Source organism: Spinacia oleracea, chromosome 1 (genome assembly GCF_020520425.1).
Source record: "Spinacia oleracea cultivar Varoflay chromosome 1, BTI_SOV_V1, whole genome shotgun sequence".
NCBI classification, from domain to species: domain Eukaryota; kingdom Viridiplantae; phylum Streptophyta; class Magnoliopsida; order Caryophyllales; family Amaranthaceae; genus Spinacia; species Spinacia oleracea.
In genome coordinates, this window is record NC_079487.1 from 86,636,743 (window position 1) to 86,708,831 (window position 72,089).

The window sequence follows — 72,089 nt, forward strand, 5'->3', positions numbered from 1 at the left end:
ATCACGTAAACATTTGCAGCAATTAATCAAGGGCACCAATAATCTACCAATTATTCAGTCCTTATTAATTCTAATCAAGTTGTTTTAACCTTAAGGATTTGTAGACCTAATCAAGAGTTTATGACTAAAAGGGCTCCCACTTAAACCAATAAATTCATATGCTTTACTAATTTTAAACATAAAAATGTATTTCTAGTCTAACCGGAAACATACAAATTTAATTAAAATTTAAAGCTCATATAAATTTATAATTGAATCCAAAAAGTTTAATTTAATTTCAGTCGTATTTAAATTAATTCATGATTTTAATTTTAGTAAAATAATTAGAATAAATAAAATTTATTATAATTACAATATTCAAAATTAAAATCCAAGAAAATAATTTAAATTATTAATTTTTTAAAATTAATTAAAATTACGTAAACTGAAAATTTCAAATTAAAATTTCAAAACGATCTAATCGCAACGCAACAACCCTACGCGACGTACGCCCATGGGCCACACGCACACAGCCATCGCTGGCCATGTGCGCGCAGCCCATGTGCTGCGTTGCATCGCTGCTGCTGCTTTCCTTCGCAAGGCCTCATGCGAGCTGGTGCTTGCTGCGCGCGCGCCAGCGCTCGATGCACGCGAGCCATCGCTCGCTGCGCTCGCTCGCCAGCGCTCGCTGTGCGCGCTCGCCAGCGCTCGCTGCATGCGAGCCATCGCTCGCTGTGCGCGCTCGCCAGCGCTCGCTGCGCGCGCTTGCCAGCGCTCGATGCTGCGAGCCATCGCTCGCTATGCGAGGCATCGACGCTGGGCGGAGCACTCGTGGCACGCGAGCTTGCGCTCGCTGCGCGCGAGGCTCCGCACGCTTTGCGCGAGGCAGTGCGCGCTGTGGCGCAGCTCGCTTGCTGCCCACACGCGACTGCTCGTGCCTTGCCCTCGCCCTCGCCCATTGGCCCATCGCACACAGCCCACGACACAAGGCAGGGCTGCTGCCTTGTGCTCGTGCACCATGGCCTTGCTCATTGCTTTCGTGCCGCATGGGCGACGAGCTCCCTTGCTCGTCGTGACATGCCCGCACTATACAACACCCCTTAAGGGTAACACGTAGCGTCCATTGCTTTGTGCGTGCAAGTTATATGAGCGAATCGCATAAAAATTTAAAATTTATATTCAAAATTAATGACAAATTAATAAATAATATTAATTTCATAATTTTAGGGCGAAAAATCGAAAATTTATTATTCAATTGATTTCCGATTAACATGGATTCAAGTCTAGGTCATAAAAATTTAAAATTTAACATAAATTTACAATTTTTATGGTGGTTTTTAATCATAGGTATCTAATTAAATTATAATTAATTATGAAAATCAAATTAATTATAAATTATTCTAATTTTCAACAAATTAATCATAATTAGAAATTAGATTGCATAATTAACAAGGCTAGGCATTCAAACTTGTTAAACATATACAGTAGGTCAATCAAAAATTCAAGATTTATCAACAAGAATCGCAAATATTTAATTTAACATCTTAAATTTACGAAATTTTGCATTCGAAAAACTAAAACCTCCGAAAAGTCATAGTTAGGCTTCGAATTTGAGAATTCTGGGTTCGGCCGAAAAAAACTTGTTTTTGTCAAAATTTTAGAATGCCTTTTACATGCGGAATTGACACAAAAATCACTCAATTTGGATGAGTAACGAAGAAACTGCCGAAAAACTGCGTACGTATAATTAAATAAACGCAATTTGCAATTAATTAACAATTACGAAAATTAATCACCCCTTTTAATTCTTGCAAATTTGTAATATTTAACCATGTTCATGCAATTTAGATTATGAAAATAATAAGAGGCTCGTGATACCACTGTTAGGTTATGATACATATGACAATTCATAAATCATGCGGAAAAACCATAAAGCCAGGAAAACATATTATTTACACATAATCATTTAGCATAGTTTAGATGCATACTCTTTGTTGCGTGTCTTCCCTAGCTGCGCCCGAACCGAACAAGAACAAGTCTTTAGGACTCCAAGTGTCGTCCCTCCGTAGATAGTCCACAGCACGTCTGGATCCGCCTTAAGATTGACCAACTAGAATCGCCCTTAAGGTTCTACTTATTTTCGGCTAAATGGGCAAGAGTTATGGCTGATTTTGTGCTTAAAAATCCTAGCTTTGAATACTTGAAAACTTATGTATAAACAATGACCCTAGGCCCTTATTTATAGAGGTATGGAAAGAGAATTGGAATCCTATTAGGATACTAATTTATTTAATTAGAATCCTGCTAGGACTCTATTTAAATAAACTTTATCTAACAGGTTTAGGATTTAATCTTTTATTGAATCCCGATAGCTTTAGGATTCGCACACGAGCATCGCATGAGCACCGTACACCCGCGCAGGCCTTGCGGCCCACGCTGAGCGCACAGCGCTCGGCCCATGCTTCTGTCCGCGCGCGCCCATGGCTTCGGCTGGGCCTGGCTTGCGCTGGGCCTGGTCGAGGCTTTGGCGTGTGTTGGTGATGCGTGTGGCTTGCTGGGCGATGGCCTGGCTTCGTGCTGGGCCTTCGTCTAGCGAGCCTCGTCCGATGCTAATTCGTACGATACGCTTTCGATTAAATTCCCGATTCCGGAATTTATTTCCGATACGAACAATATTTAATATTTCCGATTCCGGAATTAATTTCCGTTTCGAACAAATATTTAATATTTCCGTTTCCGGAATTATTTTCCGATTCCGATAATATTTCCGTTTCTGACAATATTTCCGTTTCCGACAATATTTCCGATTCCGGCAATATTTCCATTTCCGATAATATTTTCCGATACGTACCATGTTTCCGTTTCCGGCAACATCTACGACTTGGATAATATTTATATTTCCGATACGATCCATATTTCCGTTTCCGGCAATATCATCGTTTCCGGAGTATTCATTTCTTGCCTGTGACGATCTCAGCTCCCACTGAAACCAAGATCCGTCGATTCCGAATATCCATAGATGGAGTATTTAATGCCATTAAATACTTGATCCGTTTACGTACTATTTGTGTGACCCTACGGGTTCAGTCAAGAGTAAGCTGTGGATTAATATCATTAATTCCACTTGAACTGAAGCGGCCTCTAGCTAGGCATTCAGCTCACTTGATCTCACTGAATTATTAACTTGTTAATTAATACTGAACCGCATTTATTAGACTTAACATTGAATGCATACTTGGACCAAGGGCATTATTTCCTTCAGATGGGAACCGTACTGACCCAGAGTGCGTAGCAGTCATCTCCGGAGGATTGGCCGCCGACGGGCCGACCATGAGGGGCCAGAAGGATTATGCCAAGCGGTTGGGGTAAGTGATGCTGTCCGGCAAGGCCACAGCCGACCCGTTTCCAAAAGTAGAAATCGGCGAGGCCGACCGTGGGAAAATCTCCACCCCGCATGACGATCCTTTGGTGATTGAGTTAAAGGTTGCTAATATGAGGGTTAGGCGTATTTTGGTTGATACAGGAAGTTCGTCGGACATAATTAGTCTAGAGTGCTTGAACCGGCTGCAACATGATTCCTCAAAGATTGAGAAAATCCACTATCCCATTATAGGCTTCGGAGGTAGTATCATCCATCCAGTCGGCATCATTGCTCTTCCTCTGAGAATGGGAAATAAAAAGGAATCTCGACAAATGGACGTCCGTTTCCTCATAGTGAAAGACCTGACGGCGTATAACATCATCTTGGGGCGTCCTACCTTGAATAGGGCAAAGGCTGTCATTGTGACTCATTTGATGCTTCTTAAGTTTATCTGTGACGATGGGAGTGTCAGCACTATACATGGTGATCAGCAACAAGCTAGAGATTGCTATCTAACCACCTTGAGTCCGGAAGCATGGGGGACGGGTGAAGAGAAAGAGACATCGGGAAACAAACGAAAATGTGGCGACACACAACCCAAAGTCGTCAAAGAAACATTAACCATCTCAGCAGGGCACATGGAAGAGAGACGCCCAGAGCCTGTTGGGGCTCATTTCAATGTGGTATTAAACACAGATAAACCTGACAGAGTAGTACCCATCAGGATTCCTCCTGACAACCCGCTGGCGGCTAGGGGTGTTCATTACCGGGTACCCGGCTTATCGGGTACCCGATAATACGGGTACCCGCTTTTGCGGGTAGTTAAAATATCGGCCCATGACCCGACCCGGAAAAAGCGGGTACCCGGATTTCGGGTACCCGATTTTCCCGGGTCGGGATATCGGGTACCCGAAATTTTAATTAGCGAAAGTTTTGAACATAGAACAAATATAGAGATCCAATCAATAGCACTAAAATAAGATTACTAGTCGAGTTAGAGACTCATAGTAGTCAAATCCTGGAAATTAAATCCATAATGACAAACAACATAACAAAATAATTAATTTTAATTAAAAGTTTGACAAAAGTAAATTAAACCAAATATATTAATGACATACGGGTATATATAATTTCAATTCTATTTTTATACACAGCTATACACCCAACTGAATGGTTGACCTGACCTTCCTTTGATTTCGTTTTGAGAGGAATTTACTGGGAAGAGGATGAAATGGGTAAGAATCTAAGAACGAACAAACAGCAGCATCAACATCTCACGCCATCCTTCCTCATAATAGTGGTAAATTAACTTAAGCGATTTACACTCCATGGATTGAAGAACACAATAGCAACATCACAATATAACATGTAGTTGAATCCGATTTTAAAGAGAACATCCATTGATGACCAACAAAGATATTATACTCAAAACGTAGATCGTCAAACCAATTTTTAGAATCAAGTGAAGAAATTACATGATTCAAATTTCTAGAACGAAGATCCGAGAAATTAGAGTTTTTTTGGAGGAGAGAGAAAAAAAGATGATAATGTTTGGATAGAAATGAGAAGCAGAAGAGAGAATCATAAAAAACAATGAACCAAAAAAAGGGTTGAGATTAGAAATAACGGGTATTCGGGTACCCGCCAGAACAAAACATTGGCCCATGACCCGACCCGATTAAAAGCATAGTTTACCGGGTCGGGTACCCGACCCGTTAAATTTTAAAAAATCAGCAAAATACCCGGTTAATTTGAAGCGGGTCAACGGGTCGGGTAGTGCGGGTCGGGTATTTTTGAACACCCCTACTGGCGGCAGAGTTGGTCCACCTACTGAGAGAATTTGAAGATATCTTTGCTTTCGCAGTGGAAGAAATGCCGGGTATTGATCCTGCTGTGGCCGTCCATAAGCTGAATATGGACCCAAACTTTAAACCGGTTCGTCAGAAGAAAAGGAACCATGGGGAAGATAGAAATCAGGCGGAAGCAGCAGAAATACAAAAGTTAATGGAGGCAGGGTTCGTCAGGCCTAGTCAGTACCCCGACTGGGTTGCTAATGTGGTCCTCGTCAAGAAACCTAATGGCACCTGGAGAATGTGTGTTGATTACACCAACCTCAATAAGGCATGTCCCAAGGACAGTTTCCCATTGCCTAAGATTGACCGGCTTATCGAGTCTACAGCAGGGCATGCTATGATGAGCTTCATGGATGCATACTCAGGGTTTCATCAGATCCCGTTGTGGCCTAACGACCAGGAAAAAACGTCATTTGTTACTGAACAAGGCCTTTACTGCTAAAAAGTGATGCCGTTTGGATTAAAGAATGCACCGGCCACCTTTCAGCGTCTTATTAACACTGTGTTAAAAAAGCAGCTCGGCAGAAACATTGAAGCTTATATTGATGATATGATCGTGAAAAGTAAGCTGCGGGCGGCACATATAACTGATCTTAGGGAGACATTTGAGACTATTCGAGCTTACAACATGAGATTGAATCCTAAGAAGTGTGTGTTTGGGGTGACGTCAGGCAAATTCTTAGGTTTCTTGATTGATGAAAGGGGAATTGAAGCCAACCCAGACAAAATCCAGGAAGTAATTGATATGAGCTCACCAAACAGTAAAAGAGGTCCAGCGGCTCACAGGTTGCTTGGCCGCCCTGGGCAGATTCCTTTCCAGGGCTGGAGACAAGTGCCACTACTTTTTTAGGGCAATCAGAAAGAAGGCCAAGTTTGAATGGTCGGACGAAGCCGAGGCGGCGTTGGTCAGATTAAAGGAACACTTGCATACCTTGCCTCGTCTTGTTAGCCCCTTGCCAGGAGAGACTTTGTACATGTATCTCGCCGTGTCCGAGCACTCATTGAGTGCCGTTCTACTGGCAGAGAGGGAGGGAATATAAATGCCAGTATACTTTGTCAGTCATATTCTTCAAAATGCTGAAGTTAGATACCCCACAGTGGAAAAGTTTGGCTTAGCCCTGTTCATGGCCAGCAAAAAGCTCCCTCCTTATTTCTTAGCTCACAAAATAGTGGTCTACACAGATCAACCGCTCAAACTGCCCTTCACGAAGCTGGAGGCGTCAGGACGAATACTGAATTGGGCAATAGAGCTGAATGCTTTTGATATCACCTATGAGCCGAGGAAAGCTGTCAAGGGGCAGGCATGTGCCGACTTTATTGTTGAAATGACGAGGCCAGACTTTGCCAAGAATACAAAAACGGTGTGGACATTGTATGTAGATGGCTCGTCCACACAGAATGGATGTGGAGCTGGGATAATCTGTCACTCCTCAGAAGGAGATAATTTTGAGTATGCCATGCGATTTAACTTTCAGGCGTCAAATAATGAAGCCGAATATGAAGCCCTGCTTTGTGGCATAAAAATGTGTAAGGCGGCAGGCGCCGAGGAGATTGTAGCACTATCTGACTCCCAACTGATTGTGAGCCAAGTTAATGGAACCTACGAAGCTAGGGATCCGACTATGGTCAAATACATGCAGGCCGTCCATCAGGAAGTAGAACCACTGAAAAGTTTTGAAGTAAGGCAAGTCCCTCGCTCGGAAAATAACCAAGCTGATGCCCTGTCAAAATTGGCAAGTTCCGCGTCTTGTGATACCCCTCGGCACGTGTTTTGGGAGGTAAAGGAGCACAAAAGTGTTGAGCAAATGGAGGTGGAAACCCTTGACAGGACTTCCACATGGAGGGATGACATAGTAAACTTCAAAGTGAATGGAGTCTTGCCAGAAGACTCAAGGAAAGCGGCAAAACTTCAGAAGAAGTGCTCTTGGTTTGAAATGTGGAACGGCACCCTCTACAAAAAGGCCTACTCCCGTCCTTTATTAAGATGTGTGACGCCTGAAAAAGGGCAGGAAATTCTAGAAGACCTTCACCAGGGGTTGTGTAACTCGCATATTGGTGGAAGGGCTTTGGCTGAAAAGGCACTTCGAACCGGCTATTACTGGCCGACTCTTAAAGAGGACGCAATCTCACTGGTCAAGAAGTGTGACAAATGCCAGCGTTTTGCTCACCTAATACACCGACCGGCACGAGTTCTGACGCCCATCACGAGCCCAATTCCATTTGCTAAGTGGGGAATGGATCTTCTAGGCCGATTTACGGCCGCACCAGGAGGGAGGCGTTACGTCATCGTTGCTGTAGATTACTTCACCAAATGGGTGGAGGCAGAAGCGCTCAAAAACATAAAAACTGCTGATGTGAGAGCATTCATTTGGAAGAATATCATGACTCGCTTTGGGATTCCACAGGCTATCGTCTTTGATAATGGGCCTCAGTTTGAGACGCCTAAGCTGAAAGAGTGGCTGGCAGACCACGGCATACACACTTACTTTGCATCAGTCGGACGTCCCCAAGCCAATGGCCAGGTTGAGGCGTTCAACAAAATTATCTCCGAAGGGATGAAAAAGAAGCTCGGCGAAGCCAAAGGTCTATGGGCTGATGAGCTGCCAAATGTCTTGTGGTCCATCCGCACCACGGCTAAGAATTCAACCGGTGAAACACCCTTCTTGCTAGCCTATGGCGCCGAGGCGGTCTTACCCATAGAAATGTGTGAACCAACTTTGAGGGTCATGCTGTATGACGAAAATGCTAACTGGGAGACAATGAAAGAAGCCCTGGACTTCCTGCCCGAGGTTAGAGGAAATGCAGCACTCAGACAACAGCTGTATAAGATAAGAATGGCGAGAGAATACAACAAGAAAGTCTCTAATAGAGTGCTCAATGTGGGAGATTTTGTTCTCAGGAAAATGGAATCCACAGGCCGAGCAAACGAACAGGGTAAGCTGACGCCCACCTGGGAGGGACTTTATGAGATCTATGATGAGGTCAGAGATGGAACCTACCGCATTCAAGACATGCAAGGCCGGCCTATTTTGCGCACTTGGAATGCCGACAATCTCAAGAAATATTTCTTCTAGATATATGCTAGCTTTGTCTTACTTACCATGATCCATTGTCTAAGGGGCGGCCTCTAATGGTCATAATAGGGTAGTAATTACTTTTGTAACCGGCTAAATTTGCCTTGCAAAGTTATAAATAATACTACTCTATTTGTCTCGTAATATTTATTGCTCGCACAATGAATATAAAAATATACACTCAAATGCATATCAAAGCCTAATTGTATGATGGCCTGAGAAGTGGCCCAGATTAGCAAAAACTCTCAGCAAGACTAATTGTTTGAAGCCTAAGAAGTGGCCCAGATTAGCACCAAGTTGTAGACTGATCACCTATCCAACTTCCTTCCCAGTATAGCAAGCCGCTGGCCAACCAGTACGGCATGTGTCAGTGCCAACGGCACCAATAACCTTAAAACATAGGTTGTTTGTTCAAAAGCTCAGCGGCACAAATAACCTTAAAACATAGGTTGTTTGTTCAGAAGCTCAGCGGCACCAATAACTTTGAAACAAAGGTTGTTTGCTCAAAAGTTCGGCGGCACAAACGTCCTTGGAAAAAGGTTGGTTGTGCAGAACTTTTGGCCGTCCATTCCATTTGACGAGCATGTCTAGAGGCAATCATACCTTGTGTCAATCAATATCGTTATAGACACGCTCGCCAAAGAAAGAGACGACCACGGTAGTGCCTAGCGCATGCTCAGTTGCCTGCGGCACCATTAACTTTGAAACAAAGGTTGTTTGCTCAAAAGTTCGGCGGCACAAACGTCCTTGGAAAAAGGTTGGTTGTGCAGAACTTTTGGCAGTCCATTCCATTTGACGAGCATGTCTAGCGGCAATCATACCTATTGATTGACTTGTGTCAATCAATATCGTTATAGACACGCTCGCCAAAGAAAGCGACGACCACGGTAGTGCCTAGCGCATGCTCAGTTGCTTGCGGCACCATTAACTTTGAAACAAAGGTTGTTTGCTCAAAAGTTCGGCGGCACAAACGTCCTTGGAAAAAGGTTGGTTGTGCAGAACTTTTGGCCGTCCATTCCGTTTGACGAGCGTGTCTAGCGGCAATCATACCTATTGATTGACTTGCGTCAATCAATATCGTAATAGACACGCTCGCCAAATAAAGCGACGACCGCGGTAGTGCCTAGCGCACGCACAATTGCCTGCGGCATGACCAAAAGATTTGCAAAGACACACTCGGCAAAGATCGTGATGACCAAAGTTGAGCCCTTGCTCCAAAGTACACCAACGTACCTAGTGTATACTCAGGTGCACCTTGGCTACCATACCTATTGATTAAAGAATAATCGAATTACGAAGAACAAATAAATGCGAGATAAAAGAAGCAACAAAAATAACCTACTTACTTATAGAACAACGCCCGTAGAAAGGCGTGCAAAAGTAGCTCAGAATTCAAAAACAAAAAAAAGAGAAAGAAATTGTCGTGTGCTCAGCAGGCACAATAATACAGACGCCAGCGGCGCCAAAACTTGACAAAATAATTGTTTTTGCCCTTAGGCATGGGAACACTTAAATAAAATTCTGAAAAACTTGGAGGGAAGCAAGTCAGGGAGCAGCCGCATCGTCTTCATCATCAGAAGGTACAAACTCTAGGGGCGGCTTGCCGAGACGCTCAGCAGCCAACACAGCGGCACTGTGTTCTAATCGCCGCTGGAACCACGTAAGATCATACTCCGGCATGTGGTTTTCCCAGGCATGCTTAACAACGTCCTTGGCCGCCTGCTCCCCCTGATCATAGGACTCGAGGAGACGCTCGCGCAAGGTGCGAACTTGCGACCTGGTCGTCTCCAGTTCCCCCCGCAGTTGCTCGGCTTCCTCAGCCGCCTCTTTGACTTGGGGGTACTCCCGCAGCTGGTCCTGAAGCGTCTGTATTTCCGCCGCTGCCGTCTTGGCCTCCTCGACCATCGCCACCATGTCCTTGTCCTGCGCCAAGACCTTCTTTAGCAGCTCGGCCTTGTCAGACCTCAATGAAGCTACCTCCTTTGCTTGAAGGTCTATGGTCGTCTGCATCTGCAAGCGGACCTCTTCAATGGATTTGAACGCATAGTCGCCATGGTGGGTGGACTCGGCCACCTGAGCTTTGAGCTCCTCAGCAGTGCGGGTCTTCCAACCCTTGCAGAATTCCATGCGGCAGAACAACTGCAAAAGGGGCTACATGTTAGTAAATGACCTAAAAAGGAAAACAAGCACAAGCAAAAATGGGAAATGGACTCACGTCGAGTAGGGTGGCCTGGATGGCACCAAACTGGGCGTCAGTCTTACGGCCAGGAAGAGAAGAAACATACTCCTCGGGGACGGCCTTAAACACCTTACGGCATATAGCCACCCTATCCCTTGACGAATAGTGAGGAGTAGCGGGTACATTCTCGTCCTCTGCAGCAGCTGCCTCCTTCCCTTTGTCTTTAGCTATAGGAAAAACAACGGCCTTAGGATGACGCGGAGAGTAAGAAGAACTGCCAGAGGAGGCTCGATACGTTTGTACGACGTTCGAATAAAACTTACCGCCCGATGACCTAGCTCGGCGGGCCACCTCCGCAGGGATCTGGGAACGGACATTGGCCGGAATTCAAGAAAGAGGGTCCTCCGACTCGTCAGGGTGCCCACCAGACTTTGATCTAGACACCAAGTCCACAACCAGAGACGGCTTGTCCACGCCAAGCTCGTCGTCATCAGGGCAACCCCCCTCAGCAGCCTGTGACTCGTCCTTCTTCACAAGACGTCGGGGTATAGGCTTGGGCTTCTTGAAGGTACTCGGAGTCTCCGAGCCAGCTGGCACGACCCTCTTCTTCAGTTGGGACAGAGTCGTCCCCTTTTTCTTCCCCGACGCCTTAGCCGCGTCCTTAGCTTGCTAAAAAAGAACGCAAAGGAAAGTCAGATACTTGGCCTCGTGATAAATCACAAGTCACTCACTGAATAGTGGCTCGTCAATAAAAAGGACGCCCGTCTTAAAAATGACGAGGTGTACCTTATCAATCATAAGTCACACAGAATAGTGGCTCGTCATTAAAAAAGACGCCCGTCTCAAAACTGACGAGGCGTACCTTATCAATCACAAGTCACACAGAATAGTGGCTCGTCATTAAAAAAGACGCCTATCTCAAAAGTGACGAGGCGTACCTTATCAATCACAAGTCACTCACAGAATAATGGCTCGTCATTAAAAAGGACGTCCGTCTCAAAAGTGACGAGGCGTACCTTATCAATCACAAGTCACACAGAATAGTGGCTCGTCATTAAAAAAGACGCCCGTCTCAAAAGTGACGAGGCGTACCTTATCAATCACAAGTCACTCACAGAATAGTGGCTCGTCATTAAAAAGGACGCCCGTCTCAAAAGTGACGAGGCGTACCTTATCAATCACAAGTCACTCACAGAATAGTGGCTCGTCATTAAAAAGGACGCCCGTCTCAAAAGTGACGAGGCGTACCTTATCAATCACAAGTCACTCACAGAATAGTGGCTCGTCATTAAAAAGGACGCCCGTCTCAAAAGTGACGAGGCGTACCTCATCAATCACAAGTCACTTGTGGAAAAGTGGCTCGTCACCAAAAGGACGCCCGTCTTAAAAAGTGACGAGGCGTACCTTAGCAACCACAAGAAAATCACTAACTTAATGGCACGTCATTAAAAAGTGACGAGGCCTACCTTAGCAAACACGAGTCACATGTCAAGATAACGGCTCGTCACTAAAAAAGACGTCCATTGTAAACACTGGACGGGAAAAAGCTTAACTTACAAAAACAGCGAACTAAGAGAATACTCACCTTCTCCTCCAACTCGGATACTTAAATGGGTGTGCTAGATCATACTTTTATATATAATATACAGATAAATGGATCACCCTATCAACTTACACCTAATATTTTTCTACAACTTGTGATGGTATCAGCTTATATAACCATGTTCTGTTCGGGGGAATAAGAATAAAATAGAAATTGACTTATGGTGGAGAGATGGCTGAGTGGTTGATAGCTCCGGCTTGGCTTTCTGCATCTTGGCCTCATAGATGTCGGCCATCCAGTCGGTCATGTCGCCCTTCCCAATATCCGCCGCCGACAATTTGCTCATTCCTTCCTCTGTGAACAAAAAGAAACCTAAAGTTAGAAAATGAATAGACCAACACGGAACGGCACACAATTTGACATACAACCTCGAGTCATAGAATATCCTAGGCCGACGGCCGCTAGAAAGGCCTCATTCCGAAACTGGCTAATGTGCGGCAACCACTCGGCCGGCACATGGAAAGTCTTGTCAGTGGTTAAGTGGTGAGTGTTGGCCTTGAACAGGACCATTATTTGATCCCACTCCTCGGCAGTAAGGGGTGGCAGAGGCTCGTCACGGTCCATATAGTTGGCTTTGCGATTCCAGCGGCTCATCCTGTCATACATCTCCTGGTCGTCCGTGTAAAACACGACCCACCTTTTCCTCCACATGTGCCATTTGCTGAGCTTGCCGACCACTGTCTGGTATGTACCACGGCTGCTCAGATTAAACCACCCTTTGGCGGCACTGGGGGAACTAGAGAGGGAGACCAGATGCAGAAAGGCGTTGAACGACGGCTCCACGTTGTTCAGCGCACATTTGGCAATATAGCCAAAGATATCAGCCCACGAGTTGGGGGTGAGCTGGGCCACCCCCAATGTTGAAACCATCTAACACTTCCACGACGAAGGGATGTGGAGGGAATCTCATGCCGAGCTTAATGGATGCGGCATACACTTGGAACTTGAAGGAAATAATGCCCTTGGTCCAAGTATGCATTCAATGTTAAGTCTAATAAATGCGGTTCAGTATTAATTAACAAGTTAATAATTCAGTGAGATCAAGTGAGCTGAATGCCTAGCTAGAGGCCGCTTCAGTTCAAGTGGAATTAATGATATTAATCCACAGCTTACTCTTGACTGAACCCGTAGGGTCACACAAATAGTACGTAAACGGATCAAGTATTTAATGGCATTAAATACTCTATCTATGGATATTCGGAATCGACGGATCTTGGTTTCAGTGGGAGCTAAGATCGTCACAAGCAAGAAATGAATACTCCGGAAACGATGATATTGCCGGAAACGGAAATATGGATCGTATCGGAAATATAAATATTATCCAAGTCGTAGATGTTGCCGGAAACGGAAACATGGTAGGTATCGGAAAATATTATCGGAAATGGAAATATTGCCGGAATCGGAAATATTGCCGGAAACGGAATATTGTCAGAATCGGAAATATTATCGGAATCGGAAAATAATTCCGGAAACGGAAATATTAAATATTTGTTCGAAACGGAAATTAATTCCGGAATCGGAAATATTAAATATTGTTCGTATCGGAAATGAATTCCGGAATCGGGAATTTAATCGGAAGCGTATCGTACGAATTAGCATTGGACGAGGCCCGCTAGACGAAGGCCCAGCACGAAGCCAGGCCATCGCCCAGCGAGCCGCACGCAGCAACGCACGCCTCGACCAGGCCCAGCGCAAGGTCAGGCCCAGCCAAGGGCGCGCGCGCGCAGCACCGCACATGGGCTGTGCGCCTGTCGTGGGCCGCAAGGCCTGCGTGGGTGCACGGCTTGTACGATGCGTGTGCGGGAAATCCTAATCCTATTAGGATTTGTGCAAAGATTAAAATCCTAATCCTATTAGATTTGCTTTGTTATTTAGAGTCCTAATAAAGTTCTAATTAACAAATCCACATCCTAGTAGGATTACAATTCCTTTTCCATACTCCTATAAATAAGTGCCTAGGGTCACAATTTATGGATACGATTGAAGTATTCAAAGGGTAAGTTTTTGAAATATAAATCAGCCATACACTTGCAATAAGAGCCGAAAATCCTAAGCACCTTGAGGGCGATTCTAGTTGGTCTAACTTGAGGCGGATCCGGACGTACTGTGGACTATCTACGGAGGGACGACATTTGGAGTCCTAAAGACTTGTTCTTGTTCGGTTCGGGCGCAGCTAGGGAAGGCACGCTACAACATGTATGCATCTATTCTATGCTAAATGATTATGTGTAAATAATATGCTTTCCTGGCTTTATGGTTTTTCCGCATGATTTATGAATTGTCATATGTATCATAACCTAACAGAACTCTCTCTCAGCAAGCAGGCTGACGGTTGAGTCCAGACCGGCCGGCACGCGCATCTGGTACCCTTCCCCCACGTAGAGGTCGTCCCTCATCTTGGCCCCATGCCTGTCTAGCCACCGCATCCAGCCTATGTCTGGGTGGATCTCAGACGGAAGCAGCTGGGCCTCTTCCCGTCCTCTGGGCCTAATAGGCTGGGGAGCAACCTCTTGCTCTTCGACGGCCGACGGCAATGGAGCAACGCTCGACTCCCCCACTGCCTGGCTCGTTGTACCCCCTGACGAGCTTGTCGTTTGTTCCTCCGCCTCGACATATTCGTCGATCTCTTGAAAAAGATCGGCATATTCTTCGTCGGCTGCCGGGGCGGTGGAAGAATATCTCTCCCTAGGGGGTGTGGATGCTTCCTCCCGCAAGCGCAGGCGCGTAGGATCTGCCGTTTGCTTGGTTCTAGCCATGCCTTCTGCATAGTGAACGAAGCACGGCTTAGGAGTGACCAACAATGAAGAAAAAGAAGCGATTGGACGTCCGCCCCGACAAAAGACGAACGGCGGAAAAATCTCAATTAAAACCTTCCAAACCTTACCTAGTACTAGGAGGCCGGCCGCTAACAAGGAGAAAAATGACGAGAGGATAACAAAAACAAGAAAGAAAGGCGAAAACTAACCTTGAAAGATCCGCGAAGTACTCGGTGAAGAACAGGATGAGTTTCGCGAAGAACATGATGAGTTTGACGAAGAACAGGTTGAGTCTCGCGGTGGCCGGAAATCGCCTGATGGTGGTGGGAATACGCCGGAAATCGCCTATGAGACAACTCTGTGAAAACGAAATGTAATAAATGAAATTTACCCCCCTCTATATATAGGGATGGGCAAAATGGAGAAAGGTGACACGTGTCACCACCTCAACACCTGTCCCAAAGACGAAGATGCAAATCAAAGGTCAAGAAGTGATATCCGGAATTGTGTTTCCAGAAATGCCCTTCTTGAGGGGCAAATGTTGTGGGAAAAATTACCATGCCTTCGTGTACCAATGAGAATGTGACACATGGCACATATTACGCCCCCTAAGCAGAAACCGTACGAAGTCTACTCCGGAGCATGGGTATCAATCTCTGTATCTACAATGTATATGTATATGTATAAATGTATGTAATGTACCTATACCTGGAAAGGGGCTTAAGTAGTAAGTATCCCAAGTAGTATGAATAAGCACAATAGGCCCAAATAGCCCACTATTGCCAAAAGGGACCAGAGAATTGTAAGGAGAAAGGACACATGTCCTCCTCCCATACCCTAGCCAATCATGTAAAGGGAATATTAGGTCATTCCCACAAAAACCTAGTACTATAAATAGTCCCACTTCCCTAGAAAAAGGGGTCACAATCAATACAATCAAGGGCAATTGCTGCTCTGCCTTCTCTCTACTTTCTCTCTCTATAAAAATACATTCTTGTTAAATTCTCAGAAGTTACCGGAAAACCTCCAAGGTATCTCACCGGAAAAACCCCACAACATACGCCTTCTCCAAATCTATGAAAACCATATGTAAGTCCTTCTTCTTATCCCGATAATTCTCCATTTGTTGCCTTATAAGATGAATGGCCTCCATAGTCGATCTCCCAGGCATAAATCCAAACTGGTTCTCCGAAATTTTCACAGTTTTCCTCAGTCTTTGCTCAATAATCCGCTTCCAAAGTTTCATAGTATGACTCATTAGTTTGATTCCTCGATAGTTGGCACAATCCTGGACATCACCCTTATTCTTGTACAAGGGGATGTTAGTACTCTTCCTCCACTCTAATGGCATCCTATTACTTCCCCAGATCTTGTTGAAAAGAGTTGTTAACCATACAACCCCTCTCTCTCCCAAGCATCTCCAGACTTCGATAGGTATACCATCGGGCCCCACTGCCCTCTTGCGTCCCATCTTTTTCAGTGCCATTTCGACTTCTCTCTTTTGAATTCTTCGCATAAAGTCTAGGTTAACCATATCCCTAGCGATATTTGTATCCCCAATATCGCGCCCTTGATCCCCGTTGAACAAGCTATCAAAGTAGAACCTCCATCTATCCTTGATTTCCTTATCTCCCACCAAAACTTTTTGATCAACATCTTTCACACATTTAATCCTCCCGATGTCTCGCGTCTTTCTATCTCTCATTCGAGCAAGTCTATAGATGTCTTTTTCACCTTCCTTTGTATCCAATCTTGCGTAAAGATCATGATTCACCTTTGCTCTAGCTTCTCTTACGACCTTCTTTGCTTCCCTTTTAGCCTCCTTGTACTTCTCGTAGTTCTCATCACTTCTACATTTTCCCAACTCTTTATAGCATTCTCGTTTGCTCTTTATAGCTTGTTGCACAACTTCGTTCCACCAAGATGTGTCCTTACTTGGTGGCATGATTCCTTTAGATTCCCCTAGGACTTCTCTCGCCACTCCCTTTATGGTGTGCTCCATTCTTGTCCATAATGAGTCTACATCCAAATCCATATCCCGGGCCCAAATACCTTCACTTGCCACCTTTTCCACGAATTTTAGTTGTTGCTCCCCTTGAAGTTTCCACCACTTGATCCTAGGCTCCACTAGTGGTCTACTCTTTCTTATATAACTTCTACCTTGAAAATCAAGTACCACAAGTCTATGTTGGGTTGTTGTACTCTCACCCGGAATCACCTTACAATTGGTGTAACACTGTCTCAAAGCAATCCTTACTAAAAAGAAGTCAATTTGACTCGTATTATCTCCACTCCTATAGGTTACTAGGTGAGATTCTCTTTTCTCAAACCAAGTGTTCATTATACCCAAGTCATATGCCAATGCAAAATCCAAAATAGCATTTCCCGCTTCATTCCGCTCCCCATACCCAAAACCACCATGAATGCTTTCAAATCCATCGCGACTCGAGCCTACATGTCCGTTGAGATCCCCACCAATGATCAGTTTCTCACTTCTAGGGACACGTTGCACCACTTCTTCTAAATCCTCCCAAAATTCTTGTCTAGTTGACGCCTCTAGTCCTGCTTGTGGTGCATAGGCACTCACAATAGTTACAACTTCATCCCCTATCACAAGCTTAATACTCATAATTCGATCACTCTTTCGGGACACGTCCACTACATCATCAATATAATCTTTGTCAATAAGGATACCTACCCCTAGTTTTTCCCGAATACCAAAGCTTATAACCCCATGGAGCTATCTCTATTGCCTTGTTTCCAACCCATTTAGTCTCCTGCAAACATAATATGTTAATTCTCCTCTTTCTCATAACCTCTACTACTTCGACTAATCTCCCTGTCAAAGAGCCAATGTTACAAGTCCCAAACCGCATCCTACTACCTTTACCCTTACCCCTGCCCTTACCATGAAACCTTGGATAGTTAACACCACCATCGGGTGGCGCGCCGCTTCCGGACGACGGCCTAACAACCCTTGCATATTTTCCACTACAATTGACTTTCAAAAGTTGCCAAATAATTAATTGATAAGTGAGATCAATTTAAATAATAAGCTAATTACTAGGCGTTAGAACATAAATTAGCTGAAAAATAAAATAGTGTGAAAATCTATACATATTATAACTTAATAAGATACTCCATTGTCAAATTAACTCACCATTAGAGATGCTCTAACTTTTAGAAGAATTCTTAGCCGCTGTGGGTGTGGTATTCTACGAAGACCATTGTCAAAAAAAATATAATCAAAGTAAAGGAGAAACACAGAAGAGTGACATCAAAAATGGAGTTGGAAGTGCGAGTGGTGGCGGGAGTAGAGAACTGCCATGTCTCACTCCCACTCTCTCTCCTCCAAACACTGGAATCCACTCATCCCGATCATCGCCTTCCCCATTTCCTTCCTCTTCAGCTCCATTCTCTCTCCTCTGACCGCCTTTGGCATGTCGCCTGGTGCGGCTCTTCCTCTTCTTCTCCCGCCATCGAGGTCTTTCTCTTTCTCTTTCCCTTTTTTTTTTTTGTTTTTATATTGATTATGGATGTTCCTGTAGTTTTCAATTTAATACTTCAAAATAGTTTTAATTAAATTTCAAACTTATTGGTTTTGTGCCATAAAATACGAGCAAAGAGAAGGGAAAACAAAAATTGAATTTAATAACAATATTGTTTTTCTTGATAAAATCAAGCATAAAAGAACAGATATTTAATCTGAGTTGTTAGAAAACTAAATTCGTTGATATTTGTTTTGGAAAATTTTGTCGAAATGTACTGAATTATTGATTGCCTCGGAATATATTGTCTGCAAATATGGAAATTATGTTGTTGAGTATACTTAATTTTTAGTGTGTGTATTGCAGATAGCTCAAGAATTTGCTGCTTGTATCGGTTTACCAGATGGTACAATAGTGCAAGTTCGAGCTCATCCTAATGTGCCCAAGGCTAGCCTTGTCACAATCGAACCTGTTACTGAAGATGACTGGGAAGTTGTTGAGCTCAACGCTCAGAGTGCTGAGGCTGCTATCTTGAATCAGGTTTTTTCTCCCTTTGTTTGTTTTTCCTGGATTTTGATAATAAATAATAGGTTTCTTATTAAAAAGTAGGTTTTTGCACCGATTGTGTGGTTCAAGTTGTTATGGTTTTGGGTTTTATGAATGATCATTGATACCCTAATACTAATAGGCATGTTTTTTCTCAATAAATCAAACAGGGTTATATATATATATATATATATATATATATATATATATATATATATATATATATATAAAACTTTGCCATGTGATTCTTTTCACCATTTTTAAATTTTAATACGCGAGGGCCAATTGGGATCGTGGGGAATATACCACTTGAAGAAGTGGAAGCAGAGGATCTTTGTGGATGACCATTAAAGAGAAAATATTGGTTCATGCAAGACTCGATCCTATTGAGATTAAGGCTTTGACACTATCGTTGAAATAAGTAAGGGCTTGTGTTGTTGTCTCTTTTGTTTGGTTGTTGAACAATTTGCCCAATCACTGTGAATTTTCACCTTCATATCAACTGTGTCGTAGGAAATGGGAGTTGTATTTGATCAGAGAGATGCTCCTATCCGTCTTGCGTTTGTTAAATATTCTCGTTTTATGCTAAAATTTTCTAGTGTAGTTGGTAAAGTAAAAAAAATCAAATTTTGGTTTCACCTCTGGCTGAAAAGATGGAATGCGTTGTGGAGAAAAAACCTGTATTTGGTCCACCGTCGGTGAAGAAGTTGTGAAATTTCACATCTTTGTCCATCTTGGAATTGTGTCTTTTGACTGACATTCATGTATTACTAGTGTTTTTTTGCTGAACCTGGGTCTGAAGTAATGTTATTTTAGGGTCAAACACTACCTAAAGAACCAAACCTAGTGTTGATTGAGTATGTGGAGTTATGAGGATTGCCAGTCACAAAATCACATGATACATTACATCCACAGCTCCACAGCTGGCATCTCGCAGTGAGTTTTTTTAACGTGTACATTCCAATCTATTGTGTTCGTGTAAACCTAATGAGCTAAATTTCTTCAAATGCTAATTTTCTGTTATTCTATTTTCAACAAACTTCTTGATTTGTTACTGGTAACTTCCTTTAAGTCAGCGCTGCTTATTTATATATTGAAGTGCTTATCAGAAAGTGTTTTGTGATTAACATAGGTACGGATTATCGAAGGAAAGATGAGATTTCCTTTGTGGTTGCATGGCCATCGAATTGTTACGTTTACCGTGGTCTCACTGGTGCCTGATAAAACTGTGGGTAAGGGATGATGGGTGCTTTGTCTGCTCTGGTTCTCTATTGTGCTTCCTCATGCTTCAGATTTGTTGGAGTTAAATTATCTAATAACTGAATCTGCTCCATAATGATATGGTTTTATGAGTATGTTAGTCTTCAGATTCACTGTCTGTGGTATAATTGAGGAACTAGTTGAAAACCTAATAAAATTGCAGTGGAAAATTCATCTCATGTTAAGTTCATTTCTAATTGATCAAATTAATAATAGCTTCATGTTTATTGTTTTCAAAAAAAGTTCCCTAGCTACAGTTTGCATGCACGCCAGTTGTGTTCCCAGTGACACAGTTTATGAAATTAGTTTCTTCTTTCATCCCACAATTTTTGGAAAATGCTTTGTATGTTGTTTTAAGACTTACAATTAATATAAAATTTAGAAACTTCATGGACCAACACGGATTCCCTTTGTTTTAGACTTTTAGGCTTCATAAATTTAGGTTCCGAGTAAATTATAGTTTTTCTTGTAACTTTTTTCATGCTTATCTTTTTTGTTCGTCTATCAGGGTGATGAGCATAAAACTTAGAATTAATGAAAGAATGACTTGAGTAATAGCACCTTTTCTTTAGTACAAGTATGTGGTAAGGCAATTTGTTACATCCTGCTCCAGTGTTGTATGTATTGGAATAGTCATGGCAATGAAGATAAACCCTCATTTTCATGCAACGTTTTATGTGTGCTTGTGTTCGCGCGTGTATGCTACGTTTTTTTCCCTTTTTGGGGAGGGGGGATCTTTGTCTGCCTCCTTAGTTGTCTTCTGTATCTGAACTTTCAGTTGAAAGAAATTTGACATTTCCATTTCATGATGCTACTGGTTTATTGTACAATATTCTTGCAGTGCAACTTGTGGCAGGAGCTGAAGTTGCTGTTGCACCAAAGAGGCGTAGAAAACCTGCTGATCACAAAGACTCTTTAAATGGATCTCAATCTTTCCAAAAGGTGCTTTTGCGTGTTCAAGATCCAAAAAAGAGTTTGATTCACGATAGCCATCTAAAAGGAGGGATTGTGGGCATTGAGCTAACATCTATAGCTTTAATTCATCCAGAAACAGCCAAAATCTTTTTGTTTGACTCTCTTCATGTAGTTGTCATAATGCCTAGACGACCTTCAAAGAAGAAAATAGATAATTCTGGAAATAATAGTCTGAGGAAGCAGTTATCTTCTTCTGCAAAGGATCTTAGTGGTAAACTTACGACAGAGGAGAATGATTCTCGCTATGCAATAGTTCGCCTCGTATTCTCCGAGTCTGTTGCTAAAGGACACATCATGCTTTCTCAATCATTGCGTCGCTATCTGAGAGTAAGCTTTCACTCATGTATGTCGCCTCTCTGGTATTGCTTAACTTTTCTCATAGTGCAATTTCTTTCGCTTTTTGGAAGTTACTTTTTAATACTCCATACATGAAGTGTATTATTGCTATTGTTTTCTTTGACGCTGAGAACTAAGTAAGTAAGTTATCTTTGCTGAACTTCTGAAGGATCAAAGTCGTTGCTTTCCTATAGTATTTTACTGGTTGACAGGTGTGGAAGTGGTTGCCTTCTGGATCTTTGCAGCAATTTCTGGTTATAAGGAAATAATATTATAAGGGTTGTAGAATGATGATCAAGCAGCCCGTGTTGCAAACATTTACTGTATTAAGTTTTGTTAGATATTGCTGCAACATTTTCCTTGCAAATATTTGTTGTTGATATGGTGAATGGTATCTTCTATGTTCCTGGCTGTGTATCATGTTGACATTTACGCACTTATCCTGGATATGTCTAACTTAGATATCTTGTAATCATTATTAAGATTGATTATGATTTGTCACACTTTTGTTCAAATTTGTTTTTGTATAAATTTAAGCAATAGCATCGATTAGTCATTTTATGGCTTGAATACCTTGATCTAGCAACTTAAATATGTTTTTTCATGGCAGTTGCTTATGTTATTTGGCCATTATTTAATGTTTTATTAAAAGGCAGTAAATTCTTCAAAAGGGAACAGCCTGCAGGGTAATCACATTTTCCAATTGTCTACTGCAATTTGTATGTATTGTATTCTGTTTTTATAAAATTGTTGGTATTGCAGGGGTCCATATGCAAAGATATGCCAATGATCTGAAGAAAGATGTTCCTTCATTTTCTCTCTCCCCTTGTCAGTTTATGCTGTTCCAAAATAGCCAGGATCCTCAAAACAATAGTGCAGAGATGCTTGATGACAGTTTTAATCTAGAAGATAAACTTTCACTTCATCAGTCTACTCGTGACATGGGTGGGCCAGATTGCTCATCACAAGAGGAACTTGTCTCTACTCTTATTGATGGATTAGCTGATACTGCAATTAAGGAGAGTGGTTTCCCTTCCAATGCTAAAGAGAGATTAAAGGGCCTCCTTTACTCCTGGATAGTGGCTCAGTTTGATGCTATTACTTCAATGGCTGGAGTAAAGGCTACTTCATTGATTTTGGGCCCTGCAACTTTTTTTCGCTTCAAATTGACAACTAGTAGTTGTGTTTCTGATGATAAATGGCAGTCATCAACTGACTCTTTAAGGGATGCAAGGATGATGTTGCAATCAGTAAATGAGATCTTGTACGTGTTAAACGTTTCTGATGAATCTTTGCCTGGTCAAAAGTATTGTGCTTATGAGCTTCCGATAGGAGATCAGGTCACTAGTGTACATGCTGTTTTGAGGGTATTTTCTGAAAATCTGAGCATCGGCAGCTTTCTGTCGTATGAGACTTGCAAAGACCATGTCTTTAACCAAATTACCGCTTCAACTATGTCTTCTTTGAGTTGGATGGGTATTGCAGCTTCAGATGTCATTAATAGTAGGTACTTCTTTATCTGATACAGGTTTATGTACATCGCTTCATATATAGGTCTTGGAACTTTACGTAAGAAAATTATTGGGGTGCTGTTTGGTTTAAGACTTTCAGCAGTATAAAAAGATAAAGAGTTTAACTTTTGTAGTTTCTGAGATTTCTAATTCTAGTTTGTCGTGCTTCCTTATTTAGCTTCTTGACATATTGTGAATTTCTTTGCTCAATTAATGGTGTCTTAGTCTCTCTTCAAAAGATTGTGATTGAAACAAAATTGTATGAAGGGAGTTGTTTCAGTTTTTTGTGCTCTATGCCGGATGAGTGAAGTTGTTCTTTCAATGCTCACTAATCATAAACTATTCTCTTCCCAGGGCTGACACTGCTGTTATCTCCTGCCTGTGGGACATGGCTTAGCAACCTCAACCTTCCATTACCTGGTCATGTCCTAGTGTATGGTCCCCCTGTAAGTTTGTAATCTCTTGTTTATTTCCCTAAGAGTAAATGATAATCAGCAATACTGCAAAAATAGTTTCTTATTTCTTCTTCAGCTAATACCATAAACATCCTCCCATCCACACAGTATTTCAAATTGACCTTTAATAAAAATACTTGTATGTGAGCTCTCACATAACGAGAATAATTGTCAAACCTACTCTTTCCTATTTGTTTGATTCATTTTAAAAAAGTTATTTTCTGGAGAGTTACTCTCCTTTCCTTCTAGGTAATGGATGCTTAATTTGTCACCTGTGCACATTGGTAGGAGAAAAGAGGCTTAGAAGAATCTCCTTTTACAGGATAAAGCTCCATTTTGAATGATCATTGTTATTGAAGGATTTCTTTTTTCAACCCATGCCCTATAAGCATCTTCTTCTCGTATGTGGTGTTGTAAATATGTTTGCAATTTAGAAGAAAGGACTTTTTCTAGTCACCTTTTGAATCAGGTACTAAAAGAAGCTCTTTGCAAGGGCAAGACCAAAAGAGCCCTTTGCAATTTATAAAGAAGGATGTGTACGTTTGAACCCTTCTTCACCTCTCTCCCTAGCGTAGAGCCTCAGTTATGGCATTGAGGGTAGGTAGAATCATGCAAAACGTAACACGAAGTTTATCTTAGGCAGATAAATTAGTGAACAAAGCGCTGGAGCCTGGAGGAATATCTGGGCTCAATAAACTGTGTTTTTACTTGACGAACAACTTCAGAAAGTTAATCTCTTTGCAATTGTTGAATGTTGAAAGTTGATCATAAATGCATATTCTTGCATCTGATATTATATGATATGTAGTTTTCCAGCATGTGCTTAATTGACCTTGTTATTTAATTATCAGGGTTCTGGAAAAACAGTTTTAGCTTCAGCTGCTGCCAAATCCCTAGAGGAAAACAAAGACATCTTGGTGCACACGTATGCTTTTTCTTTTAACTTCTGACGCAACTCCTTTGTATTCAGTTTCTTAGTCTCTGGATATGTTTTTTTTCTTTGGTAATGGAGGATGGCTTGTTCTCTATGGTCATAAGTTAATACTTTTTCTTCTAAAGAGATTTCTTCTTGTCTAAACAGATGTAGTAGCTTTAGTATTAGCTTCTGTACCCTCCCCTGGAACAATTTGCAGTATTGCTAAGTAAACATATCTTAAAGTTTTAAACTAATTGAGGTTCATGTTTCAGTGTTTTTGTTCCTTGCTCTACATTGGCTGTAGAAAAAGTCACGTCAATCCGTCAAATGCTATGTGATTATTTATCAGATGCCCTGGATAATGCACCATCTGTCGTCATATTTGATGATCTTGATAGCATTATTTCGTCCTCGAGCGATGCTGAAGGATCTCATACATCTGCATCTGTGGTTGCGCTTACGGAATTTATCACTGGGATCATGGATGAATATGGGGTAATGTGTATCTACTGATTGTTTAACTTTTTAATGCGCAATGGTTATATATTTTATGGCATGTACGACGTAGTAAATTCTTGAACTGTAAATTGCCATTTAGGTTGTAGAGGATAATTTCCTTGATCATTCAGTAGCTTAAGCAAGTAAAGCAACTCATATTTAAAACTTCTTGTTCCATAAATTCACGTGGAAGACAGTTTAACACCACACTATAGAGCAACCAAACACTCTTTTAAATAGTAAAAAGACTTGGTAGATTTTTATGCATGCTTTAAGTCAATCCCGTAAGTGCCAATTTTCAGAGAAGTTTTTCTCCTATTTGAGTATGCTTGTGATAAATCCATTTCTTTAACTGAAGGAAAGGAAGTATGAGTTTCTTATCTTGTTTATATAAAGCCTGACTTCTGGGATAACTTCTTTTGTTTTCCTTTTTCTTTCTTTTAAATAGGAAAAGAGAAACCAGTCATGTGGCCTTGGTCCTATAGCATTCATAGCTTGTGTTCGTGCTCTCGATAGCATACCTCAGTCACTGAGTTCCTCAGGTTATTTCCAATTTTTTGTTGAACCAACTTCATGTTAGGTAAATGTCGTCAGTTTTGTGTGTTTCTTTTGGTACCCTGATTCTTATTTGTCAACATTTGGAACATTCAGGGAGGTTTGACTTTCACATACAACTACCCGCTCCTTCTACCTCTGAACGTCTAGCTATTTTGAAGCATGAAATTCAGAAACGTTCTTTACAATGTTCAGAAAACGTGTTGCTAGATGTAGCAGGGAAATGTGATGGATATGATGCATACGATCTGGTAAGACACATTTTAAATAACCCTTTTTTTTATAGTTGGAATCATAAATATGAAATGTAGAGCTTTGTGCTTATCGAGCTTTCCAGTGATCCATTGACAATAATGCATCTTGTCTTTCATCTGCCACATTTGATTGCAAATATATTTGAAAGGAGGTATATCAAGGAAGTAGAAAAACTATAGGTTTCAATGATGCAGAATAAGTGAACAGTGAAGGCAATTTTCAATTGTAAAGAGAACTGGTAGCACATATTGACTTTAGGTGTCTCATTTTGCTTCCTAGGGCACTGGGTTTATCCTCATTTTTAAAGTATATGTTTATTAGTTGGTTATGATATTGTTACTTGTCCATTTAAGGATTCTTTCTTTCCAAGTCATACAATATAATTTTATAATACATTTTATGGGACCTTCAGGTGGTTCTTTTCTTAAATTTCTCTAATGTTAGCATTGCTGTTGACTTAAAAATTCCTGACTGACGCTGTTAGTTTCCAAGCCCCCCCCCCCCCCCCCCTCCCCCTCCCCGTCATTTTAAGCTTCTGATTCTTCTATTCTTTCCCTTTTGTTGTGGGTTTCCGGCTTCCAGCCTTCTATATATAGTTTGCATCTTAAGAAAGAGTTGCTTTACTGCAGGGTACATTAGTTGATAGGAGCGTTCATGCAGCTATTGGTCGTTTTTTGCCTTCTCACGAGGCCTTGGAAAGGGTAAACCCGAGCTTAATTGCTGACGACTTTGCACAAGCTAGGCAAGATTTCCTTCCCGTTTCCATGCGTGATATTACCAAGTCACCATCTGAAGGTGGTCATGTTGGTTGGGAAGATATTGGTGGTCTAGGCGATGTTCGAGATGCCATCAAAGAGGTGAATATTTTCACCCTAATCCATGTAGCTTTTGGTTTATTATGAGATAGGATTTCATGTGGAATTCCATATGTCTATCTAACATATAGTTCTATGATTTCTATCTACACCTTATCCTCCTACAGAATGAGAAACTAGATGGTCTAGGACTATCAGTCATCCTGCATGGTTATATCACGGTTTTAGGGTGAATCTTTTCTTAACCGATTGGCATTATGATATAGTCTGTTTTCTACCGCTTTTGTATCAATTTATTGTTTAGAGGAACAAGAAAACATGATGGTCCTGGACCCTACAAGGATCCTATAACTGCTTCATGGAACATCTTAAAATTTGAGTGTTAAGCATAATAACTATACTTGAAAATAAAAGCGTGATATTTTTAATCCCTTTTAAACATTTCCTTAATGACAAAATTTGAAATTTCTGACAGAAATGCTACTTCCTCTGGTTTCTTTTTGTTTTTCCACTTTGACTGGGCACAACTTTGACCATTAATAACTCTAATTAGTAATTACCTATTAGTAAAAGTTATAAAAAGTTGATATTTGAAAACTATATATTGAGACGAAATTAACAAGATCGAACATGACTGTTTTCATTTATGTATAAAAGACTAACAAAGGTCAAATAGAAATATGTGAAGAGTGCCCAAAGTCAATATGGAACAACTAAAAGAAAACAGAGGAAGTACATACTTTGACATCTTCAGCTGGATGTTTCTGATGTTCTGAAATCTGAAGCTTTTAAGCATGTGATTCATTCAGCAATGTTGCCTGAATTAACTGACAAATATTTTATCCTTTTATGGCTGTAGTTTAGATGGTCCATTTTAATATAAATGTGGGTAGGCCATTGTGACAGCTTACATGTTTAGAAACTGGCCTTGTGAGATGCCCTAGTATAAGAATGAAAAGTCAATTCTAAATGAATTCTAGGCTGAATCAGTAAGTCAATACGTTCCAGGACACTTTGCTTCAGAGATCAGACTGCCCTTGTGCTCTTATGGTTGTTGATCGTGATTAGACGTCTGCAACCTTTGGGGTAAATGTTCTTTTATCTGAACAGCTATAGAGAGCATCATCATCTGACATTTTGCAATTATTTGTCAGCTTCCCACAATATTGAAGCATCTTTATTTAAATACTTCAAGTGATCCGTCTAGTGAATAGTGATCTCTATCTTTCTCTCTCTCTCATGTTGTATGGGTTTGGATTTGAAGTATCTTGTTTATTTGTTTTCTTGCTTGTTAACAGATGATTGAACTACCTTCAAAATTTCCAAATATTTTTGGTAAATCTCCTTTAAGGATGCGCTCAAATGTTCTGTTATATGGCCCTCCCGGCTGCGGAAAGACTCATTTTGTTGGGGCTGCCGCCGCTGCTTCTTCTCTCAGATTTATATCGATAAAAGGGCCTGAGCTGCTGAATAAATACATTGGTGCATCTGAACAAGCTGTAAGAACAACCATATATATTGTTTTCCATTTTCTTTCCTTGCCAGTTGTAGATGCGCTTTGCAGAATTTGATGAATTAATGCACACTTGCACAGCAATTTGTTACTTCTCTTGCTGAAGTTTTCTTTGATTTGTTATTTCTCTTTGGTTTTTCCTCTGATTCAATTTTCAACCTAATTTTGTCTACACTTGCATCATTTGGGAATATCAAAGTGAGTTAGCTTCCTTCACCTGACTTTTATGATTAGTCTAGCTGGAATATTTTGGACTGTTGCCTGGATGGTGAACTTTCATTTCATACATTGGGTTGTATGAGTGACACATTTACACTTTTTGTCATGCGTTGCATACTATACCATCATCTTTGTAGTAGTTGTGAGCAGGGTATGATTGTAGGAAAAACTCGTCATTCATACTTTAATCTATTACAATGTTTTTCCAAATTGAATTACCAGGGCAAATGCTGCTATAACTTGTTGATGTATTATTACCAATTAGAATTAGTTGTGGACTTTCTATGAAGTCCATCTTGTTGATTTGTACTCTGTGCCTGTGTGACCCTTTTTTCTTTAATGATTGTACTTACTTTCAGGTTCGAGATGTGTTCTCCAAAGCAGCAGCTGCTGCTCCATGCCTTCTTTTCTTCGATGAATTTGATTCCATTGCCCCTAAGAGAGGGCATGATAACACTGGAGTCACTGATCGTGTTGTTAATCAGGTAATTTTTTTCATGCCATTGAGATATGCTGTCTGTTTCTGTAAACGTGAAAGACTAAAATTGTCTTGCCTTTTCTAACATCAGAAAACTGTCATTGTATTGCAGTTCTTAACTGAATTAGATGGTGTAGAAGTCTTATCTGGAGTATTTGTTTTTGCAGCGACAAGGTTAGTATTGCATTAACTCCTAGAGTCCTTGATGTTTACGTCAATCTTTCCTTTTGGGTTTCATTGTTCCTTCATTAGTGAAACAACAGTTAATGAACTAGGTCTAAGTAGGACATGATGTATGCATCTTGATGACTCGATATTTTACAGGAAGTACTTCCAAGAATATATAACCTACTAAGGAAAATATTTAAATGTAAAATGAATAATTTTTGTTCTGGGTTAAGGAGAGGAGAGGGGATGTTTTTGTGGTAAACGGTCACTGGGAAGGTGAACCCTGCGTAAAATTTAATTGCTTCCTTTCCTGTTCTTTTTTCTTTCCCCGAGTTGTGCCTTTGGCTGTATGCTACCTTGATTTTACCTTGTTCCTTAATATCCAAATGACCTTGCTTATCTAAACAAGTCTTCCACCAAGCTGCTTGTCCATTAGCAAAATGGTCTACCCGAGCATGAACAGACAAGTTTGGTGGTACCTATGTCTCCACTTTGAATGTTGCATCGTTTCTGCTAATCTTTCCGATGCTACAAACTCCTGACCTTGGTATGGAAGTAAAGTATTTAGGTTGGTCATGAATTTTCATTTGTTTCTGCCTGGGTTGGTGTCCTTTCACAAAACTTAATTTATGCACGCATAAGGCCTTACTTACGGGTCTTCTCTTCCTTCAGATGATTATTGATGGTGAAGAGAGAAGTTTGATACTTTGATCAAAATTCTTGATTTAGTTTGTGGGGATAATTTTCACTGATGTGCAGGTGGGATGGGGCCGGGGAGCTGCAGCAGTTAGTGCGTAAACAAAATTATGTTTGGTGCATTAGTAGTTAGGTTTAGGAAATGTTGGTAGTTGGTGTTATCTGATCGTCCATATTCTATTATCATCTGATGTCCAGCCTTTTGGCTCACTGCTTGGCAAGAATCATGAGGTTGACCTGTATGGTGTGTGCTGCCTCGATAGGAAATCTGGTTAGCCTCTTTTGTATTTGTGACGTTGCAGAAGAAACTTTGGTTATTAGTTCTTCCCTACCTCTTTTCCCTATGTACTTTTTATATTTTATCTTCATTACTATGAGTTCTGATTTTCTAGGTTAAGCATACATAAGAAGATCTTGGAAATATCCAAAGATGACAAAGTGACTAAATATGCCATTCAACATAACGGCCCTTGGGGCATTTTGGGAAAGAAAAATGGATGAAATAATTGGATAGGGAGTGTTTGTTTCCTTTCTGCTCCTTATTGATGACTTATCAAGTGTCCTTGTTTCCTAGAGTAGGTACCGACTTACCGACATGTTCTAGGATCTACAGACTCTCTTGTAGGTATGCTCGATATGCTACGCGTAGATCCTACCTGCGGCGTGGTAATGCTTTGAGTAATGCCCCAGGTAAAGCTTCTTGGTAGAATGTTTACATACCTAAAAAATCTGGGGGTCTGGAACACTGCAGCTTTGGGAAAACATGTATGGGCTGTTATCTGAAAACAGGATAAGCTTTGGGTAAAGTGGGTGCACTCAGTAGTCCGTAGATTTGAATTGGAAAAAGAAATGTGGTGTTAGAGATATAATTAATGGTGTGATGAGGCCTGATTAAATGGGGCCTGGTAGTAGTTTCCCTATAAAGAAATTCCATGAGCTCATGTTTCAGCAAGCCTCCAGATGCAACTGTGCTCTAGTGGTTTGGCAGAGAATGGCTTTACCTAACCGCAGGTTCATTGTTTGTGTAGCTATTCAGCAAAAGTTGCCCAAAATGATAGGCTTTACAGAAATGGAATGAGCCAGGATGATGTTCGCCTCATTTGTTGTTCTACCTCTTAAGACACATAATCATGTGCTGTTTGAGTGTTGCTACAGCAGGAATGTTTTCAGGATATCCTAACTGGGATGGGTATCCATACTTAGTTTAATAGTGTTCAGGGAATAATCAGAAGGTCTAAAGTAAATAGAGTGGGAACAAATTTAGAAGACTCGTTGTTCTCACTGGGGTCCAAGCAACTGTGTACCATATATGGCATGCTAGGAACGATGCTCTATGGATTAGATAGAATATATATACTTGTAAAGAATATTAGAACTGATAGGAATAGAATACATAGTCTTTTGGTTCTGAAAATCAGTGCTGGGGTTAGAGACTGGTTTTAGTTTTTATATTGTAGTTTTCGTGTTCTGGCTGCTTTCTGCTGGTCCTTCCTAGAAAGTGTGGAATCACATCTTTGAACTTAGGTTGTAAAATTGGTTGTGGTTATGGTTATGAATTTAACACCTACAATCTACATTTACTTACCCAAAGCAAGTTTTAGATTTCAGTGCAGACTGCAGAGTTGCATACATTACTTGTACTTAATTTTATTGTAGGCCATTATTCATAATGATGTGAGATACACATATTTTTATTATTTTTATTTTTATTTTACCTGTTCATGTGTGCAAAATGTGAGAGTGGATGTTTTTCTTGTCAAGCAGTAGACCTGATTTACTTGATGCTGCTTTGCTACGACCTGGTCGCCTGGATCGCCTGCTGTTCTGTGATTTTCCTTCTTTGCATGACAGATTAGATATTCTTACAGTTCTCTCTAGGAAGGTAAGTACATTTAATTTATGCTTTGAATTCTTCAGATCTGAAATTGTTTTCTTCTTGATTGTTTTTTCTTCTTTGTGGAATAAGGCAATAAGTACTGGTTTCTATTATTATTATTATCAAAAGGAAAATCTCCTGATGTAACCCGTAGTTATGGCCTGAAAGGATACCCACACTTTCAACCCTTCCCATTGTACCTCCAACTTTGAAATAACTCATCAAATTGGGTGGAGCGTTTATTTACTTGTAATTTTACATTTTAAAAGGTGGAAAAAATAGATTAAAAGCACCGAAGGAAACAAAATGATAAAAAATCATGGACTTCTAGAGAAGCTACATAAATAGGATTTGGGCCTTATTTTTTTAATTCCTTTTTTGGGTAAGATTCTTAATAAGTATACTTTTGTATTTTAAATTACAATCACAAATAACAAAACACTAGTAGGAATAGTAGCTTGTCTGTTCAATTTAATGAGGTTTTCAAAGTTAGGGGTTATTGACTTATTTCAAGGAAGGGTAGAAGTGTAGGTGACATTAGAAAACAGGCACAAGTACATGATTTTATCAGTAAGTTTCCCTTTTCAAAATTTTCTCCCAAGTTACTAACACAATCTATTTGTCTTGTTATAACTAAGTTTCAGTCTTAAGCTGAATGAATGCTATGTTCATTAACGTAGACTGCTACTTAAGACTCGTTTAAGTCTTTTGATTGTAGAACTGTGAATGGGTGTCTTACCATGTAATACTAGTCAGATCATCGTTCCGTAGTACTTTGCTGACATAATAAAGTCGGTCGCTTTGCGGTACTGTGACACCAACCACCACCACCACGCAATATGGGTCTGATCCTTGACCCTTGCCCTGGGACTCTGGGAGGAACATATCTACTACGTATATATGTGCCCAATGTGTATGTTAACTGTGTAACACTTCACCGCTGTTGCTATAAACTAAAATCAAGAGAATTTTGCTGGAAGGATTCACTTTAAAATATTTATTTTGTTTCTCCGGACAAGTGAGGAAAATTCTATTTAGTCAAAATAATCTTTGAAACATCTAGGCGTACCCCGGAACCACGTCACCAACAAGAGTAGGTTTCCAATTTTGGTATATATAATCAGGTATCCTATTATCCATTAGTAATATAGTACTCTACCTATGCCTTAAACCAATGTATGTCTTTCTCTCTCTTTCCTGGATGAGTTTTTCCTGGAAAATCAATTAATTTGTAAATGTCATATGCAATAGTGCAAATTTAAGCTGCTGCTTAGGTTGTGGATATATTTGTTCCTTTACTAATCAATAATCATGTACTTTGCAACTTATTGCCAAATGGAATGAAGATCATGTATCACCTGAAGCAATCTTATAACCCCTATAAGAGTTAAGAGAATAAGAGGAGTACACAGAAAAATAATAGGTGCTGGCAAGTTTCTTCAATTTTTGCACATCATTTGCACAAGCTATGTTTTGAGTGAGCTACTTTAAGCATCCTAAGAATAAGTAACCTCTCTTTCAGTCTAATCACTATATGTAAATATGCAATGATCTGGAAATTCTGCAGAAATTAAGGAAGAAGAAAATGTAAATTTGCATTAAAATTTGGAAATAAAAAATAGTACAAGCTTTCAAGAGGCTTGTGCTCTCCTGAAGTGTAGATAAAACTAAAGTGAACTTTCAATAATTTCATCCTGGTTTCCTCTCTCTGATCCTTCTCTTTATATAGCATTTCTTAGTTTTACTAACTGACTAGCTTCTTCTAAAAGCTTATTCCAACAACTAATTATGCATTACCTAAACAACCTTTCCCCTTAGGCTAACTCGTTACACTATACAAATGAGTATTTTGTATCCTTAGAATCAACTAACCCCAGGTAACTGTCTCCTTTATGCCTAAACAATTATTAACAACTAGGACACTATGCTCTTCATTGCCTGCTGCTATTTTTCTGCATCATTTATAAACCAAGACACTATGCTTCTCATTGCGAGCTGTTACATACCATAATCAGATTTTCCTCGGGTAAAATTTGGTCGTATCCAGCATTCCAGGATGACCAGGTTAAATCTTTTCTGAATCAGTCTTAGTATATTGGTGTTTTATAGTTCTCGGGAGGCGAACAGCAGCATTGCAAGTATTAGAGAAACATCATCCCTTCTATAATATTGTCCTCTCAGAAGTTTAGTTTATGTGGTAATAATTTTAGCTTTAGTGTCAAATTTTGTTATAGAAGCTATCCTTTTAGGGTACAGGTTTAACACCATGAACATCTTGCCTTCTGCTTCAACAACTCAGTGGGAAGTGGCGGATCCTGGTGGTGGTGTACTGGTATGTTGTTGAAGTCATCATCAATTTCCAAAAGCATAATTCTAAATCTCTGTGCGATGATGCGTGGTGCTGTGGACGGACCTATCTGAGGGCTGTTTCCTTGTTACACACCAGTCTAATTTAGTGGGTATTTGTCTCCTCTCCTGCACAAATTTAGTTACTCCCTCCGTATTATCTTAGGAGTCACATGTTGACCGACACTAGTATTAAGGAAGCAAAGTTGAATTTGATATAATAATGATGCAAGTGGGGTAGTCGACAATGAAGAAATATAAAAAAAACAAGTGGGGTGTAAAAGTTACCAAGATTGGAATTATTTATGATTTAAGTGAGCTCATAGGGAAGTAAAAGATAATAAACAATTGGGGAGTCGGTGTAAAAGTTACCAAAAATGGAATTGTGACTCCTAAAAAAAGTATGGCCAGAAATAGTAATTGTGACTCCTTAAAAATTACGGAGGGAGTAATAAACAAAAGAAAAATTAGCAAGAGGAGAAGGCAATGTTATAATGTGTTAGTCTCGAACTGGGTCAAAGACAGCTATTTTGGATTGGAGCTGCTCATTTTTGTCGCTCTGTTTAGTTGGTATGCAATTTGGCTGTCTGACATCAAGCAATTTGCTGTGAAACATACAACTTCCCTTCTGCAATGGCGTATCCCTTTTTTTCAGTTGGTTGAGACGGTTTCCACCTGTCCTCTTCAATTGGCGAGACAACCTGGCGATGGTCGGTTGACCATCTGGGAATGAGGGACTGATTAAGCACTTGCTTAAATTTTAAGGGTCCCACTATTTCACCCATCTTTTTCTGCAAGTTTTGAATAGTTGTAATTAGATTTTTACTTTCATTAAGGCGATAATATTGTAATTTTATTTTGTGCAACTTATACGGATTAGAACTTAGCCTAAAGTCTCTTTCAATCAACTTTTTGTGAGTTATCATGACCCAGTCAGGAGCAGGTTGTGCTTTGCCAATTGCCATGGCTGCTTTTTTGTGGATGTCAACTAGCTTATAGGTTAAATTCCTGAGTGGTGGTACCCATGAATTGGGATAAAATCATGTCTACAACAGGTTTTCCTTTGTGGCTCCCTTCACACCTTTGCCATGATTGATTTCCTTTGCCTTTGTTTTTGTGTTTTTCTCCGTCATCTTATCATCTTTCTTAGTTAGCTTTTGTTGAATCGTACTTGATGAAAGTTAGCTTCCTACTGTATTTGTTCATGTGGAAAATATTCTTACGTATTTCCTAACTCCTTAGACCCTGCAGAATCACTACAGGGTGGTGGTGGTACATTTTTCTAAGACAAATGCGTCTTTGCTTTGTGAATTTGCTATGAAAATGGTGTTTATGTGTAATTGTTTTAGGACACTTTTGTAGCTATAAGTAGTTGATGGCACATCTTGTTGATATAGTTTGTTGAATGGATGAATACAGCTTTCACCCAACTTATTAATCAGAAAATATGTACTGTAGTGTTTTCTAATTATAAACTGACATTGTGTTTGCTCAGCTACCCTTGGCAGATGATGTTGATTTGGGTGCAATAGCATATGTGACTAATGGATTTAGTGGTGCGGATCTTCAAGCTCTTCTTTCAGATGCACAGTTAGCTGCAGTTCAGGAGCTTCTTGACAGTGGATATGATGGCAAGTCAGGAGAATCACCTGTAATTACGGATAAACTGCTGAAGTCTATTGCTTCCAAGGCTAAACCATCAGTGTCAGAGTCTGAGAAACAGAGACTGCAAGCTATTTATAACCAATTCTTGGATGCTAAAAGATCAATTGCTGCACAGGTTTGTTTCCAAAATATACTTCATACTTCTTTTTCCACATATCTGGGAGTGTCACTTGGCTTTGTATAGGAACCATAGGTTCCAGAGAATAATTTGCACTCAATACATCAGGGGAAGTAATATATATGCACTGGATACATCAGAGGCAGTTCTTTCACACAAAGTTGTGAAGATTTCGCCTACTTGATGCCCAAATCTGCGAATTCATTTTTCGCATTTATATCGAAACAGGGGAAGAGCTGAGGCTCAAATGTCCAAACACCAAGAGTTGAGGCTCAACGGGGCTAACCCCACTCAAGACGTCATACACCTGTAACTAAGATTTATAATTGGAACATTTCTAGAGCCATATCAAGGATATATATATATTTCCAAAAGGGAAATTTGTTGCTAGTTTCTAGTTAGATTCTTCTGTTGCATGCATGATGATGGAGACACCAACACTCTAGCATCAATTTTGGTGATTGTTGAGTGGATTAAAGATTAACACATTTTATGAATTGCCTGCAGTCTAAGGATGCAAAAGGAAAAAGAGCAACATTGGCATGATTAGAGACTTACTTCAGATGACTTAAGACCAGCCATTGGAACAAGCAGTAGCATACTGTATGTTTTGAAGGTTGTCGGGGCTGTGTAACTTACTGGTCTGTATTTAGAAAATCCAATAGGGTGAGGTCTGTATTCTCATTCTGCCTGGGTTTGAACAAATTTGTCAACATTTGTCATACTGAGCTTGATTCATGTTTCATTTGATACATTGGTGCTGCTGTGTATCTGATCTGAAGTAGGGTTTCCGACTCAGACGACAACATCTCAGCATATGTCATAGAAATCAGAATCCAACCAAATTGGCCAGTAGTTAATGTTTTAATTTTTGACTATCTGCCGGGATGTAATGCATAAAAAGCTAGGATTCAACTTATTCTGCTATACTTGAATACAAAGTCTGGAATTTATCAAAAAAGCAAGTTGCCACTAAAAACCAGCATCTCAAGCAAGATACATTAACTACACATCTCTCGAGTAGCTCCCCTATTCTCTTGTGTCGCTAAAGGCACCACCGTAGAGATTCACCCTTTTGTCCCTAAACAACGGGGCTACATTTAATTTGGATCATTTTAGAGAAATTTGGGTCCTTTAATATAGCAACTTCTTCCCACACAAATGTATTCAACTCTTATGATACAAAAGGTCTTGCATGAACGAGGTGTACAATAAATTTATTGTACACCAATATAACTTTTACCCAATTTTCTTTAACTTTTACCATGTTTTATCTAACTTTTATATTATGAAAAAAAAATTGATAGATAAACATTTTAAAGGGTTCAATAATTAAATTTATACATTATTAGCGATTTTGAAGAAACATTTTTTATTAAAATAAAATTTAAAAATATATAACTTTTACATATATAAGGGTAACTTTTAAGCATTTTACATTAACTTTAACTTCGGTGTACAATATTTATCGTACACCTCATGTAAATAAGAATTTGTGCTTACCATATGAGAATGCCTAACATTTAACTTCTTAGGTTTCTAAATAAATGTGATGTGTTATTTTGGTAAAGAGATACTATAACGTAACAATAACATATTCATGTACGAAATTATATTTTTTTTTTTTTGAAGGGATGTACGAAATTATATAGATTAGTAAAGAAATGCAAATATAAAATAAAATGTAATCAACGTAGAAATTATTTTTAGATTGAAAAATAATGTTACCTGAAAATCTTGGTCAGATTACGTAGGCTATTTTACAGATTGCAGAATGGGAATTGAGAAAGCAGGTCTCTGCTGGCCATCAGAGTTGTGAAGCTTTAACACCATTCCATTAGAGCATTGTTGATGGTGGTTCTTTTTTTTTTGCACTTGGGGAAAAATAAGGAGGAAAATGGAAAATTTTGGGGTTTAATAGTGGGAAAAAAAAACACTTGGGGAGTGCAAAATGAAAAAAACACTTGGGACGTGCAAAAATGGGATTTCCTTCTCCAAAATCCCTTCCAAATGGGTTTCACCAATTCCGAAAATAAAGGGTGGTGTAAAAAAAAAGACTATATACAGACCAAAACACATAATTTTGATGCATCTATATATTATACTAAAAGGGAAGAAATTAATGTGATGATGACAAATATCACTCATTGATAAGATATAAAAAAAATTATAAAAAATAAAACATTCTACAATTATTTTGTTAAATTTCACCTCATAAGAATATTTGATTCCATTTTCCTTTAAAAAAAAAGCACTCTATACATGGGAAATATTTTATAAGTTATTTTTTCTATACTTTCTTAACAAATATAACCAATTTAAGATTATCTTGTCATAAAAAGAAACATCACTATTGTTTAGACATTTAGCCAACGATATAAAATCTCGATTTAGATTTAACATCATATAAATAAAGAAATACGGAATTCCATAAAATGTGGACTAATTTATTTATAATATATTCAGTATACGATTGAGAAATTCTTATTTTAACACAATTAAATAACACATAAACATATGATCAATTAGTACAAAAAAAGTATTTAATTCATCAAAATAAACCAACACATACTTAATCATTCCTATAACAGTATATCAAGCTAGATAAATAAGGTAAAACAAAATTGAAATAAAATATATAGCTAGGTCTATAAAATAACTTACTTTTTAAAAATATATATTGACATTTTTCTTAGGCATGTACTACGTATCTACAACTCCCTCCGTATTTAAAAAGAAATACACTTTTCTTAAACGGCCGTTTTAAAAAGAGATATTTCTCTCTTTCTTGTGGTCCTCATATTTACTCACATCAACATTTTACTATAATAAATAATTCACCCACTACTCCACTTTCATCTTATTTTAATAAATTTCATTCACTCTCCTAAAACCGTGTGCCGATCAAAGTGTATTTTTTTTTTGAAATACGGAGTAGTAGAGTTTTAATATTTCACTACTTTAAACAAATTACGTAACTTTCTTTAAAATGAGTAAAACTTGCGTAATTTAATTTATCTACTACTCTATTATGTAATAATTAATATAATTCGTATATATTTTACCTATAATCTTCTAATTTATATGATAATAATCTATCATACTACGAAGTACTTATTTACTTATGTTAATAATTTTTTAATTGAAATATATATCTATATACTCCCTCTATTTTTAAATATTAGTCATCTGTTGACTTTTTCACCAATTTCAACTCAATATTTAAACATAAATATCTCCACATACGTACGTTAAAAAAGTATAAAAATTTGATATTGTTAAACCAAACATTGAGACGAACAAAACAAAATTTAGCACGAATATGCTTCGAAATACGTATTGGAAATAAATTAGCAGATTTTATTTAGTTGTGAATAGTGACAAGATTCCAAATACGACTAATATTCAAGAATGGGGGGAGTACTACATATTATAATAAAATTAAGATAGGCAAATTGACGTGGTGATGAAAAATGTCTCTCTCTGATTTTCTTCTCTTATAACAAAAAATAATCGAGTATCATGTTTTGTTTAGAATTTTGTCGTACTACGTATAATGGATGTGAATAATGTATAATGAACGTTTACCTTTGATCGTTTATTATTTGTAATCCAAAGAAAAATCTTTGCATGAAATTTAGGACAACTAACCGACATAGAAAATCTTATAATAGTTGAACATGTACTATCAATTAAATTTTTATAATACTATCAACTTTTTAAGAATTTGTGTCATATAATGAATATGGATATGCATAACAAACGATAACTCTTGATTTAATATATTTAACAAGGTTGTTTCAACCATTTTATAGGCTCAATGTTAAATAACGAAATGAGACCCATAGTCATATACTTTTTTATGACGGGCCCTAACCTATACTTAATTTTAAATATCAAAAACAAGTTTTGCCACATTCTCATTATCGTAATACTTTCATACGAAGCACGGATAATAATTTATCCACTCATATTATTGAAGTCTTTAGGGCACATTGATTGAAATTTTGACTAATGTATCGTATTCAATTATTTCCAAAATCATAAGATCTAGATGATTAACTTTCCTTATTATTAATATGTTTGCAATAAAAAAAAAACATTTTTATATCTTAATGTAATGATTGCAATGTCACATTAAAATTTTGTGCAAAATTAAATTTATATATGTAAATGGTGCATCACACTTGATGATGGCACGAGTTTGGATTTTAGATTGGGCTGACGACAAAGATAAACGTAGATGATTGACTAATGTTGACCAATGCTGACTAACAAATAGATATTTGTTGTTGGTAGACGGGTACAAGGATAACATGTACCCACCTTGGTGATGGGGCGAGTCTGATTTGAGAACACTCACCTAATCCTAATTATCTATGTCAGTTTTAAATATATATTTTTATCAATATTGTAGCTAATACAACCAATTTTAATACTTCATAATAAACTTATGTCAATATATTTAAAAGTTAGTTGAAAGAAAAAGTGGGTTGTTTATGGAATATAGGGATGTCAGACTGTCAGTGGGGCAGATTTTTTGGAAGATCCCCCGTAGTTCAGCTCCCGAGTGGGCGGGGATGGAGAAAAGTTTGGTGGATGGGGGTTAAAAATGTATACGTCACGGGTGACGGGGTGAGAATGAATTTTAGATCGGACCCCCTGCCTGCGTCTCTAATCCTTCATCTAATTGATTATGAATATTTAAATAAAATTTACTACTTACTTATACTCCGTATATTATAGTATTTTGTTTATTTACTCAATATAATCACTTCGTACTCTAATCACAAACTAATTGTCAAAAACTCTAGAATAGAGTTGTAAAATTCAAAACTCCGTTACCATAGTTGAGTTTAGTTGTGGGTTTGAGGCGGGTATAGAATCACGCGAGGGTGGTGATGAAGAGGGTATAAATTTTATTTTGTACCTCTCGAGATGGGGATTGAGAGGGGTGAGTATCGTTCCTATCGTGGATGGAGGAGATGGGTATGAAAACTGTAGGCAGGTACGGTGTGCAGGGCCCGACTCTCCTAAAAGTCATCTTTAACTTAATAAAGCGAATGGTGTATGTGTTAAGAGATCGGGTAATGAGGTTGATTGGGCAATTGTGCGAGTATTAAGTGGGTAAAAGAGTGGATGAGAAAACTTTATGATTGACACAAGTAGTGAATGAGAATGAAAATAATTTTATCTACGGAAATTTCATGAAATACCCTCGAGCTTTGCCATAATTCACCAAAACGCCCATCAAGTTCAATAATTCATAAAGTACCCTCACAAGTGACTTAATAACCCAAATACCCCTTCATGACGTCATCATCCCTAATTGACTCAATTATAATCTAACTAACCCACCCATTTCCCTAATTAACTCATTTTTTCCTAATTAGTCCATCTTCTTCCCTGCTTCCGCCACCGCCTCTTCTTCCTATCCCTTCTTCCGCCACCACTTCGCCCCCATTTTCACCCTAAAATCCACTGTTGACACCTTCCGAAGTCGGTCGCCTCAAGAAAGTCGTCTCTCTCCTCTTCGTCGCCCCATACCCCTCCGATCTCTCCCTCTACAGCCACCTCTTCCACCTTTGCGCCGCCCCATAATTATATGTTAATTGATTTAATTAGGATGATGATATCATGAAGGGGTATTTGGGATATTAAGTCATTTGCGAGGGGTATTTTATGAATTATTGAAACTTGATGGACGTTTGGTGAATTATGGAAAAACTCATGAGTATTTCGAAATTTCAGTTTTATCTATGTACTCTTATTTGTTTTAATTGGTTTGATAAATAAGACACCGAATGAGCAATGATAAATGATAAATATATCAGTAACTAATTTTAATTAGGAGAATATATGTAAGCTCTAATTTGGTGATAATTTTGTAACATATTTCATACAAATTCATGTATAGATTTATAAAATCGTGCATCGCACGGGTACTATACTAGTTAAACACTAAAACACTTCACTTTGGTAGTAAATAACAAAAAAAAAAATACTGCTGCCAGCCACCATTAAAGTGGTTATACAGTCATTTCTTCGTGAAGCTTTAACACCATTAAAGTGCATTGTGTGCTGGATTGATCACATGTTCACAGGGTTTTAGGTTGAAGAAGAAAGTTTCATCGGATTTTGTCAAGGGATAAATAATACTTGCTTGATTATCTTTATCCCTTGGGCAGCAGGGTCATGGTACAATCTGTACAATCATAAACGATAGAGATTCTTCTTCCAATGTTTCGGTGGGGTTCAGTACACAGTCTACACACTGGACACTTACAATCTATATAGGAAGATGAAACCAGAAACTGGTGCACAGATATCAGTAGAGCAAAAGATGCTTGTGAATGATGCATCTATTCACAAATATGAACAACAATGTACTCAAGCCTAGAAATACTAATCCACTCACTACATCATCTATAAAAGCCTCACAGAATTGCCAAAGGGATCCAGAATCAATGGATCCCGTTTAAGCTAATAAACTCATCAAGTATATACACAAGACAACAACCAAATGGGAAGAAGCAAAATGCCTGTAATTTGTACTCCACAACTAATCACTTTTGTCACTAGGCTTTTGGATACTTTTGCTCATTCACACCCACATCAAGAAAAATGCAGAACAAGGCCATCAATTGATCCGAACAATTGATGCAAACAGCAAATCATTGATATCCTCTGGCATCGCACTGTCACCTCCATCTCCTGCAACAGTACCGCACAAATTATCAAATCTGGTTTTGATAGCCCCTATAAACACCTACATCAACAAGAATTGGCTTTCCTTGTGATCAAGAAAGTTTAAAAAAAGTCTGTTGGCACTTGGCAGTTATATGAAAAATCCATGATGGTGATAAATGGTTGGAGAAACAGATGTCAGTGTTCTAATTAACAGAGGCATGTACGGAAAACTACACCACCCTGCACTTTTTTGCATCGGATGATATAAATCTTTTTCTTTAAAAGATATCCTTTAATAGATATCCATAAACTTAAGCATCACACTGGATAGGTACCAGTGAGGAAACAGATAATCAAAGCACTGCCTGAATTTTCATTTTTTCCCACAAAGAGGAAGCGAAACATATCAATACTTACTTCTTTGCAATGAAAATGAGAAAAAGGAACACAGTACTTGATAGTTGTTTGTGTCAAAGGTTTATACCTGTTCTTGATCTAACATGAGTTGTCCACTCCTCGATAATCTGCGTAAATGAATCAAAAGGATAAAAGCATAGCTGATTTTGGCTTATTGCAGGAAGCTTTGCATACATGAAACACAAAACTATGAATATCCAGAATAATGATGTGGCAAGGACAAGCATTTCAACCCCCTCAGTACTGCTGAGTGAATGTTTTAACAGAACATGTCACTTGCCCCCAAATTGATATCGGTTGCTTGCTGGCAAGTGGTGTAAATTCTTTAAACGCCACTTGGAAAAGAGACAACCTTAAACCACCAAAAGAAAAAGCACACAGAAAGAACCACAGAAGCCGTTTAATCAATAAAAACAAAAACTAATTCAAAAAATTTCACTGTCTGGCACCACATAATAATTTGCTCGCATAATACGCTTCTTTTCAACGGTACTTAGTTTGGCAAAGCATCAACAACTTAGCCCAATGCCTCTAGGCTGCTGCCCTAAGAGAAATGGACGAATTAATACTTTGTAGTTCTTTTAGGAAATACTAAGATATTCAAACATATCTATTCTCCACAAAATAGACCATAAGCAATAGTTACCTGATCAAAGCTGGAAAAGGCAGCATCCTCAGAATCACTAGTCATTGGAATGCCAACGGATGCTTGCATGCGATGCACCATACTCCTGTTTCCAACAAGAATGGAACTCGCCTTATCAATTAAGTCCTGTAAGAAGAAAATCCTGAGTAACCAAATACTTAACCATGTTGTATGCGCTTGACTCTGACTGAAAAATATCAAATAAGAATACTCCATATACCATGAACCTACTAGCCTCATGAATAAGAGGAACATCCTTTGGAGAAAAACCAACCTTTGCAGGTAATTTTATAACAGTAAATAACATGATTCTACGACAGTATGAGATTTTTATTTTTTGTTTTTGTTTTTGAAATAAACCCCAAAAGGGTTAGCTCTTACTCATTTCCAAATCGATAGACAACAAAAAAACAAATCAAATGAGGGAAATCCTCAATCCAATTTTTCCTACCTAATTCCCATAGAAGAGTATGTGCTATATTACTACCCTCCCTTCTTACAAAACACAAGAAATAATATTTAGGCACTAGCAAAATGATCAATATCTTCCACAAGGAGATGAAAAGAGCTATTGGCAGTTACTTTGCCATTAATAGCCTTCACAACCACTTCTACCATTTCTCAAAAAGCACTTCCTTAAAGTCAAACTCGGCTACCGGATTCATACCCGCGAAAATTTATTAAGCTTCAGCACACCTAGCATCCCACACCCCTGGAAACTAGACAGACCAAGGCAGCAACAAAACTCATCTCGCACAATCACACCAACACCCACATCATTCGAAAACAGCAGCCCAGCAACAGCATATACTTCAACATGACCCTGGGGAGGAACTGACCACTGCTTTAATACCGGAGGAGCGTGAAGTGTCCTAGGAGTTGTGCTGCATTTCTGCCATAACGTAATCCACATAAGCCACAGTTGAACTTGGGGTAAGCGTGTACACCCATCATTTTTCATAACAGCTTTATTTCTGGCACACCACATAGCCCAGCATAATACCATTATACCAGAACGGAAGAACCTGGCATTGCAGGTTCCGGCCTACTTGTGCAATAAACCTCTCCGCCAGCTCGAAATCCACATAAAACCTCCAGCACACAGTAAAAAAACAGCATGCTGCTCAGTGCTCACACTCCAAAACAAATCCGCGAACCCCACACAAAGACACTTCTAAGTCAAGGTGTATAAGTACAATGAATACATTATAGTTTCTCTACAATCTTTTTAATGCAACAGTTTGTCTAAAAGCATCCACAAAAACAATACTAGCATCTTGTCAACATTTCATAGCATTCCCAATTTGATCAAAAGCCTGGTAATCCGACAATTTGTCAAATAATCAACAAAATCCATTATAACCAACTTCTCTACATTTCATAACATTCCTGAATAAAAACACTGTACTACTGATAATTCAATTCTTCAAATGCAAATTAATAGAAATTTCAAAATGTCCCCAAACATTAGGAAAAAAGCTGGTAATTGTAAAAAGAAAAGAGGGTAAACCTGCTTAGCAGCGAGAAGCTGGCGACACTGATCTTTAAGAGAAGAAAGCTCATCCTGAATTTTCTTAACCCGACCCACAAGTTTCATAGGATTAGCCTGAATGTCAACATCCAAAGTAACAAAATTTCACATCAAATTGTACCCATTGTACCCAATTTCAAAAATTCATACCAAAAACGGAAGAATTAAACAAAAAAATGGAAAATTGAAGTGCCCATTTCAATAATTCATACCAAAAATGGAAGAAATTCACAAATGAAGTGTTAAAATTGAAATACCCAAATCAATTAAATATTTAAATAAAGCTAAGATCAGAAACTGAGGATAGAGAAAAGAGGGGTATTACATTATCTGGGTAAATTTGCTGGAATTCTTTGTCGAGTTTAAAGTGAAGGAGAGAGAGATCGTGATTAGCTTTGGTGAAAAGAGTAACTAGATTATCTGCAGCTGGGTGATGCGCGTATTCCTCTCGTTTTTGCCCCATTTTGGTGAACTTCTCTTCTTCTCACTTTTGAAGAGACGGGTTAATATCAAATTCTGAGAATTTTTTCCCGCCCAAACCAAGAACAAACATAGAACCCTAGGTATGGACTATGGATTATGGAGTGAGGGAGAAGGGAGGGGTAACTACGGTCAAAGTTGTTTAATTTTGACCTTGTAAAGTGAATGCGCTTCTTTTTTTCTTTTTTTTTAGTATTTTTAAATAAAAGTCTATACTCCCTGTATCTTTTTTTGGTTTTACTACTAGTAGTTCCCACTGCTTTCGACCAGTAGCTACTCCCTGTATCTCGAGGCGTGCTACATCGCTGGTTACCAGCGATGTTTTGTTCCCATACCCGGGGCAAAAGCGTCATTCCACGGGTTTTACTGAAAAAGTCAACAAAGTAACTTCCAAAGTTACTGCTCTCTCTTCATCCCTGAGCAGCTCTCTCTCCGGCGGCACGCCCTCATTCTCTCTCTTGCTTATGCATCTCCGACAAAGCGATTTCCTCTCCGACAAAGTCGTTTCCTCTCTGACAACCACCGCGGTTACACGTTTTCTTCTCCTTCTCTGTTCAAAAACGAAAGTGTCCTTCAATATATGGCTGGAGGTTAGTGATTCAAATTTAATTTGTTTAGTAATTCAATTTTAATTGATTATTCAAATTGTCTTCTTGACGAAATTCTGAAATTCAAATTATCGTCAATTGATGGTTGTTTCTAGGGTTTTAGTAAAATTGGGGGTTTATTCTAGGGTTTTAGTAAAATTATGGTTTTTTCTAGTAACCTGTAATCAGAGATATTGGATGGTTTGTGGGGCGTTGTTTTTTGTCTGAATTCATTAACAGATTGGCTGGTTGTGTTCCTCAATTCATGCAAAAAAATCATGACTTTTGTAACTTTTGTAGCTCACTTTCTACCTTTATATCTTCTGGCCACATTTAAATCTTTGCAAGTGTAATATAAACATGTGTAATATAAGCATATAATTAAAAGTAAAAAGGGATTAATTAGTGTAAGAGAAAGAGGGTACCTGCATGCCTAACAGCTTGATGAATTCTCTGGTTTCATGAAAACTTCAGCACAATGAAAGGATCTCTAGTGAAAGCTAGAACAGGATCAACAACCATTCTGCATTCATAGCAACCTGAAAGTCTTATAAATGGCATCCCCTTAATGTAATTACTACAATTAGAAGAAGATGATTTCAGTAAAACCCCATTATTGTTAGTATTAGTATTGTTGCTAAGCTCACTCAAAACAGGAGATTTAATTGACCGATTTGACCCTTCAAGGCTGCTGCTACTGGTTGTACTGGTACTAGCAGCAGAAGTAGTAGTAGTAGTAGTAGAAGAAGTCCCCCCTCTGCTTTTCCTTTGAAGAAGTTCAGGGGAAGTTGAATCAGGCCTCTGCATCACTTTTGTATTGTTGCAGAGTGAACCAGAACATCTCATTTTTTTTGTTCTTATTCTTGCTGTTTTCTTCCAGTATTGCAGCAACATGTTTTTGCTGTTTGTTTTTCTGGGTTGGTGATGTTTGTTCTTGTGCTTGTTGTTGCTTCACTTCGAGGTGTTTGCAAGTCAGGATGTTTCTCATAATTACCCATGAAGGTAGCGGCTGCGGCTTCGGCTGCTGCTGCTTTTGTTTCTGGTGACTTCTTTTTGTTCTGTGGATTTCAGTAGTGAGCTTCCTAGGATTAGTAGTTTTGGCCATTGTTGACGACGAAGAAAAAAAAGACAGTTGAGTTGTGAGTTTATCTATATCAAGGTAAGTTAAGGGGACATGGGGTACTTTTGAAGCAAAGTACTGAAAAGCAGAAAGATGGTTGCAAGTTAAAGAAGGGGTAAGCCAGGAAGGGGAGTTGGGATTACTTTGGTTTTTGTGATATGGGTTGTTTTGATTTGAGAGTTGTGACTTGTGAGGCCAACTTTCATACTACTCCCTACACTCATCCTTACATTGTGTAGACACCTACTTTTGTCCCCATTCCCGAAAGGGAAAGGTTCGATGATGAAAGCATAAATCTCCACTTTCTGCTTTTACCCACTTAATACTCGCACAATTGCCCAATCCCGAAAGGGAAAGGTTCGATGATGAAAGGGAAAGGTTCGATGATGAAAGCATAATTAATAATTAATAATTAATAATTAATAATTAATAATTAATAATTAATAATTATTAATTATTAATTATTAAATAATAAATAATAAATAATAATAAATGTTAACTAATAACTAAATAATAATTATTAATTAATAAATAAATAATTATATAATAAATAATAATAATTATATGTAATTGAACACTCAATAATTACAATAAATGATAAATATTAATAATAATAATAATTAATTTTTAATAAATAATAACTAAATAATTAATAACTAATACGGAGTAATCCGTAACTAATTAATAAATAATAATAAAATAATATTAATTATTAATAAATAATTAGTTATAAATAATAATAATAATAATAATAATAATAATAATAATAAGTAATATAATAATATAAATATAAATAACAAGTAATATAATAATATAATAATATAATAATATAAATATAAATAATAATATAAGTAATAATAATAATAATATAATAATAATAATAATCATTATTATTATTAATATTATTAAATTAAATTGAATTAACTGAACTGAACTTAATGCTCCTGAACTGAACTGAACTGAACTGAACTGAACTGAACTGAACTGAACTGAACTGAACTGAACTGAACTGAACTGAACTGAACTGAACTGAACTGAATGCTCCTGAACTGAACTGCCAAATAAGTCCTAAAGCTGAAATTAAGCCAAAAAGAACAGGGCCTTTCTCTCTCTATTCTCCTTCAACTCTCCCTCATCACTCCGGAAAATATTTTCGCATATCTAATATGTGCTTGCAAATGCATATAATAGCAAAAGACAAAATAGGAAAAAGACAAAAAAGAAATTAAATGGTACTTTTTTAAACAAAAAATGTACTTTTTCTTTTGTCAGAATGGTACTTTTTTTAACATGATTGGTACTATTTTGTCCCTATTTTGTATTTTAGCTATTTGTCTTTTACTCACACATATCAGATATCCGAAAATACTTCCTCCTCTTTGCTCTTTCTTATGATATGTTTTTTCCAAGACTACTTGAGCCTCTTCCTCTTCTCTGTCAACCCATATTTTTTTTTTTTTTTTACTAATTAATCTATTATTTTTATTCAAATTCAATGTGTCATTCAATGGACTTATTTAATCAGTCAAATTCTCATCTTTCCCCTTTTAATTTGACCGTTTCAGATAATTTAATTGAAAACATTAATTGAATTGAGTTATTGAGAAAAACTCTTCGTATAACCCAATACGAGGTATAATTCTGAACTCGCCAATTTGGTGCTCACGATTCAAATGGTGGCTTTGGTGTAGCCTTTCAGTTACAACTTTGGTTTATGAACAATTATTTTTTAAGGATTTGGTATCGGACCTTAATTATTTGTTTCCTGGTTGCAGCTACACTTCGAATACAATACTTGCTTTATCCAAAACGGAAGAGTGGTGTGATACAAAACTCGTATCGTGGTGTTTGGATGAAAGCATTTTGGTGGATTGCCTGGTATGTGCCAACCATGGCTTATGTGGAGGGAGATCCGATCCATCTTTTTCTATCTCCTCCTATGGTTATGGTGAATTCAACTACGGAGTTTGACTATTATTAATATTAGTTTTCTATTAATTATGTTGTTAATTTAATTATTCTATTGTGCTTGGATTTTCAATGGGCAGGTACACCAAATTGTCCTGCTTGTATGTTCAGTTTTGTCCAATAGGGACATGACACAATTTCAAGAGTCTGAGCTATTTATTCACCAAGAGATTAATAATTTTGTGGGAAGGAGGATTATCGGAGGTAGAAGAAGGTCATCTTACTCATTTTCACTTTGTTTATGCTTATTTGATTGTCTCAAGCTTCCAAAAAGATAAATAAGTTGTTGATTCCTATTTCGTCATAGGAAAACTAACTAACAAATTTTAATGTCTCCATCGATTGGATGGGTTGAGCAAGCTAAGGTGATATTTTATGGTCACGATACCAACGAGGAAGCTTGGTGCGGGCCTGCGGGGTACTTCAAGGTTTTTGTGGATGTCGGGATGTTTTGTTTATGTTGGCTCGGGGTTGGGTGCCGTGGTACGGTATAGCGATAATGATGTGGTGGAGTGTGTTGTGGTTCGAGTGTGGAAAAGTGGGAGTCGAGTGTGGGAGACGGGAATACCATTTTTTGGGTTTTCAAGTTGGCATTGGAAACAAGGATGAATAGTGTTTTGGTAGAGAGTGACTTTGTTGGTGAATCATGCTTCGAAGAACAATCCCAATAGGAAATAGTGATTTCTATCTCATTATACATGATATTTTAGAATTGAGGTGCAACTTTGTTAATGTTTCTTTCTCTATTGTCAACCGTAGTAATAACAACGTAGCTCATGAGTTGACTCAATTGCAATGTTGGGAGTTCGGTCGTAGAATTTGAGAGGATGATTTCCCGAGTCGACTTTTGAATGTAGCTACTTATAACTTATTAAATCAATCTATGTATGATGGTTTTAACTATAAAAAATGGAGTATTTATGCTAATGTTCAATTTAATTGTCTGGTATATAAAATTACATAATGTTGGAGTAGTTGCTTCATATCAATTGCAAATTGTGACATTACTAAGGAGTTATTTAGTTGACAACTGAAAATGGGGGAAGTGGAAATACAGGTGGGAATTTATAGATAAGGTAGTTGTTTGATTGACATCAAAACGTAAAAATTGAGGGAATTCATGGGAAGTAAATTACCTACATCCCTTGGTCAATCAAAATTGATGGGAATTTCTAATTTACATGTTGTCCACCAAACAATTTAAGGAAATTTACATGAGTTTAACAAAGCAAGTTATTTCCCTTGAATTACAACTTCTTATGGAAATTAAAATCTCATATCAAGTCGTCAACCAAACTAGGCATAACTATGAATATACACTTCACATGTGGCACAACTTTGTTGTCAAAATTTGGTATAGTATGAAGTATTGTTTATTACTCCCTCCGTCCCTTAATACTTGCACCGGTTTGACCGGTGCGGAGTTTAAGACTTTTGAATTGACTTATTAATTTAAGGGGTGTTAGTTGATAGTGGGGTATTTTTTAATATAGTTAGTGGGAAATGTGCAAGGGGTGGGGAGTAGTGAGTGGGGGATGTGAATTTTAAATGATTTTTTGTAGGGAGTGGGGTGTAGGTGGGGTAGTAGGTAAGTGTGAGAAATAATATAATATTGGTATAAACTTCCATTTATAGAAGCGGTGCAAGTATTAAGGGACGGTCCGAAAAGGAAAGCGGTGCGAGTATTAAGGGACGGAGGGAGTACTTTATAGTTTAAAACTGCTTAAATTTATGCACAGTCCGTGTAAGGCACGGGCCACAAAGCTAGTTTAACACTAAATACTCCACCTACCCATAAATTTTTTCTCTCTCTTACCCACATGAGTGAGATTCTTTAGAGATTCACTTGCAATGTGTCCTTTTAGTGGATTGTTCAATATTTCATAAGGACTAATAAACAAGAACGGAGAGAGTACATGAATAGTGACAAAACTAAAAGTGTTGCAATTTTTATGAAATAGAGGAAGTATTAAAATACGGCCCATATAGAAAGTATAACTCATACTATTAAAATGTTAGAACATTTATAGAGTAAATATATTTATGAGTTAAATGTGAAGTGTGTATTATACTAGGAGTTGAGGAGGTAGTACAATGTATAGAGTTTATTCCAAGCTGATGCAACGGTTATTTGGGCTATTGCAACGGTTTTGGCGTTGCATTAGTTCGCCCGTCGGGCGAATTTCTTGAGAAATTAAATGTTGTACGCGCGTCCGATCGGGCGGAGCTCCACATATCCGTTTTTGAGCGATTTTATACTAATCTTTGCTTGGTGTTCAAGTAAGGTCTAGGAACCAAGTTAGAAATACTTAAATGTCCTTAATGATTAAATTATCATCATTTTCTTTTTTAATCTCTCCATCATTTTAATTAAAATTATTTCCATTTAAGGAAATCTTTGAAACCTTTATTTTCTAAATCCATTTAATAAAATCTATATATATTAAATGCTTTTAAACTCTATTTTATTATTTATATATATGATTTAATAATCATGTGAATACTTCTAAAATGCTTTAATTATATTATAAATATATTGAAACTATCTTTATAAAATAATTAAAATACGGTATATTACAGCGGGGCATGAAAACAGTGCATGAGTGACGGTCTCCTGGACATTCGGGCACCATGGACAACAGTCTGTATCTAGCATGCGACGCCTGTTGAGTAGCTCATGAGTTGGGAGGGAGCCCGTACAAACTCTCCACAGACAATGCCTTATCTATGGGGTAGTATCAAGCTTCCATTAATTTAACCAATCGAGGAGAAAATTATCACAATTGCAGTTTCCTAGCATATATGTTGTCTTTACCGAGTACTGAGCGAAAATTGAGTACGCCCAAGTCAAGCAATCTTTCGGGACGCGAAGTCTAAGAGGGATGGTCATGATACACCTTAAGTACATCTCTCTCCTCAAATATTGTAGAAATCCACTCTTATTTCAAATCATTCATCCGACTCTGTATTAATAAATGGTCATGCACGAGGCTGACCTCGTCTCTCCTCGGTGATAAGACAAGCCACCCATGCTCATCAGTGAGCCAAGGGTCTGTATAAATATTAATTTTAGTCTCATCCCCAACACGCCAGATAAGTCATTCCTTCACAAGGAAATCCGCACCCCCATAAACTACGCCACAAGTAACTACCAATGAGACCCAAAGAAGAATCCAAGAAACCATAATTAGGGTAGTACTTCCCTTTCATAACACGACCAAACAAAGACTCCGGAAAAGAAGACGCCAAGCTTGCTTTCCGAAAAGTTCTTTATTAAAAACTGTCATGTCACTAAACCCCAAACCACCTAAACATTTATGTGAGCACATCGAATCCAAGTTTTGCCAATGAACCTGTAATACCCCTTATTTTATTATTTTATAAATATAGTTTCAATATATTTATAATTTAATAAAGCATTTTCAAAGTATTTATATAATTATTAAAATCAAAATAATAAAAGAGAACTCAAGTGCATTTAATAAATTTATGGAAATTTTGGTATTTACTACCTTTAAAATACACCACTTTTGTATTTACTACCTTATGAAATTTTTATTTTAAATTACTACCTTAAACTTCCAATTTTTTTTATTTACTACCACTTTACAGTTTTATCATTTTAAAATTGAGATATCTCTTTCGTTTCTTAATCGTTTAAAGTGATTCAAAGTTCATTATTTTCCTTTTTCTATAGGGATTTCATTGAGAACGTCATTTCAAAAAAATTCGTTTGATAATTCATAAATATTTTAAAATTTTACAAATAATATTTAATTTGTTTAAACTTTTACGAAATGTTAAAAAGTCGGATCCCTATGGAATCCTTACACATAAATGAGAAGAATGAGCTTTGAATCACTTAAAATGATTAAGAAACGAAAGAGATATCTCAATTTTAAAATGAGAAAACTGTAAAATGGTAGTGAATACAAAAAAAATGAAACTTTAAGGTAGTAATTTAAAATAAATTTTTCATAAGGTAGTAAATACAAAAATGGTGCATTTTTAAGGTAGTAAATACCAAAATATCCTAAATTTATTAATCTTATTAAATGTATTTTAGAAAAGAAAGATTTAAATATTTCTTTAAACGAAAATAGTTTTAATTAAAAAGGATGGAGAGATTATAAATAGAAAAAGATGGCAATATAATTTATTAAGGGTGTTTAAGTACTTTCAACTTGGTTTCCCAAACCTTACTTGAACTCCAAGTATGGGTTGTTATAAATATCCAAGGATACAAAGGATTAAACCCCTAATCTTCGCTTTGCCTCTCCTCTCTTATTTTCTCTCTCTCTCCCCTTGGTCGTGTGCTGCAAGCAAGGAAGAGGAGCAGCAACGCCAGCCACCGCCGTCCTCCCTTGCCGATGTGTTGTTGACGCCAGTCTACTGTACCATGTGTGTTCTTCCTCTTCTCTTCTCCTCTTTTTGGTTCGGCCATTATATATATATATATATATATATATATATATATATATATATATATATATATATATATATATATATATATATATATAGGGGAGGGATCCGGTGAGAACACCTCCTTATGTAAGAACACTTCTTATGGTGAGAACACTTTTACACTCTCTATGTTCTATATTTATTCAACAATGTTCTAAATTTTCAAACTCATGTTCTAAATTTATTCAACGATGTTCTAGATTAATTCAAGCATGTTCTAAAATTATTCAACCATGTTCTAAATTTTTAACCTCATGTTCTAGATTAATTCAAGCATGTTTTAAAATTATTCAACCATGTTCTAAATTTGTAAGCTCATGTTCTAAATTTATTCAAGCATGTTCTAAATTTATTCAACCATGTTCTAAACTTATTCAACCATGTTCTAAACTTATTTAACCATGTTCTAAATTTATTCAACCATGTTCTAAATTTTCAAACTCATGTTCTAAATTTTTAACCTCATGTTCCAGATTAATTCAAGCATGTTCTAAAATTATTCAACCATGTTCTAAATTTGTAAGCTCATGTTCTAAATTTATTCAAGCATGTTCTAAATTTATTCAACGATGTTCTAAATTTGTTCATGCCATGTTCTAAATTTGTTCAACCATGTTCTAAATTTGTAAGCTCATGTTCTAAATTTATTCAAGCATGTTCTAAATTTATTCAAGCATGTTCTAAATTTATTTAACGATGTTCTAAATTTGTTCAACCATGTTCTAAATTTGTTCAACCATGTTCTAAATTTGTAAGCTCATGTTCTAAAATTATTCAATCATGTTCTAAAATTGTAAGCTCATGTTCTAAATTTATTCAAGCATGTTCTAAATTTATTCAAGCATATTCTAAATATATCCAAGCATGTTCGAATATTTACATTTTTCAAGATCCGAATACATTTTCCGGAAATGTCTCTTAACCGCAAACAACCAGCAAACCTAGTCCTTCCATTTAGCCACGAAAACGGAATCTCGTAACCTCAGACTAGTTCAGCCACAAAATCACAAAAAATTCGAACAATCAATTGAGAATGCCGACGAAAAATCGATTTCGAACAATCGATTAAAATTTCCACCGCGAGCAGCGATTCGATTGAATATTTCCGATTGCAATTGATTTAGAATTGAGAAGTGCTGATTGAAATTGATTTCGAATTGGAGGAGAAAGGAGGAGGATTGAACAAACTTACCGAAATCGCTCATTGAAATCGATTTCGATTTCGAACACCAGCGATTGAAACGATTCATGATTCATGAACCACGACCATAACCACCGGCGATTTAAATTACTGCAGCTGCGGAAGGTGAGCAGCGGCTGATGGTGGTGGTGTTCTGGTTCGATTTCGCGGCCACCAGAAACACCGCTGCCACCGGCGATTATATTTGCAGCAAGCAGCGAGTGGCGGCGAGCGGAGATCGGAGAGCCGGATGTTGATGGTGGCTACGAGCGGTGGCCGAATGTGGTGGTGTTCGAAAAGAGAAGAGAGAGAGAGGAATAGAAGAGAGAGAACAACCGCAGCTACAACCGCGAGATACGAGCGGCGACAGGCGAGCGGCGATCGGCGTCCGGCGAACGACGAGCAGTGACCGGCGAGCAGCGGCGGCGATCGGCGGCGGCAAGCAGCGAACTGAGCAGTGAGAGAAGCGTTCGAAAGGAGAGAGAGAAAGGGGAATCGAAGAGAGAGAAATAGGGCTGGAAATAATAAAAAAAATGGTTAAAAAATAATTATATTGGGATATTTGTTCATAATAATTACGAAATTGCCATTATTAAAAAGTGTTCTTACTGTAAAGAAGTGTTCTCACCGTAAGTAAGTGTTCTCACGAGAGCCTTCCTCTATATATATATATATATGTAAATAGGTCCCTATGTGAGTATACTAGTATATATGAGAATGAATCTAATCTGTAGGATTAGATGAAAATCAACGGCTAGGATTAAAAGCAAGTAACGACAATAATTTAAATAACCCCCCACACACCAAATAATAAAAAATAAAAAACAGACGTTTCTCTCTCTAAAAATATTGTACAGCCTCTCCCAAATTCAACCCCCTTCCTTTCTCTCAGACTTTTCTCTCTCCTCTAAAAACTGCCATTAAAGCTTCAAAAATTGTCGATGAAGCTTCAATTCACTCGATTTAGTCGTTGATTTCAAGTAGTTCTTGGTGAATTCTCCTATATCTCTTCTCTTCTTCAACAGTTTCGTCTATTTTAACCTAATTTTTTGTATTCGTTTAAGATTGGAGATGAAGGAAGCAGAAAAATCCAAAAAAACAAGCCGAAAAAGCTAGGAACGAAGAAGGTAATACAATACACGAATTTCACACTATTTTCTTGTTTTTAGATCTTGATTTAGGTTAATTTGTGTTTATTTTTTATTGTAAGGAAAATTATGAAAAAGAAGATGAAATTGTGAAAAAACGGAAGAAAAACACATATTCGATTCAGAAGATCGCGAAGAATCGTATGTAAGTAATTAATTGGATGTTCTATTTCATGATTTGATTTTTCTGAAATTTTTTGTTATTATTTTCTGAAATCATAATCAGTTTATTCTTAATATTTGTTATTAGTTTTTGAATTAATTGTTCATGTTTCTAAATTATTTTGTGATTAGTTTTGAATTTCTGAATGTTTAGGTGATTAATATCTGATTTTTTTAATTAATTTGTGAAAATTTTCTATATTTTTGGATTTACTGATTTTATGAATTAATTCATGATGTTCTATAACTTATAGTTATATGTTCTAAATGTTTGAACAGAGAAAATTCAAATGTCGGAAATGAGATCAAACGCGCACAAACAACAGAGTTATATCGCACTGGTAGTTCTATTGTCGAACAAGCACTTGTGAATGACGTCCTTGTAAATGTTGGGTAATATTTTATTATCTCAATTCTTTAGAACATGAAGGTTCAACATTTAGAACATGAAGGTTCTCTGTTTAGAACAAAAATGTTTAATGTTTAGAACATGAAAGTTACCTTTTAGAACACCAAAATTTAGGTATAGTGATGGTTCAATTATTGAGAAATGAAAGATATTTGAAAGAATTAGATCTTATTTGACTACATTTACCATATTTGAACCTTGTGCATGACTATGTCATCAAACTAACTATTGTTGGCTTTTGTGTCTAATAATAAACGCGCCAAATCAACGGAGCCTATTGTCCCTCCATCACTTCTGAACGACATCATGAACAATTTAGAGTAATATTTTATACTCTCAATACTTTAGAACACAAAGGTTAAGAATGTAGAACATCATAGCTCACTGTAGTGTAGAACATCATAATTGCATATGCTCTAATTATAAGTGCACATGTTCTGAATTTGATGAAATAATATTTCTCCCAAACATATTAACTTTTGATCAAAGGATTTTCATATAGTCTTCTGGCCTCTATGTCAAACTTGAGTTTCGTTCTTGAGTAGCTACTGCATTCCCTATGACTAGTAGTCTAACACTCCTAGCATGGAGGATTACTTCTTAAAATTGTTCAAATCTATCATGTATTTAGGATTACATTTCTTCATTCTACTCTCTCTATTAGGACCATGAACCCAAAGCATGTAGTTGTATGAATTCAAAAAGACAAAATTCTGAATTACAAAAGTATGTGAGTGAGAAGTTGTTGATGAGGTATGCATTGAATTCAAAAAGTAAATGTTTAGTTGATGAGGTATGCTTTGGGTAGGTTTATAATTTGTTGATTACTGGGAGAAGTTGTTGACAAATGGTGATTTTTTTTCTCGAATTAGGCTAAATACTTTAAATTTGTTTGTGTTTGCTTAGGATTGTTAGGTTATTGATGAATAGTACCCCTCATTGCCATGCATCAAATCCTTGATCCCATTCTTATGCATTTTTTCTGACTTTTCTTTGGATGTTAAGAATTCTAGATGCACTTTCTTGTGAAATTTCTGCAGGATCTGCATTGAAACTATTATTCAGAGAAAGTAGAGAATTTTGTGTAGATTCTCAACATATGTTAGTCACATGCTTTCTTAGAAGTTAAGGTGTTTCTTTCTTGTACAATGTCTTACTTTTCATGACAATAACAATTGAGGTTGCGTGGGTTAACTAATTGTTGTACGTATATCAACTATTTGAGAATTAGAAAGTAAAGAACTGCCACAAAGAAAAGTAGGTCATACTTTCATGTTCTTTGTTCTTAGGAAACAATTAATTCCTTTATCTTCTTCAATTTTATCTTTTACCAATTTATGAAAGGTGAGATTAACAAAAGATAATACTCATAGTTCACTGGAAAGGACAACTGTTCATTGCTCAAGCCTTCTGATCTACAAACTTTGTGGTTCTTTTTTGAAGTGATTATGCAATTAGTTATTACCGTCATTAAAGTTCTCAAGTCTAAACTTATTTATTTGGTTTTCCGAAGGAATTTCCTACAACAATTGAAATGGTCATCTTATGCAACTTGTTTTGTTTGCAAAGATGTAAGCTCATGTTTGATGCTTCTAATGCATTTGTTATTATCAGTGGTTATATTTTTTGTTAGAACATATAGCTGAACTGATAAGAACATGTAACTTAACCAATTAGAACATATAGCTTCATAGGTTGGAACATATAAATTCAATTGTTAAAACATATAACTTATCTTGTTAGAACATGTTGGTTCACTAGTTAGAACATATAGTTTCGTTGGTCAGAACATATAACATATGTTGTTTTTGATATAATATCCATATCAAAAACAAAACTAAATTTTGGTTGCGTTTGGTTTAGAGGAATTACCTGTTATGTTGATATTTGGTTATGGTTGTTAGCTGCTGCGATCTGTGCAATTGAGCTTTAGGTTTGGCTAGCAGTTAGTCCGAAAGTAAATTAAATCTCTCAAATAGTAAACAAAATATCTCTAAAAGTAAACTAAATAACAATGAAACATCATCTCTCACTGTGTTAGAACATATAGCTTAACTGCTTAGAAAATGTAGCTTAAACGATTAGAACATATAGGAATAATGTACAATGGTAACAATCCAAAGAAAGGCGAGAGAAGCCATTAAGGAACATTAAGCCTATTGTATTTTTTCTTGTTTTCCTTTATGTTGTTTGTCTTTTGTAAGGGATTTGTAATTAAAGGGGGGGGGGGGGGGGGGAGTGAGTATGCAGGCATGTTGATTGTATTAGGTGAAAGTGGGAGAGTAGAGAACCTCTTGAACGTTCTCAAGCAATACATGTTTACAAGCTTTAAGCATTTATCAATACAAATTACAATCTTTCATTTAAATATGAGTTTGAGTGAGTGAGTTTGTTGCATGATGACAAAAAGAACCACCTGAACATTCCATTTGGATAACAAAACCAGGTTCATAAGACCATTATCCATTTATGGCTCATGTTAGTAACCAATTTGGGATGAAAAATAAGTGTATTCGTGTAGATAAAGGTACAAAAATCTTACAGGATAAGTGCAGTGGTCTGTTTTTCTTTTTTCTAATGGGTAGTTCCCAGATGAGTGTAATGGATGTTCAACAACGTAACAGAAATGTACTTTGTTAATGCAGAACATGTCCCTTAACTAGTTAGAACATATTGCTCAACTTGTGAGAACATATAAGTTTAATTGTTAGAACATATGCTTTAGCTGTTAAAACATGTAGGTTTAATTATTAGAACAATTAGATGAAATGCATAGAACACAGGGTATTGGTCCTTGGTACTTATATTAAATGAGTTCAGAACATAATTTTAATTACTGCAGAACAAAAGATAGTAACTCAGAACATATACTTTGTTAATGCAGAACATGTTTCTTAACTAGTAGAACATATTGATCAACTTGTTAGAACATATAAATTTAATTGTTAGAACATTATATGCATTATTTAAGAATATTTCTGTTCTAAATTTCATAACAAGATGTTCTGAAACTAGAAGGATATGTTCCAATATTATTTTCTTGTATCTAATATGTTCATGAAGTTGCTTTGGGTCTGATTTTATGCCTGTTTCTATGACAATTTTGGCGTGGTTAGCTATGTTGTGTTTTCATGTGCGACATTATGGGCTAGTATATTCATTTCAAAGATTGGTGTTGGTCTTAAGTTGTTGCATAGTTGCTGGTGTAGGCTATTTGTTTTGCAGAGAGGGCTGTTGCAGGTCAGTCTAGGGTGGGAAGTGGTTCTGCTCTGTTTGGTTGTTGCTATAAGCTTTGTGTGTGTGGTGCCGTTGCAAGTAATGGCCGTCAATGCTTGATGTTTTGGGACAATGCCTATTAGCTCAATTCGTAGAGCTTTGTGCAGTTTCACAATGATGTAGGTTCAAATCCTACATAGGCAACTCGTTTCAAATCACGGTATTTATCCATGAACACATACGAGATTGTGATGTCTTCAGTTATGTGTTGGGTGTAGTTATGCATATTGTGTTTGTTACTTGCATGTGTATGTGCTCGGTCTTTCATGTGTATCTGCGTCAATTCATAACATTTAGTTTCGGAATTCATAAAGTTTAGCTTAGGAATGCAGAACATTTAGTTTGGGAACTCATAACATCTAGTTTAGGAAGTCAGAACATTTACGTTGGGAATTCAGAACATCTAATTTGTGAATTCAGAACATCTACTTTGTAAATGTAGAACATATCTTATTTTATTGTTTCTAATATTCAAAATTTAATTCACTGCAGTTTGAGCAAATGAAGAGATTGAGGCTTGAGTATTGTGGCGAGATATTGGCGCACAAGAAAAATGATGAACATCATGTTATGGTTTCCGAGTTAAGGAAATGGGAAACAAAGAATCAAATTTAACGGGATCATAATGTCTTTGTAACATCAAATGTTGAATTTCTTGTAAATATTTTATGTTGAATTCGTAAAATTAGTAAACCAACAATTTATATTGGATGGTTTTGATCAACTTGTAATAGATTCATTTGCTTGAAGTTTAATTTGACGAATATACTTGTAATGTGATATGCTAATGAATCTATTAAAAAAGAAGTCAATTACTTCACAAATCTACTAGCTAAACCATGTTCAAAAGATCGGTAAAAAATATATTCTATTTTTCTATGTAGAACAAAAGATGTGAAAATTTAGAACATGATCAACAACACGTAGAAAAAAAATGTGTTTAATTTTAGAACATGGTCAACAAAACCAAAATACGCTTATAATAAAATATATAAAATTTATACAACAATTTGAACCGTAACACTATGTCCATCCAGAATGATAACTAAAATGTAACACTAAAAATAAGATATAAAAAAATAATGTAAAAAATAGTACAACGTACATAATTATTCAAAATAAAAAATAAAAAACATGTAACAAATAAAATCATCAACTCTAACTGCACGAAAAATATTGAAATCGAGTTTTGTTTGAAGAAAACGAATCAATGACAAAGTCCTGAAAATAACAAAAAGGATTAGTGTCAAGAGAACTAAACAAAAAATAATAAAGGTACTATACAAATTAGAACATTATATATGTATATTTTTTAGAACATGATGTATATTGTTTAGAACAGTAAGCATGTTGTGTAGAATACAATGCAAAGTTTCCTAGAACATGTTGTGTAAAGTTTAGAACATGTTGTATATTGTTTAGAACATGTATATTTTTTAGAACACGATGTACATTCATTTAGTTCATGAAAGAAATAAAAACAGTTATCTAAATATTCAAATCATATTATAATAAAGTTATAAAGTTCACTTCACTTTTTCCGGGAAATTTCGAATATCATGGTAACCAAGATCCTCACATCCTCTATATAACCGAATCTATACAAGAATGTGAGAAAACGGCTCATAACATATATAATAATAACATAGAACATATGAATAAAAGTGCAGAACAAAAAGAGCAATTATTCAGAACAACAACATTGTCAGTTGCATTGTAGTTCAGAACAAAAACACCGGTTATTCAAAACATTTAAAACAATCATCCAGAACAAAATGAACAATTATTCAGAACATTAAACTGGAGAAATATTAATAAGAAAACGCACCAGATTCAGTGATTGACGATTGCGGAATATGAAAACTTCTAGTTACATAGCACAAACAGATAGCATAAGGATTAATGTGAAATTAAAAAGCATGAAAAACACAACAATGATTAGACAATATACATAATCGAATCAAAGAACAACATGATTTCGAATATCGCACAATTACATGAATTCACAAATCCATGTTTGAAATTCAAACAATACGAATTCGCAAAATATGATCGAATTCAAATAAAAAACAAAAAATTAAGAACGAAATTGAATCAGAGAACAAATAATCTTTCCAAAACACAATCCAATTCAACAAAATCGTTCTAAAATCAAAAAATTAATCACAGATAATCATGAAAATAAAATTTGAAAAATTAAACAAGAAAATGAAATAATACATTTAAACTCATGAAATATGGAAATTTGGTGAATATATTTGAGTATCTGGAGTGAAATCGCAGCTATTAGGCCGAAAGTGATGTGAAATTCGACCTTGATTGAAGCTCTAATGGTGGCACAATGAAGAGAGAGAAAATAGAGGTCTATAGTTTTTTAGAGAAGCAGTGAGCGTGAAAAGGGAGGAGAATGGCTGGGTAATAGTTTAATAAATTTACAAATATGCCATTACTAATCCCTTGATTTTGAGCTGTTAGATTTGAAAAGATTTAAAGGCTCAGATTAATTCTCACATAAGATTGTGTTCTCACATAGAAGGGGTGTTCTCACATGAGCCTTCCTATATATATATATATATATATATATATATATATATATATATATATATATATATATTTACACTCAAATGAGAAACGAGTTTAGAATGAGAAGAATGAGAAGCAATCTCGTGCATTCGGATCTAACTGCTCGAATGCGTTTACCTACCGCGTTCAGTAATGGCAAAACGGTAAATATTGCCACAAAGAAAAAAAGAATCATGCTCCCGTTTCTTTCTCCTCGTGCTTCAGTCTCAGAGTCTCGGGAACTCTTATTCTCTCTCCTCCATTAGCTCTCCTTCGTGATTCTCTCTCCTCACCCGCTGCAACCACTGCACCGCCACCATCTTCACGCTGCCATAATCTACGGGTCATCTTCTCTGCTACAATTGGTAAGTGTAATTCTTTGTGGATTTATGTAAATTATAGGTTCTGCGGTTGATTAGTGATTCCTAATGGTCTATAGTAATTTTCAGCTTTGATTTGATGTTCTTCATGTGGGAAATACTGCAACACTCAATTATTCACTTGAATCTGCAATAATCGAGCTTAAAATTGAAGGTAAACGTTCCTAATTTAGTCCAATTAATTTCTAGGTTTTCAATTTCCTTAGTGTTGATTGCCTTTTTAATTTGATCTTCGCATACTGCTTGAATTTAATGGTTTTTCATGATTGATTTCTACGTCTCCAAGTTTTTGTTGTTCTGAATGTTATTATTCATACTTGTTATTTGTGATTAGGAAGGAATTGAAGGAATTTTGAAAGTTTAATTCGTATTTTGTTGTCCTTTAGGTTATCATTCGTAGTTGTTATTTGTGATTCGGGAGGAATTGAAGAAATTATAGTCGAACATTAGTTTAATCAGATTGAGTAGTTGCATTAATAAAAACCAACCAGTATTTTTTCACATTATGATGTTTAAATGAACATAATTATAATCAATAATTTGCTGATCAAGATGACTGGAAATGAGGAAAGAAAGACAGTTGGTGATTATTAATTCTTAAGTATAATTGGCAGACTTCCATGGTTGATCACTTGATCCCTTAATGTTCAATTATTGGATATTCTTGCAGGATCACCTTTGTAAACAACTATAACTCTATAAGTATCCCCTGTCATATGGAAGACTAGATCCTTTTTAACACAGCTAAAAGATTGGAGTAATAGTCGAATCCTCGAACCTTAGTGTTTTTAGTTAGAAAGTTCGTTGAATACACCTACGATACCTTAAATAACAATGAATTTCTGCTCTGCAAGGTTGATTTACGTTGCTGTCTTTAGTATTGTAGTATAGACCTATGCATTCAGCTGTCGGGATTAAGAGTGCTACAGGTGTGGCAATCCCAAGACTGAAATCTTGATAACCAAAACTCAGATGTTACAGCTTAAATGTGATGCTTGTGGATTTGTGTCTGATGCAGATATGAGGGATAGCCAAAGATGACAAATGGATAGACCATTCTGTATTTTCTGTAGGAACTCAGTTATGTAGATATACTTTTAAATGTTCACATTCATCATACCAGTTTAAATCTAGTTTGGCATGTGAATTACACAGCGTAGACACTTGCCACCAATCATAAGCTCGAAAGCTTTGTTGATATCAGCAAATTGAAGATCATGAGTGATAAATTGATCTATCGGGATTTCCTTTCTGGTGTACATGTCCACCAATTTTGGAATATCTGACTTAGGTTTCCATGCACCCTCCAATTAGTTACCCTTTCAATGTTCTTCCAGAAAGAAGCAGTCCATAATGAGCTTTCACTTCAAGCTCCACTTTTTGTACACCAAGAGTAACAGTCAAACCCCACCCATCACAACATGAGAGCAAAGCAGTCGTTACAGTTCCAGTATCACCCACACACTCAAATGCATAATTTGCTCCTCCATTAGTCTTACGCTTAATGACCTGATGTATAGGTTCTTTGTCGTCTGTTGGGTTGATAAGGTCTGTTATTGACAAAGTTTGTCCAAAGGAACATCAGATCTCACTTTAACAGCACAACCAGAGTGAACAACAGTGAACTCACTAAAACTTGAGACTGCACAATAATGATACACAAGCTCTCCTTTGATTGAAAAACGTGTCTTCTGATCACTGTGCATGACATTGACAAATTTCATTTTACCATCTTTGTGCTGCTGCAAAACAATTGTGTTGTCTTGGATATTGTTTGCTTTTTATTTGCGAAAAATGTGTCATCATAAATGTGCATTTTTTTACTTATCTATAACGTTGATCACAACATTTTTGTACACTATACTACATATATTAGGATCTTATGCAGGAGCCAATTGGTTAATGCTCATGATTTCATGATAATGCTGGTGTTGTTCATTTGACTATTAAGCGAAGTTGCTAATGAACATTTACGTTATGAGATCGAATTTACCATCAAATTTATACCATGACTTAAACACTTGAGTCCCCTGTATTAGCTTTTTTTATTAGTCTCCTGATCTGAATCTGCATCTGATCATAAAAAAATAACCACGAGAAAATATACTAGCCTACTAGCTCAATAGGTAGAGCATTGTGAAAATGCACAAAAGATGTGGGTTGGAATCCCACGTATGTTAATCTAATTTATTTTTTGTATTGTTTTATTTACTCTTGGGTTAATATTATTTACTTCTTATCAGTTAATTTTTTTTTATCTATCATGTTTCAAGAAGAACACAAAGCAAAGCAGTAGTACCCAAGTAAGCCTAACTCAACTCGGGCCAAATTAACCAAGGCAGATTAAAACAAACCCCTTCAAGGCAGACTTGAACCCAATAACCTACGGATCTCTGTTAGAACTAACCGAGCAGGACTAATGTATAGAAAACTAAACCGAATCTGCATGACTAACTGCATCAACAAATATTTTTTATAGTTTACACAAATGAGCAAATTAAATTTTAAAATTCGAACTTTAATATTTGCTCATTTACACTCAATGAGCAAATGTTAAAATCTGAACTTTAATATTTGCTCATTTAGACTCAATGAGCAAATCCGAAATTAAATGAAACTATAATATCTGCTCATTTATATTTTAAAATCTCATATTACTTCAAAAAATCTTCTCATTTTTTATAGTTTATACAAATGAGCAAATAAATTTGCTCATTTTTTATAGTTTACACAAATGAGCAAATACTTTTGCTCATTTTTAAAATTTTAAAGTTCGGATTTTTTAATATTGAAATTTTTTGCTCATCGTGTCTAAATGAGCAAATAAATTTGCTCATTTTTTATAGTTTACACAAACGAGCAAATACTTTTGCTCATTTTTAAAATTTTAAAGTTCGTATTTGTTAATATTGAAAACTTTTGCTCATCGTTTCTAAATGAGCAAATAAATTTGCTCATTTTTTATAGTTTACACAAATGAGCAAATACTTTTGCTCATTTTTAAAATTTTAAAGTTCGGATTTGTTAATATTGAAAACTTATCTCATCGTGTCTAAATGAGCAAATAAATTTGCTCATTTTTTATAGTTTACACAAATGAGCAAATACTTTTGCTCATTTTTAAAATTTTAAAGTTCGTATTTGTTAATATTGAAAACTTTTGCTCATCGTGTCTAAATGAGCAAAAAATTTGCTCATTTTTTATAGTTTACACAAATGAGCAACTACTTTTTCTCATTTTTAAAATTTTAAAGTTCAGATTTGTTAATATTGAAAACTTTTGCTCATCGTGTCAAAATGAGCAAATAAATTTACTCATTTTATATAGCTTATACAAATGAGCAAATATTTTTTCTCATTTTAAAATTTTTAAAGTTCGCATGTGTTAATATTGAAAACTTTTTGCTCATCGTGTCTAAATAAGCAAATAAAATTGCTCACTTTTCATAGTTTACGCAAATGAGCATATACTTTTGCTCATTTTTAAAATTTTAAAGTTCGAATTTGTTAATATTGGAAACTTTTGCTCATCGTGTCTAAATGAGAAAATATTTTTGCTTATTTTATATATTTTACACAAAATGAGCAAATATTTTTCAATATTAACTATTAAGTTCTTATTGTTCATGTTCGTTTTGAGCTATTATGTTTCAAGAAATATGAATAACTAATTATTCTTATTTTTCTTGGAAGGATCATGGATCGGTTTATTTAGTGTGTTTAAAAATTTTGAACCTTTGTAGTTACAAGCAAATGAGCAAATTTTAAAGTTAGAATTTGTTAATATTCAAAACTTTTGCTCATTGCGTCTAAATGAGCAAATATTTTAAAATCTCTGATTACTTAACATTCAATAAATTTGCTCATTTTTTATAGTTTATACAAATGAGCAATTATTTTTGCTCATTTTTTATAGTTTAAAGTTCGAATTTGTTAATATTCAAAACTCTTGCTCATTGTGTCTAAATGAGCAAATGTTTTAAAATCTCAGATTACTTAACATTCAAAAAATTTGCTCATTTTTTATAGTTTACACTAAAGAGCAAATATGTTTGCTCATTTTTTTTATAATTTACACAAATGAGCGAATATTTTTGCTCATTTTAAAATTTTAAAGTACGGATTTGTTAATATTGAAAACTTTTGCTCATTGTGTCTAAATGAGAAAAATTTTAAAATCTCACATTACTTTACATTCAAAAAAATTGCTCATTTTTTTTATAGTTTACACAAATGAGCAAAGAAATTTGCTCATTTTTAATCGTTTACAGATGAGCAAATATTTTTGCTCATTTTTAAAATTTAAAATTTTGTGTTTGTCAATATTTAAAACTTTTACTCATTGTGGGTAAATGAGCAATTTTTTAAAAACTAGTCAATGGTACGTGCGTTGCACGTGACATTTAAAAACATACTTCCTTCGTTATTTTGTAGATGACACAATTTTTTTTTATCATGATTTCCATTGTAATACTCCCTCCGTATCTTTTCCGGCCGTATTTATTTAAGAGATACACTTGCCATTTTTAGTAACTTATCAACCCCATCTCTAATTAAATAATACATCTAATTTACCCTATGACCCACCATCATATTAAACAAATAATTTCATAAACCCACCCCAACTCCCACCCCACCAAAATGACATGGTCCCCACTTGTTTACTTATTAAAATATCGACCCAACCCCACTTCCTTCATTATTTTATTTCATTCAATTCTTTTTCTTAATACACGTGCCCGGCCAAGTGTATCTCTTAAATAAATACGGAGGGAGTATTTCAATTACTAATGTTGTTGTACGTGTATGATTTTGACTTTTTGTACTTCGTATTATTCACACAATTTACTTTAACCATATTTCATTTTTAGTAAATAAAAACAAATGTATATATGTAATATTCCGTATATTATTTTTAAAATATTAACATTTTATAAATTTTTATAATATGTAATTGAAGATATTAGTGGTCGAATTGTGTATTGACAAGCATGTGCAGTCAAATTGAGACAAGTAATTTGGGATAGAGGGAGTACATTACACTTTCTAATCCGTACTCCAGCTACATGGATAAATGCAATGTCACTATGTGTCTAGAAGCATTAAGGTCCAACAAATTATAATAGTAAATATTTAAAAAAACAAAAAAACAAATTGTAATTAATATACTAAGAAAGGGCAAATTTGGAAATAAAAATTACGACAAATGCAATCTTCATTGGGGCTTTTTAATAGAAGAGGATCTCAGATTAATTAACATTAAAAACTTTTGCTCATTGGGTCTAAATGAGCAAATATTTTAAAATCTCAGATTACTTAACATTCAAAAAATTTGCTCGTTTTTTCATAGTTCACCCAAATGAGCAAATATTTTTGCTCATTTTAAAAAATTTAAAGTTCGGATTTGTTAATATTCAAAACTTTTGCTCATTTTGATAGTTTACACAAAATGAGCAAATATTTTTAAAATTCTGATTGACTAACTTAAACAAAATTGCTCATAATTTTCCTTTTGTTCAATTTAAAAGTAAATAGAATTTGTTCAAAAGTAAAGAATAATCTAATAGGAGAAATAGTATCATATACAAAATATAAAGAGTTGCCTATGTAGGATTCGTACCTACATCATTGTGCAATGGCACAACGCTCTACCAATTGAGCTAATAGGCATTACTTGCATGTTGGTTCCAACACATTGTGAAACCATTTTGAGTTTGGTAGAGAGGTAATGGTAGGTAAATTAATTTCCTTGTTAGCAGTAAGCTTAATGTTTTGAAACAACCAGATTCTCCATCTGCAAAATTAGTCTTGCACCTCTTTCATTTATTGTTTGGAGTTGTTGCAAAGTTCCCATCAGATTCAGAGCGTATACTGCTGCCTCATATGCCTGTTATTGTTGAGGTGTGCATAAAAAATACCACTGAAGTTGAGAAACCTATAGGCTACCATCTACCAGACCATTAAAATAGCACATTATTATATGTAGTCAGTAGTCCACATCTGCTACACTATAACTTTATCACTTATTACCTAAAATCCATCAAGAATAAAGTCATAGATCAAACGATTATACAACTTCTTTGGTCATTCAATCCATTCATTCTACCTCAAGTCAGTTATGGTTGGATTTAAGTTTTTTATTTTAGTTTTCGGTTTTCTGCTGCTGACTTGTGCTTAATTTTTTTTTTTTCCTGATTTTATACTTCTTATAGGAACAATATGATGGATTGGATCTGATAGAAAATGAAGATCAAGTAGTTGACATTGAGAATCATGCACACACAAGGGAAGACAATTGAAGATGAAAAGATAGAAGACAATACATTTGATGTTTAGATATGATCATTTGGTTTTATTTAGAACATCATAATGTAATTTTCATAGAGCATACATCAAATACATTAGAATGTTGTTTATTAGTTTAACCTTCAAAATGACATTTGCATATTTGTTCAAATAATTATTTCGGATTCATATTATTAATACTATTCTTCTTTTTATTGTTAATATTATTGCTATTATAATATCTTTATCATTTTTATTATACAATTATAGTTAATGAATTTATTTTAATATAATTATCATTTGTATACCAATTTTGTAATATTTATTAAATTAATATTCAATTATAAGCATTACGGTGTAAGTGTTACAATAGATATTAAAAAGTGTTAAATACATAGTGTTACCTAATAGTAGAATAGTGTTGCTTAATATTAAACAATGTGTTACGTTATATGGTGAAAAGTGATACCTATGATTCAATAAGTGCTACTGGAAATAAAACTGATATAAAAAAGTGGTACTAATAGTTTAAAAGTGTTACCTAAGATATTATGAGTAACACATTTAAGGTGCTACAATAGGATTGAAAATGTGTTACATAGAATTATTTTTAGTAACACTAGTAAAAATGTTATCTTATGTTATTTAAAGTGTTACCTAAAAGAATAGGTAGCACGAGCAGATGTATCACCCATAAAGTGTTACTTATAATCTATGAAAACACTTTACCCCCATTACGTAACAGTTTTTTGGTGTTACATAAAGTCAATTATGCACTAGTGATTGTTCCAAGTATAGAACTAGCTCGGCTTGTATTATCTTTCTTGGCAAAAGCTACTTTGTTCTGAGTATTTTCTTGCAAAATCTCTCCCCAAGGATTTGAACTTCTCTATACCGAGAATTTGCGTAAGGCGTAGTACCCTTCCCAAAACAGGACATAGGATTATTCAGATTTCTTGCCTTGGGTTTCACTTGAGTTTCTCTAGGTCTCGATTAGATCCTCATAGACAAGGTGCTGACAACATCAATAGAGAACTCGAGTACAACACACTATAAAGCTTCTACAACACTACATCTTCAACTAGGAAAATCTAAAATTATGAGCAGATCCCAATTGATTTTTAAACTATAACCTGTCTGCAGCTTTTTAAAGGACAGTTAGACAAAGTAACAGGTCTCTAGGAAAACTTACTTCAGATTTCTTTTCAAGTTCCTCCAGGAAATCCAGCTTCTGAAGCTCTAACAAGGAAAGAACACAATCAGAAATTAATAATCATCTACTAATAAGGGACTAGTGATTAAAATCCAATGCAGGTCCATATCATATGGAACAATATGCTTTAGCTAATGATGATTAAACAATTCAAAAAGTGGATATGAATGTGCTGAAAAGAACGATATTCACAATTTGCCAATTTGGCAGTACGCAATAGAAGGAACTAACAACAAAAAAAGAAGGAAACAAAATTCATCCTATACTGCAAGCCCGTCAGGCTAGCTCCCCTTATAACATCCTTAGTGATAGCAATGGAGATGAATATACACTTTCAAGGCAACAAATGGGGAAAGGAGTCAAAATGAGGTTAAAAGGTTGAACCAACAGGAATAGTTCACTAGAATTTTATATATAGGAGATTTATGAGGGATTTCTTTTTATTTTCCAGTGGTTTTTGAACTTCATGAAAATTGATCAAAATCCATAGCCAGAAAAAATATGCTAAAAACCTGCCATCCATGATTAAGGTGGAATGTCAAACGATATGAAGAAGTGGGATCCAAATTGATCGAGTATATCCTTGGGGACAATATCCGATTTATGCACTTGTTAACACAAAGATCCAAATTGATCGAGTTTATCCTTGGGGACAATATCCGACAAAATTTCTTATTGTTATCTTTCAATATTAGCAAAAAGATGGGCATGATTTATGCACTTGTTAACACAATTTACTTACAATCAAATTCAAGCAAAACCAAAAAAAAAAACGAGAAAAATAATTCCCCCAAATCAACTCAATTCGAGCAAAACACCTTGCTCATTCAAGAAAATCAAAAGAAAAACCCTAACCGCAAGGTTGAATAACATGAACTCAATTCACATAACTACTCGATCAAAGAAATCACATGAATTCCAATAAAGAACCTAATCCCCAAAATCAAAAGAAAAACCAAAATTCGAGCAAAATTAGTCGAAAATATCAACCGAGTAAGATAAGAAACACGAATAAGAGAACAAAACATTAATCGATAACCTAATTGAACACAGATCAAATTCAGGAACAAAAAATTGAAGAACAACAACAAAATTATCAAATCGAAGAACAACTACGGACTAATTGAATGTAGAGAGAAAAATTAATATAGCAAAAACTGAAGAAAATCAAAAAAATAAAACACGTACCTGGAGAATTGGAATCGCAAAGAAGCTAAAGAATTATGCAAGGAGAATCAAGGAAGTTGAAGAAGATGAAATGCATAGCAGAGGATTTACAAGAGGAGAGAGAAAACTGAAAGAAGAGAGAGAGAAATAATTCTGAAAAATTGACGTTGTGAGGAGGTCATTCAACTGGGCAAATTTACTAACTTACCCTTAATGTTTCACTTGGTCGGGCAGATCGTGGGTCATTAAATTTAATTTGTTGGACGGTTAAGATCGTTTCTCATTCTTCTCAATATAAGGATCTTCTCATTGGAGGGTGACCCTATATATAATTAATTTAATTAACAATACTAATTTGAAATTTAATTAAATTAACAAAGCTTGATTAATTAAGGTTAAAGGAGGTTTATTAGGAATTTTTTTTATAAATCTCCATAAGATAAGTTGTAATAGCTTGAATGACAATGTAACACCCTAATAATACCTTGCTTTTATAAAACTATTTTCCAACTTAAAATAAAGGAATTACTAAAGTATTACCACCACCGTGATAACGGTTAAGGCTATTACCAGAATTACGCAGCGGAATTAAATGTCAACTAACTTTTAAAAAACATAATTAATGAAATATTGAGGCCTCCTACAATTTGGAACCATAATGGCCCAAAACCCAAAACATAAATAGTTTCAAACATTTCAAACATAATTAAAGTATTATTAAATAGTTCAAAATACGTAAACATGCAACTCTCTCGATCATCCCAAGCCACATGATTCCGATCTACCAACCTGCTATTTTATTCTACTCCCCATCAATGCAAGTACAAATGATAGATCACCATAGGGTCATTAAGGCAAAGGCCATGACCAAAACACACAAAGCACGTAGTCAGCAAACGCTGAGTACTTA

General features: G+C 36.5%; 4 protein-coding genes and 1 long non-coding RNA gene across 8 annotated transcripts; 3 read left to right on the forward strand and 2 right to left on the reverse strand.

The window, feature by feature from the left end:
* Window positions 1-15,841: 15,841 nt before the first annotated feature.
* Window positions 15,842-17,434, reverse strand: LOC130465499 (uncharacterized). Its single transcript, XM_056834281.1, has one exon. It carries the CDS (start codon window positions 17,432-17,434, stop codon window positions 15,842-15,844), a length of 1,593 nt encoding a protein of 530 aa, XP_056690259.1.
* A 595-nt stretch (window positions 17,435-18,029) lies between these two features.
* Window positions 18,030-36,413, forward strand: LOC110791702 (peroxisomal ATPase PEX1). Of its 4 annotated transcripts, none has more exons than XM_021996465.2 (17): window positions 18,030-18,289; window positions 18,660-18,833; window positions 19,972-20,071; window positions 20,941-21,417; window positions 22,173-22,913; window positions 23,276-23,367; window positions 24,228-24,301; window positions 24,565-24,787; window positions 25,239-25,332; window positions 25,442-25,596; window positions 26,230-26,457; window positions 27,714-27,914; window positions 28,507-28,632; window positions 28,738-28,799; window positions 31,254-31,371; window positions 35,207-35,491; window positions 36,002-36,413. In XM_021996465.2, the coding sequence occupies exons 1-17, from the start codon at window positions 18,089-18,091 to the stop codon at window positions 36,038-36,040; spliced, it is 3,390 nt and encodes a 1,129-aa protein (XP_021852157.1). In that variant the 5' UTR covers window positions 18,030-18,088; the 3' UTR covers window positions 36,041-36,413. The 4 variants fall into 4 exon arrangements, with proteins under 4 accessions (XP_021852157.1, XP_021852158.1, XP_021852159.1 ...); XM_021996466.2 differs by lacking the exon at window positions 18,030-18,289 and adding an exon at window positions 19,656-19,775 and having other exon boundaries at window positions 18,694-18,833; XM_056835527.1 differs by lacking the exons at window positions 18,030-18,289; window positions 18,660-18,833 and adding exons at window positions 19,106-19,260; window positions 19,656-19,775.
* A 5,289-nt stretch (window positions 36,414-41,702) lies between these two features.
* On the reverse strand, window positions 41,703-45,549 carry LOC110791703 (uncharacterized). The gene is made up of 5 exons (XM_021996468.2): window positions 45,104-45,549; window positions 44,758-44,853; window positions 43,248-43,373; window positions 42,669-42,708; window positions 41,703-42,208 (listed from the first exon to the last, which is right to left on the reverse strand). Exons 1-5 carry the CDS (start codon window positions 45,239-45,241, stop codon window positions 42,135-42,137), a joined length of 474 nt encoding a protein of 157 aa, XP_021852160.1. The 5' UTR covers window positions 45,242-45,549; the 3' UTR covers window positions 41,703-42,134.
* Window positions 45,550-45,579: 30 nt separating this feature from the next.
* LOC110791704 (uncharacterized) lies at window positions 45,580-49,867 on the forward strand. The gene is made up of 3 exons (XM_021996469.2): window positions 45,580-45,848; window positions 48,741-48,913; window positions 49,014-49,867. The coding sequence occupies exons 1-3, from the start codon at window positions 45,839-45,841 to the stop codon at window positions 49,209-49,211; spliced, it is 381 nt and encodes a 126-aa protein (XP_021852161.1). The 5' UTR covers window positions 45,580-45,838; the 3' UTR covers window positions 49,212-49,867.
* Window positions 49,868-62,305: 12,438 nt separating this feature from the next.
* Window positions 62,306-69,021, forward strand: LOC110791695 (uncharacterized). The gene is made up of 3 exons (XR_002534166.2): window positions 62,306-62,499; window positions 62,584-62,668; window positions 68,727-69,021. It is a non-coding gene; the product is annotated as an uncharacterized lncRNA (long non-coding RNA).
* Window positions 69,022-72,089: the final 3,068 nt, after the last annotated feature.

Excerpts from the sequence above, each read along its gene's own strand:
- LOC110791703 (XM_021996468.2), bottom strand. The coding sequence starts at position 45,241 with ATGGGGCAAAAACGAGAGGAATACGCGCATCACCCAGCTGCAGATAAT. Across the intron at positions 43,374-44,757 it reads AGCTTCTCGCTGCTAAGCAG|GACTTAATTGATAAGGCGAG; the intron begins GTTTACCCTCTT and ends TTCTTCTTACAG. Across the intron at positions 42,709-43,247 it reads CCTTTTCCAGCTTTGATCAG|ATTATCGAGGAGTGGACAAC; the intron begins GTAACTATTGCT and ends TCATTTACGCAG.
- LOC110791704 (XM_021996469.2), top strand. Across the intron at positions 48,914-49,013 it reads TATCTCCTCCTATGGTTATG|GTACACCAAATTGTCCTGCT; the intron begins GTGAATTCAACT and ends TTCAATGGGCAG.
- LOC130465499 (XM_056834281.1), bottom strand. The coding sequence starts at position 17,434 with ATGAGTATTAAGCTTGTGATAGGGGATGAAGTTGTAACTATTGTGAGT.
- LOC110791702 (XM_021996465.2), top strand. The coding sequence starts at position 18,089 with ATGGAGTTGGAAGTGCGAGTGGTGGCGGGAGTAGAGAACTGCCATGTC. Across the intron at positions 21,418-22,172 it reads GAGAGTAAGCTTTCACTCAT|GGGTCCATATGCAAAGATAT; the intron begins GTATGTCGCCTC and ends TTGGTATTGCAG. Across the intron at positions 31,372-35,206 it reads TTACAGTTCTCTCTAGGAAG|CTACCCTTGGCAGATGATGT; the intron begins GTAAGTACATTT and ends GTGTTTGCTCAG.